The sequence below is a fragment of the Bufo gargarizans genome, chromosome 3 (genome assembly GCF_014858855.1).
Source record: "Bufo gargarizans isolate SCDJY-AF-19 chromosome 3, ASM1485885v1, whole genome shotgun sequence".
NCBI lineage: Eukaryota > Metazoa > Chordata > Amphibia > Anura > Bufonidae > Bufo > Bufo gargarizans.
Genome location: NC_058082.1, coordinates 608,182,094 through 608,254,182, shown reverse-complemented (window position 1 = coordinate 608,254,182; position 72,089 = coordinate 608,182,094).

Sequence of the window (72,089 nt, the reverse complement as noted above, 5' to 3'; positions counted from 1 at the left end):
GCTCAGCGTCGATGAAGAGGCTGAGAACATTCAAACTGCAATTCTTATTTTAGCCTTCAAATTTGGCCAACAGAGGAAATGAGCAATTCTCAGTAATAAGTCCAGTTTAAAAATACATGATTGTTCAAAATTCTAATTAAAAAAATTGATTTTGTAGGCTCAAATATGAGTTTTAAAATCATTGCGAAAAATTTAAATACAACGTAAAAAATATATTAAAAATAAAAAATAATAAGTTTTAATCACCTAAATAGCAAAAAAATATAAACATCATTGGTATCACCGCGACCGAAAATGACTGTACTATTAAAATATTTTTCCGATACAGCAAATACGCAACGGAAAAAAGGATCAAAATGGCCAATTTGCCATTTACTTATTGCTTCTCTTACCCCAATTTTTTTTATAAAATGTGATAAAAAAAATCACACCCACTTTAAAATGGTATCAATAAAAACTACAGATTGTCCTACAGAAAATGAGCCCCCACACAGCTCGGTAGATATAACTATAAAAAAGTTATGGGGGTCAGAATATGGTATGTAAAAAAATATTTTTTTAAACGTTTAACCACTTTACATCCACCCATAGGATATAAACATCCTATGGGTGGATGTTTATCTCTGAATGGACGTTCTGGAATGTCCATTCAGAGATGGCAGCTGCACGCTAAATGTGCAGCTGCCGAGCGGGGGGCCCGCTGTCTGTGACAGCAGGGAAACCCAAACAGAAGAGGCAGGGACAGTTCCCAGGTGTAACTGCCCTCTAGATCGCTGTATATGCGCTTCCTGTCCCGGCCAGGTGGTCATGTGACCCACAGGCCGGGAGAGTGCAGGAGCTGTCGGGTCTTCTACAGACCTCGATCAGCCCTGCACTGAGGCTGTGCAGCATTGTATTCTGCTGTACAGCCTCTCTCGGGGATGTAATTCCCCTGTAATTGGGGCTACTGTGTCAGCCCCAGTTACAGGAGAAATCAATGGTGAGGAAAAAAAAAGTGAGGGTAAGTGTCCCCCAGAGGTCTTGTAGGACTTTATGGGGGACGCAAAGTGTAAAATGGAAAAAAAAATAAAGTAATGTTTTTTATTTTTTTTTTAGGTTTCACATGTAGAATTTTTTTTTTACCAAATGATCAAAAAAGTATATGTCCCACAAAATTGTACCAATAAAACCATCGCCTCATCCCGAAAAAAATCAGCCCCTACATAAGAAAATCTCTCAAAAAATAAAAAAAATATAGCTCTCAAAACATGGAGACATTAAAACATCATTTTTTTGGTTTCAAAAATGCTATTATTATGTTAAAGTGAAATAAATAAAAAAAGTATACATATTAGGTATCACCGCGTCCGTAACAACAAGCTCTATAAAAATATCACATGACCTAAACCCTTAGATGAACACCGTAAAAAAAATAAAAACTGTGAAAAAAATATATTTTTTTGTCACCTTACATCACAAAAATTGCAGCACCAAGTGATAAAAAAGGCGCATGCCCCCCAAAATAGTACCAAAAAGTCACCTCAACCCGCAAAAAATAATACCCTACCTAAGACAATTGGTCCAAAAAATTTAAAAACTATAACTCTCAGACAATGGAGACACTAAAATATGTTTTTTTTCTTCCAAACTGCTATTTTTGTGATAAAGTGAAATACATAAAAAACCATTTTTTGTCACCTTACAAAATTGCAACACCAAGTGATAAAAAAGGCGCATGCCCCCCAAAATAGTACCAAACAGTCACCTCATCCCACAAAAATTGAGACCCTACCTAAGACAACCGGTCACAAAATAAAAAAAACTATGACTCTCAGACAATGGAGACACTAAAATATGTTTTTTTTCTTCAAAACTACTATTATTGTGTTAAAGTGAAATAAATAATTAGGTATAACTATATTAGGTATCGCCGCATTTGTAAAAACCAGCTCTATAAAAATATCACATGACCGAACCCCTCAGGTGAATAACATAAAAAAAATAAAAAATTGTCACCTAACATCACATAAAGTGCAACACCAAGCGATCTAAAAGGTGTATGCCTCCCAACATAGTAGCAATCAAACCGTCACCTCATCCTGCACAAAATGAGTACCTAACAAAGGCAATCGGTCAAAAATGTTATTATTGTGTAAAACTTAAATAAATAAGAAAAGTATACATATTAGGTATTGCCACGTCCTGCTCTATAAAAAAAGTCACATCACCTAACCCCTCAGGTGAATGCTGTAAAAATAAATAAAAACTGTGCTAAAACAACCAAAGTGAAATAATGAATGATCAAAAAAAAATAAAAAAATATGGCGTTCAGAAAATGGAGCCACAAAAACATAATCTTTTTTCCAAAAATGCTTTATTATGTAAAACTGATACAAACAAAGAAAGTAGACATATTTGATATCATTGCATCCGTAACTACTTGGTCTATAAAAATAGCACATGATCTACCCTGTCAGATGAATATTGTAAAAAAAAATTAACTGTGCCAAAAAAGCAATTTTTGGGTTACTTTGACTCACAAAAATTGTAATATAGAGCAATTAAAAATGATATGTACCCCATAATAGTACCAATAAAACTGGCACCTTATCCCCTAGTTTCTAAAATGGGGTCAAGTTTTGGGAGTTTCTACTGTAAGGGTGCATCAGGGGGGCTTAAAATAGGAAATGGCATCTAAAAACCAGTTTAGGTAAATCTGCCTCCCAAAAACCATACAGCGCTCCTTTTCTTCTGCACCCTGCCATGTGCCCTTACATCAGTTTCCGACTACATGTGGGGTTTTTCTGTAAACCGCAGAATCAGGGTAATAAATATTACGTTTTGTTTAGCTGTGAACCTTCGATGTGTTAAAGAGAAAAATTAATTAAAATGGAAAATCTGCCCAAAATTAGAAATTTGGAAATGTCATCTCCATTGTCCTTTAATTCTTGTGTTACACCTAAAGGGTTAACAAAGTTTGTAAAATCAGTTTTGAGTAACTTTAGGGGTGCAGTTTCTATTCTATTTATGGGGGGTTTCCACTATGTAAGCCCCACAAAGTGACTTCAGACCTGAACTGATCCTTAAAAATTGGGTTTTGGAAATTTTCTTAACAATTTTAAGAATTGCTTCTACAATTCTAAGCCTTCTAACGTCCTAAAAAAATGAAATGACATTTACAAAATTATACCAACATACAGTAGTATATGGAGAATGTTAAGTAATAAATATTTTATGAGGTATCACTTTCTGTTTTAAAAGCAGAGAAATAAAAATTTAGCAAATTGCTAAATGTTTTAAAAATTTTGGTAAATTTTAGAATATTTTATAAATTAAGGTGAAATATATCAACTCAAATTTACCAATGTCAAGAAGTACAATGTGTCACGAGAAAACAGTCTCAGAATGGCTTGGATAAGTAAAAGCGTTTCAAAGTTATTACCACATAACGTGACACATGTCAGATTTGCAAAATTAGGCTCTGTCAGGAAGGGGGAAATGGCCCGGATGTGAAGTGGTTACATTTATTTTTACACTATTTAGACATAAAATACCTATACACATGGAGTATCGTTGTAATCATACTGACCCAGAGAATGAAGGGCATGGGTCAGTTTTGCTACAAACAGAATGCTGTGTGAGCAAAGCCCGTAAAATGGTGGAGGAATTGCATTTTTTTCCCAATTCCAGCCCATTTGGATATTTTTTACCACTTCTCACTACATTGTATGCCATAATTAATGGTGGCCTTATAAATTTCAACTTGTCCCGCCAAAAATAAGCCCTCATACAGATATGTGAACGAAAAACAAAAAAAGTTATGGCTCAAGGAAGATAGGGAAGAAAAATGGAAACACAAAAACGAAAAGACCTTCGGTATCCTAAGTGTTAATGCTTGCAGACAAATTAAATCCTAAAGGTGAAACCTTACAAGACAAAAGCCTTTTTTAACGCATGCCTCAGTAACACCGACAACTTTATCCAAAACAAGCAAAGCAGGCTCCCAAACTCTAACCGTCACAATGGTTGGTTTTACCCACACCCTGGATGCCGACAACACATTAACTTGCTGAGTAAATTCAGAAACAAGAAAAAACAGACCAGAAACTAATTGCTGATTAGAAAAAAGGGTAGACATAGACTGAACATTGAGATTCCCACCACTAGGGGACACCTCCTGATTGCCATCAGAGGGATTCACAGCATCTTGATCCATCCTAGGACCCTGCTGTGCTTCCTCCACTGAAAGCTCCACTGCTGCTGGCTGACACCTGCTTCTTCTGTGGCTCCTCTCTTGAACTCTTTTCCGCTTCTTTCTGCAGGTTGCTGAAAATAAAATCCATAGGCAATGCAGATGGATGCTGCCAATTCTCCATGTCGGCAGCTGCACTTTCACCCGACGTCAGATGATGCCGCTTCCCATCACATGATGAAGAACTTTTCCTTGCCGCCGCTGCCCTCACTGCGCCTGCACCGCTCAGCCCTCCACCTGCCTCAGGAGCCGTAGTATAAGCGCACCTGGTCTTTCTACCTCTTTTGAAAGGCAGGTCTTCTAACTCCACCTCCAACAGCTGACCAGGCGATGGTGTTTTTTTCCCTGCCTGCTCTCTGGAGGAGACAACGTGGTAGCTGGCACTGGCCAACAGGCACTATCACCCAACATAATCCGACCTGCCCAAAGATGTAGAGATGTGAACAGGGACCACTTTCAGCATCTTTTGCTACTTGTGGGTAATTAAAAACAACACTCCACTTGTTTGTTCATCTTATCATAATATCACTGAAGGTGGTCTTTTTTTTCGTGGGCCACCCTGTAGTATTTGGTTCTGCAACAGAACCAAATACCACAATGCAGAACAAAATACTACCTGAGCAAAGCCAAACATCAGAGTGCAACAAGAAGTTCTGCTGGGGCATTATATTGTGTTGCACTATGATGTTTGGTTCTGCTTGGGCAGTATATTGTGTTTGATTATGGTATTTGGTTCTCCTGGGCCAGTATATTGTGCTGCAGCAAATACAACTAAATACCAAAGCGCAGCACAATATACTGGCCCTCTATGATATTGCTGGCCCCATCTACATATGTTAGCCTCACCTACTTGAGTTGAACCCACCCTGTCATGTTGGGCACTCCCCTCATCCTGATCCCTATAGGGAATATTCAGACTTGGCTCCTAGGGCAGCACTGGCTATAAATACGCCTGATCAGAGCTTGTATCTAAAGGCCCTGTTGGCAGTTCCTCCAGATTTGATGGGAAGAATAGCACAGCAAGCAATGGTTTTCTTCCTATCAAAATAAGAGATACCATGTTGGAACCAATCAACCCTATTATACTGTAAGTCAATGAGGTCCGTCAGCATATGAAATGGATCTGGCATCATGTTATGGCTTCTGTTTTAGAATAGAGGAATAAAAAGTGACATATGTGAAAATTCTTCTGTATAACTCATCCATGTATGTAGGACACTCCCCCAACACATACTTATCAATTTTTCTAAAAAGTCTGGGAGACTCCTGCTAATGGAACATCCTCCAAACTTCCAGAAGAGTTGGCAAATCTTTTGGGTTCTGCACAAAGGACTGCTCTATCCAGAAAGCAGCACCATGCACTTTAATATACACTGCCTGTCCCAAAAAAAAGTCGCCACCTGGATTTAACTAAGCAAATAGTTATGAGCCTCCTATTGGATAATTACTGCATGGGTGATTATCTTACAGCTGGCAACAAGTTATTTAACCCCAACTGGTGCAATGAGTTGCTTCTCATTTCTGAAACAACCATGTCGAAAAACACATCTCGTGGTTGTGGAAAAGACGTTAGTCTGTTTGAGAAGGGTCAAATCATTGGCATGCATCAAGCAGAGAAAAACATCTAAGGAGATTGCAGAAACAACTAAAATTGGGTTAAGAACTGTATTATTAAAAACTGGAAGGATAGTGGGGACCCATCGTATTCGAGGAAGGAATGTGGCGGGAAAAAAATCCTGAATGATCGTGATCGACGATCACTTAAAGTTAAACGTTTGGTGAAATAAAATCGAAGAAAAACAAAAGTAGAACTCAGGGCTATATTTAATAGTGAAAGTAAGAACGTTTCCACATGCACAACGCAAAGGGAACTCAAGGGATTGGGACTGAACAGCTGTGTAGCCGGAAGAAAACCACTAATCAGTGAGGCAAACCAGAAAAAAAGGCTTCAATTTGCTAGGGAGCATAAAGATTGGACTCTGGATCAATGGAAGAAGGTCATGTGGTCTGATGAGTCTAGATTTACCCTGTTCCAGAGTGATGGGCGCATCAGGGTAAGAAGAGAGGCAGATGAAGTGATGCACCTATCATGCCTAGTGCCTACTGTACAAGCTTGTGGGGGCAGTACTATGATCTGGGGTTGCTGCAGTTGGTCAGGTCTAGGTTCAGCAACAGTATGTGCTCCAAGAATGAGGTCAGCTGACTACCTGAACATACTGAATGACCAGGTTATTCCATCAATGGATTTTTTCTTTCCTGATGGCATGGACATATTCCAAGATGACAATGCCAGGATTCATCGGGCTCAAATTGTGAAAGAGTGGTTCAGGGAGCATGAGACATCATTTTCTCACATGGATCGGCCACCACAGAGTCTAGACCTTAACCCCATTGAAAATCTTTGGGATGTGCTGGAGAAGGCTTTGCACAGCAGTCAGACTCTACCATCATCCATGCAAGATCCATGCAAGTGTGTGACCTTTTTTTTTGGGTGGCAACTTTTTTTCTGGACAGGCAGTGTACATCTGTATGTATAGAATCAGATACAACACTGAGGACCATTAATCAGAAAACACTAAATTGCTCCTAACATTAATTTAATTCATATTGATAAAATAATAAAATAAAATAATTACCGGTATACTAAACATTAAATGAACTGAAATGGCAGCTCGCTCCAGCATTATATTTTAGGCCGTCAACCTTCTCCTAACTGTACATAGGGTATGATGCAGATGTTGATGGTGTTGATGTCGATGATGTTGGTGGTGTTGATGGTATTTGAAGCTGAGATAAAGCAGAAAATGAAAATCACATAAAGATAAACAACATTAATAGACATAAAATGACGCCTAAAGGGAATCTGTCACCAGCGACCCTCTTATCCGTTTGCACAGACACATAGCTGTGGTTCATCTGATTAAAATTTTCTTTTGTTGATCCAAGGCTCCATTTTCAAGTTATGATATTTTTTCTTAATATGCAAATTAAGCCTTTTAGTGCAATGAGGGTGTCACCATTGTTCTTTTTGCCCCCAAGCTCCACTCATTTCTATGTCCAGCCCCTCCCTGACTGCTTGTTGATCCCTTTTTACAAGTTTTGTTATGTATCACCCGCAGAATTGCAACAAAATCCTGAACTTTTAAAAATAAAACCCTGACTTGTACTTTTCTCTTCTTCCCTGCGCTCACTTTTACAGAGACCATTAGGGGACTAGGCAAAACAGTTAAGAAGTGCCAGGGCAGGTAAGTGTAGGGTTTGTTTGTTTTTAGCTTTGCTGATTTTTTTGCAGGGAAATCAGCTGCAATATTTGCATTAAAATTTGCACAATTTGCTGTGAATTTGCCAGTGTGGATTTCCCCGCGGATTCCTGCAGATTTGCTTCAGAAATTTACAGGAACAAAAACTAAGTAAATATTAGGACTGAAAGGCAGATGCTTTTCTCTCTGACCTGATGGTAGATCCTCCTTCTCAATCTGCCGCCATTTAGTCTTCATCTGGATGCAAAGTGAGCATGGAATTTGAAAGGTCAATTTCATCGGTCTCATAGGCCACAAAATAAAAAAGAAGAAGAACCTTACTCTGCTGCTTCTATTCTATACAGTGAAAAATCAGAAACCTGATACATCCTTTATAATTCTACATTACATGACTCGTTAGGTGAAGAAGTCTGCAGGTCCTTTAATCTTTTGTAGAAGTCTTTCTTCTTTCTAAAATAGAGAAGATTTTAAGTAATCCTGCATTGATAGATGTGTCATGTGTAACAATGCAGGGACTTACCTGTAATAAATGAATAAGCCGATGCCTGTGGCCGCTATAGCAGTCACTGCCACAGCCGCAATCGCAATATTAATCTCTATTCATTTCTACAATGCAAAGTGTCACAACAATACCAGGACCAGTGCTGGCAGACGCCTGTCATAGTCCTCATCATTATCATCCGGGATGATAGCGGTGCACATTCACACATAGAGATTCTCATTTACATACATAAAAAAGTCTACAGAACAGGAAATTACGTGGAAAATAATAAATCTTTAAACAATTAGTGTTGTATGCTCTATAGTAGTTTTACCTAATGTAAAAAATGGGCCCCCAGCAGGAAGTAGAAGCACATAGTATAAGTACAGAAAATAGTGAGTACATATATGAATATCAATGTTTTTATCACAAATTTACATTGTTTTAATGATATCAACATAATATTGTTGTTTAATTGTATCAACATTATGTTGCAAATAAACTTCATACAGTATATATAATAAGTAAAGTGCAACATGCACAACAAGTTATAACAGAAAGAAAACTGACATAAATTTCTCCTTTTATTAACTCTCATCTAACCAATTCTCGGTTGCCTAATCCTTGACATTTGTAATACATAGTCTACTGTTGAGGGAAATGTTTTAACCATACTTTCCAATTCAAAAGCATTTTGTCATTCGTGTTTGAGTACCCTGCGTACATTTTTTCATTAATGTAGTTTTTTTATACAATATTTATCATGTCTGTTATAGTCGGTATGACTTTGGCTTTCCAAAGCTTAGCCAATGTGATTCTATATGCAACAAAAGTATGAGTGATCGGAAATCGGGTCAGAGGATTCAATTCGTCCATTCCTATGAATTAATAGTGCTAACTCAGGAAGAGATCACTATTGATTTACCTGTCACCATACTAACTAGTGTGAACATATCTTCTTTTAGTTTTACCAGCTTATGACAGTTCCAAAAGATATGGATTAAAGTTCCTCTCTGACCACACTCTCTCCAGAACATGTCCGAACAATTTTCGCAAAAGCAATGTACAAACCGGATTCCAAAAAAGTTGGGACACTAAACAAATTGTGAATAAAAACTGAATGCAATGATGTGGAGATGGCAAATGTCAATATTTTATTTGTAATAGAACGTAGATGACAGATCAAACGTTTAATCCGAGTAAATGTATCATTTTAAAGGAAAAATACGTTGATTCAAATTTTCACGGTGTCAACAAATCTCAAAAAAGTTGGGACAAGTAGCAAAAGGGGCTGGGAAAAGTACATTTGAGCATAACGAAGAGCTGGAAGACCAATTAACACTAATTAGGTCAATTGGCAACATGATTGGGTATAAAAAGAGCTTCTCAGAGTGGCAGTGTCTCTCAGAAGCCAAGATGGGTAGAGGATCACCAATTCCCACAATGTTGCGCAGAAAGATAGTGGAGCAATATCAGAAAGGTGTTACCCAGCGAAAAATTGCAAAGACTTTGCATCTATCATCATCAACTGTGCATAACATCATCCGAAGATTCAGAGAATCTGGAACAATCTCTGTGCGTAAGGGTCAAGGCCGTAAAACCATACTGGATGCCTGTGATCTCCGGGCCCTTAAACGACACTGCACCACAAACAGGAATGCTACTGTAAAGGAAATCACAGAATGGGCTCAGGAATACTTCCAGAAACCATTGTCAGTGAACACAATCCACCGTGCCATCCGCCATTGCCAGCTGAAACTCTACAGTGCAAAGAAGAAGCCATTTCTAAGCAAGATCCTCAAGCTCAGGCGTTTTCACTGGGCCAGGGATCATTTAAAATGGAGTGTGGCAAAATGGAAGACTGTTCTGTGGTCAGACGAGTCACAATTCGAAGTTCTTTTTGGAAATCTGGGACGCCATGTCATCCGGACCAAAGAGGACAAGGACAACCCAAGTTGTTATCAACGCTCAGTTCAGAAGCCTGCATCTCTGATGGTATGGGGTTGCATGAGTGCGTGTGGCATGGGCAGCTTGCATGTCTGGAAAGGCACCATCAATGCAGAAAAATATATTAAGGTTCTAGAACAACATATGCTCCCATCCAGACATCATCTCTTTCAGGGAAGACCCTGCATTTTTCAACAAGATAATGCCAGACCACATTCTGCATCAATCACAACATCATGGCTGCGTAGGAGAAGGATCCGGGTACTGAAATGGCCAGTCTGCAGTCCAGATCTTTCACCTATAGAGAACATTTGGCGCATCATAAAGAGGAAGGTGCAACAAAGAAGGCCCAAGACGATTGAACAGTTAGAGGCCTGTATTAGACAAGAATGGGAGAGCATTCCTATTTTTAAACTTGAGAAACTGGTCTCCTCGGTCCCCAGACGTCTGTTGAGTGTTGTAAGAAGAAGGGGAGATGCCACACAGTGGTGAAAATGGCCTTGTCCCAACTTTTTGGGGATTTGTTGACACCATGAAATTCTGATTCAACATATTTTTCCCTTAAAATGGTACACTTTCTCAGTTTAAACTTTTGTTCCGTGATTTATGTTCTATTCTGAATAAAATATTAGAAGTTGGCACCTCCACATCATTGCATTCAGTATTTATTCACAATTTGTTTAGTGTCCCAACTTTTTTGGAATCCGGTTTGTAATTTTACAGGTGTAAGGTACCACCTTGTTGTCATATCATCATTCTAAGAGGTCATAACAACAAATGACACAAGGCTGGAACCCTTGAAGATTTAAAATTTACTAAATGTCTAGCATTTATCCTTAAATAGTTTTTGGTCCCAAAATTTGGGTTTTTAGACATTTTTATAGCAATCAGAGCTCTATTTTTTAATATTTTTTCTGATACAGAGCTCCAAATCCCTTGCATAAGAATGTATGTACAAAAATATAACACGCTGAGCATTTGCAGCCACCACTAGAGGGAGCTTACTGCATATTGTCTTATCATTAGCAATATTATTGTCTTATCATTATCAATATACTGCAGTAAGCTCCCTCTAGTGGTGTCTGTAGGCAACAAGTTATATTTCAAATCTTTTTTCTCTATAGATCATTATTTCAGATCTCTATCAGACTATTTGAAACTATTTGAATTAGATGTGAAAAACGAAAGATTACAGGTCCTTCTCAAAAAATTAGCATATTGTGATAAAGTTCATTATTTTCTGTAATGTACTGATAAACATTAGACTTTCATATATTTTAGATTCATTACACACCAACTGAAGTAGTTCAAGCCTTTTATTGTTTTAATATTGATGATTTTGGCATACAGCTCATGAAAACCCAAATTTCCTATCCAAAAAGATTAGCATATTTCATCCGACCAATAAAAGAAAAGTGTTTTTAATACAAAAAAAGTCAACCTTCAAATAATTATGTTCAGTTATGCACTAAATACTTGGTCGGGAATCCTTTTGCAGAAATGACTGTTTTAATGCGGCGTGGCATGGAGGCAATCAGCCTGTGGCACTGCTGAGGTGTTATGGAGGCCCAGGATGCTTCGATAGCGGCCTTAAGCTCATCCAGAGTGTTGGGTCTTGCGTCTCTCAACTTTCTCTTCCCAATATCCCACAGATTCTCTATGGGGTTCAGGTCAGGAGAGTTGGCAGGCCAATTGAGCACAGTAATACCATGGTCAGTAAACCATTTACCAGTGGTTTTGGCACTGTGAGCAGGTGCCAGGTTGTGCTGAAAAATGAAATCTTCATCTCCATCAAGCTTTTCAGCAGATGGAAGCATGAAGTGCTCCAAAATCTCCTGATAGCTAGCTGCATTGACCCTGCCCTTGATAAAACACAGTGGACCAACACCAGCAGCTGACATGGCACCCCAGACCATCACTGACTGTGGGTACTTGACACTGGACTTCAGGCATTTTGGCATTTCCCTCTCCCCAGTCTTCCTCCAGACTCTGGCACCTTGATTTCCGAATGACATGCAAAATTTGCTTTCATCTGAAAAAAGTACTTTGGACCACTGAGCAACAGTCCAGTGCTGCTTCTCTGTAGCCCAGGTCAGGCGCTTCTGCCGCTGTTTCTGGTTCAAAAGTGGCTTGACCTGGGGAATGCGGCACCTGTAGCCCATTTCCTGCACACGCCTGTACACGATGGCTCTGGATGTTTCTACTCCAGACTCAGTCCACTGCTTCCGCAGGTCCCCCAAGGTCTGGAATCGGTCCTTCTCCACAATCTTCCTCAGGGTCCGGTCACCTCTTCTCGTTGTGCAGCGTTTTCTGCCACACTTTTTCCTTCCCACAGACTTCCCACTGAGGTGCCTTGATACAGCACTCTGGGAACAGCCTATTCGTTCAGAAATTTCTTTCTGTGTCTTACCCTCTTGCTTGAAGGTGTCAATGATGGCCTTCTGGAGAGCAGTCAGGTCGGCAGTCTTACCCTTGATTGCGGTTTTGAGTAATGAACCAGGCTGGGAGTTTTTAAAAGCCTCAGGAATCTTTTGCAGGTGTTTAGAGTTAATTAGTTGATTCAGATGATTAGGTTAATAGCTCGTTTAGAGAACCTTTTCATGATATGCAAATTTTTTGAGATAGGAATTTGGGGTTTTCATGAGCTGTATGCCAAAATCATCAATATTAAAACAATAAAAGGCTTGAACTACTTCAGTTGTGTGTAATGAATCTAAAATATATGAAAGTCTAATGTTTATCAGTACATTACAGAAAATAATGAACTTTATCACAATATGCAAATTTTTTTTAGAAGGACCTGTATAATTAAGTGGTGACATTTCCTTATTACATTCTTAGTCCACATATCTTGTAAAACAGTGGAATATTGGAAGAAACTTCTGTGTTGCCCATAGCAGGATACAAAATAACAGAAGTGATCTGATTGCTTGCTATACACAATACTGGCTTTTTCTGAGAACAGGTCCGAAAATACACATTCAGTGCCTCATGTACAGAGTTTAAAACAAGACTGTTCTCACATTTACAGAAAATATATATAGAAAGCATAATGGATAGGAAATATTATGGTACAAACTTTTAAACCTCTCTTTAAAAATCCCATTGAGTTTTGGGAAAGCTTGGTGTTATCTCCCTAGAGCTGTCTCAGAAATAGATCTAAATAGGAAAGTGCTGATCTGTACCATGACTACAAAAAAATGTTTTTATAACACAAACACTATCATTGCTCTCAACGCATTTCGCGCACACTGCTTAGCTTAAAAATGTGTTTGACATTCTGGAATCTTTCTCATGTTAATCAATCTTAATTTCATATTCTTAACCTAGACAGAAGAAAAGAATGTTTCTTGTTTATTTCCTCGGTTTACAGCGATTCCGAGTAAGAGAAACATCTGCAGGAGATGGCGATAGTTTATTGTCTCAGTTTGGAAACTGTTAGATGGTTACATGTGGCCATCAACAATGTAATGCTTTCAAAATAAACAGTGATTTCTTTACCACTGGTAAAGATACACAGAGCCGGAAAATATTCATATTTCATCAATTTACGTCTTAGCCCGAAGCCCAGTCTTGCTAGAAATGTAACCAGCCAACTGGCTCCCATGATGTTCATGAAGCAGTACGGCATATTTTAGAAAGCACTATGTCCATTAATAAAAGAGGATAATAAAAGGCCTGACCGTTTAATAGACTTATACCGGTTCAAACAGCTGCATAATTACTCACAATTAATTTATGAATGTGTCAGGCCTTTGTTTTATTCTACAGGGAGGAACTGCAGGCTTCATAGGGGAAATGGTCATTCCCTACAAAAAGAAGAATTTATAGCCAAAAGCCTGCTTAATTGTAGTCCATAAATGAAGCATAGTCTATTTATGATTAAGGTTGCTGGCCCGCTAAACCTACAATGATATACAGTATGTATAACAAGAAACCTCTGCTTAGATGCAGGTGCAGGCATTTCAGAGATTCAGCCATACAAGAGTCCATAAACATTTTTAATGGAAGGTTAATTGCTTATGTGTTTTATTTTTTGTTACAATGCAACTCCCCCCCTTCCTTCATCTAATATAATGGGTCTGAGAAACCATGCTGATAGAGCAATAAATTGGTCTTTTGGTAGAACCCTTTCAATTTGTTCAGCTTTCTTGGGCCTTTGGGTTCTCTTTTATGAAAGTGTAAATGTTAGTTGGCGTCCAGTTATCCCGAGATCCAGGTTAAGGTATTCTTGAGTGTAGTATGTCTTTGTAAAATGCTGGATTAACTGAGATTTTTTTCTAAATGCATGTTGCTGGTTAGAACAGCTAGGATTATAATGATATACACTATTATGTTAACGAACCATGTATTATACAAACAGTTTGGAGCTCTTGGGCCTCAGTGCAAAATCTGAAACATTTCCCCCACATCCTAAAGATTGTGCTGCTTACACTAATGGTGTTATTGATGCTTATGAAGTATAACATTCAGTAGTTCACTATTTTTCAAGCATAAAATAATGTGAGCTATGGTGTGTGGGAATTCCTATAGCCTGGTAAAATCTGACCAAATTCAATATCTGTAAGCCAAACTCTTAGTTAAGCTGAGCGTGCATGTGTTTTCAATAGGGAAAGGGGAATAATGTGCTGTCAGAGAACCCTGTAGGGAAAATAATGTCAAATTCAACATGCCTGATTGCTTTTTTTTTTTCTCCTGGTTAAAAAAACATTGGCCAAACATTAAAAAGGGTTGTCCCTCTATAACACATGTCAAACTGAAGGCCTGTTGGCCAAATACGGCTCACCATTTCATTTTATAAGGCCCACATGAGGTCCGAACACCAAAGAAATCAGGACATGCTGTGGTCGCTACAAGATGCTTCCCTCACACTCCCTCACTAGATTCTATATTCTTTAGCACGTGAGGGAATTCTTCTTGGAGTGGCCATGTCACGAGAGTGAGCTTCAGGGAGGGATCATGACTAGGGATGAGCGAACTCGAACTGTATAGTTCGGGTTCGTACCGAATTTTGGGGTGTCCGTGACACGGACCCGAACCCGGACATTTTCGTAAAAGTCCGGGTTCGGGTTCGGTGTTCGTCGCTTTCTTCGCGCTTTTGTGACGCTTTCTTGGCGCTTTTTGAAAGGCTGCAAAGCAGCCAATCAACAAGCGTCATACTACTTGCCCCAAGAGGCCATCACAGCCATGCCTACTATTGGCATGGCTGTGATTGGCCAGAGCACCATGTGACCCAGCCTCTATTTAAGCTGGAGTCACATAGCGCCGCCCGTCACTCTGCTCTGATTAGCGTAGGGAGAGGTTGCGGCTGCGACAGTAGGGCGAGATTAGGCAGATTAACTCCTCCAAAGGACTTGATTAACTGATCGATCTGCAGCTGTGGATCATTGAGCTGCTGATCCTCAATTGCTCACTGTTTTTAGGCTGCCCAGACCGTTTGTCAGTCACATTTTTCTGGGGTGATCGGCGGCCATTTTGTGTCTTGTGGTGCGCCAGCACAAGCTGCGACCAAGTGCATTTAACCCTCAATGGTGTGGTTGTTTTTTGGCTAAAGCCTACATCAGGGTGAAGCTGTCACACCAAGTGCATTTAACCAGCAATAGTCTGTTCATTTTTTGGCCATATACAAAATCAGGGGCAAGCTGCGCCTGTCACCAAGTGCATTTAACCCTCAATGGTGTGGTTGTTTTTTGGCTAAAGCCTACATCAGGGTGAAGCTGTCACACCAAGTGCATTTAACCAGCAATAGTCTGTTCATTTTTTGGCCATATACTAAATCAGGGGCAAGCTGCGCCTGTCACCAAGTGCATTTAACCCTCAATGGTGTGGTTGTTTTTTGGCTAAAGCCTACATCAGGGTGAAGCTGTCACACCAAGTGCATTTAACCAGCAATAGTCTGTTTATTTTTTGGCCATATCCCAGTCTAATTCTGTCACTAAATCCATACCGGTCACCCAGCGCCTAAATACTAGGCCTCAAATTTATATCCCGCTAAATCTGTCCTTAGTGCTGTAGCTGGGCGAGTTATTTAGTGTCCGTTCAAGCACATTTCTTGTTCTGGGTTGAAATACAATTCCCAATTTAGCAATTTCATAATTTAGTGGTTTCTGCTATATCAGAGCTATTTGAAATCTATCCCTAAAAGGGTATATAATATTCAAGGTGCACATTGGGTCATTCAGAATAACTTCACACACACCCGCTACTGTGTATTTCCAAGTCTAATTCTGGCACTAAACCCATACCTGTCACCCAGCGCCTAAATACTAGGCCTCAAATTTATATCCAGCTAAATCTGTCCCTAGTGCTGTAGCTGGGCGAGTTATTTAGTGTCCGTTCAAGCACATTTCTTGTTCTGGGTTGAAATACAATTCCCAATTTAGCAATTTCATAATTTAGTGGTTTCTGCTATATCAGAGCTATTTGAAATCTATCCCTAAAAGTGTATATAATATTCAAGGTGCACATTGGGTCATTCAGAATAACTTCACACACACCCGCTACTGTGTATTTCCAAGTCTAATTCTGGCACTAAACCCATACCTGTCACCCAGCGCCTAAATACTAGGCCTCAAATTTATATCCCGCTAAATCTGTCCCTAGTGCTGTAGCTGGGCGAGTTATTTAGTGTCCGTTCAAGCACATTTCTTGTTCTGGGTTGAAATACAATTCCCAATTTAGCAATTTCATAATTTAGTGGTTTCTGCTATATCAGAGCTATTTGAAATCTATCCCTAAAAGGGTATATAATATTCAAGGTGCACATTGGGTCATTCAGAATAACTTCACACACACCCGCTACTGTGTATTTCCAAGTCTAATTCTGGCACTAAACCCATACCTGTCACCCAGCGCCTAAATACTAGGCCTCAAATTTATATCCAGCTAAATCTGTCCCTAGTGCTGTAGCTGGGCGAGTTATTTAGTGTCCGTTCAAGCACATTTCTTGTTCTGGGTTGAAATACAATTCCCAATTTAGCAATTTCATAATTTAGTGGTTTCTGCTATATCAGAGCTATTTGAAATCTATCCCTAAAAGGGTATATAATATTCAAGGTGCACATTGGGTCATTCAGAATAACTTCACACACACCCGCTACTGTGTATTTCCAAGTCTAATTCTGGCACTAAACCCATACCTGTCACCCAGCGCCTAAATACTAGGCCTCAAATTTATATCCCGCTAAATCTGTCCTTAGTGCTGTAGCTGGGCGAGTTATTTAGTGTCCGTTCAAGCACATTTCTTGTTCTGGGTTGAAATACAATTCCCAATTTAGCAATTTCATAATTTAGTGGTTTCTGCTATATCAGAGCTATTTGAAATCTATCCCTAAAAGGGTATATAATATTCAAGGTGCACATTGGGTCATTCAGAATAACTTCACACACACCCGCTACTGTGTATTTCCAAGTCTAATTCTGGCACTAAACCCATACCTGTCACCCAGCGCCTAAATACTAGGCCTCAAATTTATATCCCGCTAAATCTGTCCCTAGTGCTGTAGCTGGGCGAGTTATTTAGTGTCCGTTCAAGCACATTTCTTGTTCTGGGTTGAAATACAATTCCCAATTTAGCAATTTCATAATTTAGTGGTTTCTGCTATATCAGAGCTATTTGAAATCTATCCCTAAAAGGGTATATAATATTCAAGGTGCACATAGGGTCATTCAGAATAACTTCACACACCCGCTACTGTGCATTTCCAAATCTAATTCTGTCACTAAACCCATACCTGTCACCCAGCGCCTAAATACTAGGCCTCAAATTTATATCCCGCTGAATTTGAATACAATACATTGGGCCAAATAATATATTTGTTGTTGTGGTGAACCATAACAATGAGAAAAACATCTAGTAAGGGACGCGGACGTGGACATGGTCGTGGTGGTGTTAGTGGACCCTCTGGTGCTGGGAGAGGACGTGGCCGTTCTGCCACATCCACACGTCCTAGTGTACCAACTACCTCAGGTCCCAGTAGCCGCCAGAATTTACAGCGATATATGGTGGGGCCCAATGCCGTTCTAAGGATGGTAAGGCCTGAGCAGGTACAGGCATTAGTCAATTGGGTGGCCGACAGTGGATCCAGCACGTTCACATTATCTCCCACCCAGTCTTCTGCAGAAAGCGCACAGATGGCGCCTGAAAACCAACCCCATCAGTCTGTCACATCACCCCCATGCATACCAGGGAAACTGTCTCAGCCTCAAGTTATGCAGCAGTCTCTTATGCTGTTTGAAGACTCCGCTGGCAGGGTTTCCCAAGGGCATCCACCTAGCCCTTCCCCAGCGGTGAAAGACATAGAATGCACTGACGCACAACCACTTATGTTTCCTGATGATGAGGACATGGGAATACCACCTCAGCATGTCTCTGATGATGACGAAACACAGGTGCCAACTGCTGCGTCTTTCTGCAGTGTGCAGACTGAACAGGAGGTCAGGGATCAAGACTGGGTGGAAGACGATGCAGGGGACGATGAGGTCCTAGACCCCACATGGAATGAAGGTCGTGCCACTGACTTTCACAGTTCGGAGGAAGAGGCAGTGGTGAGACCGAGCCAACAGCGTAGCAAAAGAGGGAGCAGTGGGCAAAAGCAGAACACCCGCCGCCAAGAGACTCCGCCTGCTACTGACCGCCGCCATCTGGGACCGAGCACCCCAAAGGCAGCTTCAAGGAGTTCCCTGGCATGGCACTTCTTCAAACAATGTGCTGACGACAAGACCCGAGTGGTTTGCACGCTGTGCCATCAGAGCCTGAAGCGAGGCATTAACGTTCTGAACCTGAGCACAACCTGCATGACCAGGCACCTGCATGCAAAGCATGAACTGCAGTGGAGTAAACACCTTAAAACCAAGGAAGTCACTCAGGCTCCCCCTGCTACCTCTTCTGCTGCTGCCGCCTCGGCCTATTCTGCTGCTGCCGCCTCGGCCTCTTCCTCCGCCTCTGGAGGAACGTTGGCACCTGCCGCCCAGCAAACAGGGGATGTACCACCAACACCACCACCACCACCTCCGTCACCAAGCGTCTCAACCATGTCACACGCCAGCGTTCAGCTCTCCATCTCACAAACATTTGATAGAAAGCGTAAATTCCCACCTAGCCACCCTCGATCCCTGGCCCTGAATGCCAGCATTTCTAAACTACTGGCCTATGAAATGCTGTCATTTAGGCTGGTGGACACAGACAGCTTCAAACAGCTCATGTCGCTTGCTGTCCCACAGTATGTTGTTCCCAGCCGGCACTACTTCTCCAAGAGAGCCGTGCCTTCCCTGCACAACCAAGTATCCGATAAAATCAAGTGTGCACTGCGCAACGCCATCTGTGGCAAGGTCCACCTAACCACAGATACGTGGACCAGTAAGCACGGCCAGGGACGCTATATCTCCCTAACTGCACACTGGGTAAATGTAGTGGCAGCTGGGCCCCAGGCGGAGAGCTGTTTGGCGCACGTCCTTCCGCCGCCAAGGATCGCAGGGCAACATTCTTTGCCTCCTGTTGCCACCTCCTCCTTCTCGGCTTCCTCCTCCTCTTCTTCCACCTGCTCATCCAGTCAGCCACACACCTTCACCACCAACTTCAGCACAGCCCGGGGTAAACGTCAGCAGGCCATTCTGAAACTCATATGTTTGGGGGACAGGCCCCACACCGCACAGGAGTTGTGGCGGGGTATAGAACAACAGACCGACGAGTGGTTGCTGCCGGTGAGCCTCAAGCCCGGCCTGGTGGTGTGTGATAATGGGCGAAATCTCGTTGCAGCTCTGGGACTAGCCAATTTGACGCACATCCCTTGCTTGGCGCATGTGCTGAATTTGGTGGTGCAGAAGTTCATTCACAACTACCCCGACATGTCAGAGCTGCTGCATAAAGTGCGGGCCGTCTGTTCGCGCTTCCGGCGTTCACATCCTGCTGCTGCTCGCCTGTCTGCGCTACAGCGTAACTTCGGCCTTCCCGCTCACCGCCTCATATGCGACGTGCCCACCAGGTGGAACTCCACCTTGCACATGCTGGACAGACTGTGCGAGCAGCAGCAGGCCATAGTGGAGTTTCAGCTGCAGCACGCACGGGTCAGTCGCACTACAGAACAGCACCACTTCACCACCAATGACTGGGCCTCCATGCGAGACCTGTGTGCCCTGTTGCGCTGTTTCGAGTACTCCACCAACATGGCCAGTGGCGATGACACCGTTATCAGCGTTACAATACCACTTCTATGTCTCCTTGAGAAAACACTTAGGGCGATGATGGAAGAGGAGGTGGCCCAGGAGGAGGAGGAGGAGGAGGAGGAAGAGGGGTCATTTTTAGCACTTTCAGGCCAGTCTCTTCGAAGTGACTCAGAGGGAGGTTTTTGGCAACAGCAGAGGCCAGGTACAAATGTGGCCAGCCAGGGCCCACTACTGGAGGACGAGGAGGACGAGGATGAGGAGGAGGTGGAGGAGGATGAGGATGAAGCATGGTCACAGCGGGGTGGCACCCAACGCAGCTCGGGTCCATCACTGGTGCGTGGCTGGGGGGAAAGGCAGGACGATGACGATACGCCTCCCACAGAGGACAGCTTGTCCTTACCCCTGGGCAGCCTGGCACACATGAGCGACTACATGCTGCAGTGCCTGCGCAACGACAGCAGAGTTGCCCACATTTTAACCTGTGCGGACTACTGGGTTGCCACCCTGCTGGATCCACGCTACAAAGACAATGTGCCCACCTTACTTCCTGCACTGGAGCGTGATAGGAAGATGCGCGAGTACAAGCGCACGTTGGTAGACGCGCTACTGAGAGCATTCCCAAATGTCACAGGGGAACAAGTGGAAGCCCAAGGCCAAGGCAGAGGAGGAGCAAGAGGTCGCCAAGGCAGCTGTGTCACGGCCAGCTCCTCTGAGGGCAGGGTTAGCATGGCAGAGATGTGGAAAACTTTTGTCAACACGCCACAGCTAACTGCACCACCACCTGATACGCAACGTGTTAGCAGGAGGCAACATTTCACTAACATGGTGGAACAGTACGTGTGCACACCCCTCCACGTACTGACTGATGGTTCGGCCCCATTCAACTTCTGGGTCTCTAAATTGTCCACGTGGCCAGAGCTAGCCTTTTATGCCTTGGAGGTGCTGGCCTGCCCGGCAGCCAGCGTTTTGTCTGAACGTGTATTCAGCACGGCAGGGGGCGTCATTACAGACAAACGCAGCCGCCTGTCTACAGCCAATGTGGACAAGCTGACGTTCATAAAAATGAACCAGGCATGGATCCCACAGGACCTGTCCGTCCCTTGTCCAGATTAGACATTAACTACCTCCCCATAACCATATATTATTGGACTCCAGGGCACTTCCTCATTCAATCCTATTTTTATTTTCATTTTACCATTATATTGCGAGGCTACCCAAAGTTGAATGAACCTCTCCTCTGCCTGTGTGCTAGGCCTAAATATATGCCAATGGACTGTTGCAGTGGTGGCTGACGTGAAGCCTCATTCTCTGCTATGACATGCAGACTGATTCTCTGCTGACATGAAGACAGATTCTCTGTTACGGGACCTCCCTCCTCTGCCTGGGTGCTGGGCCTAAATATATGCCAATGGACTGTTGCAGTGGTGGCTGACATGAAGCCTGATTCTCTGCTATGACATGCAGACTAATTCTCTGCTGACATGAAGCCAGATTGTCTGTTACGGGACCTCTCTCCTCTGCCTGGGTGCTGGGCCTAAATTTATGACAATGGACTGTTGCAGTGGTGGCTGACGTGAAGCCTGATTCTCTGCTATGACATGCAGACTGATTCTCTGCTGACATGAAGCCAGATTGTCTGTTACGGGACCTCTCTGCTCTGCCTGTGTGCTAGGCCTAAATATATGCCAATGGACTGTTGCAGTGGTGGCTGACGTGAAGCCTCATTCTCTGCTATGACATGCAGACTGATTCTCTGCTGACATGAAGCCAGATTGTCTGTTACGGGACCTCTCTGCTCTGCCTGTGTGCTAGGCCTAAATATATGCCAATGGACTGTTGCAGTGGTGGCTGACGTGAAGCCTGATTCTCTGCTATGACATGCAGACTGATTCTCTGCTGACATGAAGCCAGATTGTCTGTTACGGGACCTCTCTGCTCTGCCTGTGTGCTAGGCCTAAATATATGCCAATGGACTGTTGCAGTGGTGGGTGACGTGAAGCCTCATTCTCTGCTATGACATGCAGACTGATTCTCTGCTGACATGAAGACAGATTCTCTGTTACGGGACCTCCCTCCTCTGCCTGGGTGCTGGGCCTAAATATATGCCAATGGACTGTTGCAGTGGTGGCTGACATGAAGCCTGATTCTCTGCTATGACATGCAGACTAATTCTCTGCTGACATGAAGCCAGATTGTCTGTTACGGGACCTCTCTCCTCTGCCTGGGTGCTGGGCCTAAATTTATGACAATGGACTGTTGCAGTGGTGGCTGACGTGAAGCCTGATTCTCTGCTATGACATGCAGACTGATTCTCTGCTGACATGAAGCCAGATTGTCTGTTACGGGACCTCTCTGCTCTGCCTGTGTGCTAGGCCTAAATATATGCCAATGGACTGTTGCAGTGGTGGCTGACGTGAAGCCTCATTCTCTGCTATGACATGCAGACTGATTCTCTGCTGACATGAAGCCAGATTGTCTGTTACGGGACCTCTCTGCTCTTCCTGTGTGCTAGGCCTAAATATATGCCAATGGACTGTTGCAGTGGTGGGTGACGTGAAGCCTCATTCTCTGCTATGACATGCAGACTGATTCTCTGCTGACATGAAGCCAGATTCTCTGTTACGGGACCTCTCTGCTCTGCCTGTGTGCTAGGCCTAAATATATGCCAATGGACTGTTGCAGTGGTGGCTGACGTGAAGCCTCATTCTCTGCTATGACATGCAGACTAATTCTCTGCTGACATGAAGACAGATTCTCTGTTACGGGACCTCTCTCCTCTGCCTGGGTGCCGGGGCCTAAATATCTGAGAATGGACTGTTCCAGTGGTGGGTGACGGGAAGCCAGATTCTCTGCTATGGAACCTCTCTCCAATTGATTTTGGTTAATTTTTATTTATTTAATTTTTATTTAATTCATTTCCCTATCCACATTTGTTTGCAGGGGATTTACCTACATGTTGCTGCCTTTTGCAGCCCTCTAGCTCTTTCCTGGGCTGTTTTACAGCCTTTTTAGTGCCGAAAAGTTCGGGTCCCCATTGACTTCAATGGGGTTCGGGACGAAGTTCGGATCGGGTTCGGATCCCTAACCCGAACATTTCCGGGATGTTCGGCCGAACTTCTCGAACCCGAACATCCAGGTGTTCGCTGAACTCTAATCATGACTAAACAAGTATAAAAATTGAGCAAACAGTTTAAGGCCTCTGGGAGGCTGTAGAGCAGATTTTGGCAGTAAAGTTTACTGAGTAAACTGAAAGGTAGACAGTGCTTAACAGAGGGTGCAGTGGCAGCACAGAAAGCGGGCACCATGTTGCCTTATGAGCTCCAACACTAAACTGCCCTCTGAAGGCAACCATAATTCTGATGTGCCTCTTGGTGAAAATGAGTTTGACACTCCTTCTCTATAACAACTCATCACCTAAGCAAAAGATAGCTGTTAAGTATCTGATCAGTTAGGATTAGTTGGGGTCTGACCACTAGGACTGTCAATGATCATGAGAACTGGAAACCCTAAATTCCCCTAATTAATGGAGTGACAGTGATGCATGTGCACTGTAGCTCTACTGTCTATACAACTGATAGAGATAGACGAGTACACCACTTGGCTACCTCCGGTGGTCCTACAGAGATAAATGGAGCAGCTTCGAGCTTGTATGACCACCGTTCCATTCAGTTGGGGGACTCAGGAGCCCTATTCTCTCTCAGCAATCAGACTCCCGCCAATTAGATAAATATCATCTATAGATAGGTTATAAATTGCTATGGAGCAACAACCTGTTTAAATACACATTAGTTAGCCCATCCTGATGAAATTGTCAGGTCTGGCCAACATTAGACTAGCACCTGAAAAGCCATAGATACGCTCAAACTTTGTAATGTGTATTAAAACTGTTATATTAAAATGAGCTCCCGAGCATTGATATTTAGAATTGCCGTTTCCACAAGTTGTTCTTGATAAATCTTTGCTTGTACACAATTTTGCATATTAATTATTGCATATTGGCCGGACCTGTAAAGGCGAAGATTACTTACCTGCTTCCCGGTGCTGGCTCCCCGCTCCTTCTTCTCCTGGCCTTCGATGCTTAAGATCTAGCTAAAGAGAAATAAATTAAATATAGATTTTGCAAAGTTATGTAATGTTAATGACAATATGATTACACACTTTTTGTAGTGGAGTTACCTTCTGCATGGTAAAAATCACTGGTAACGTTGCCTAATAAATTTTTCAATCTGCAATATTTAAATTGATTTTGCATTCAATAATATAAATTAATACATTCATATTAGATGTATAAAATGACACCCAATGTATAAACATTAAATAAAATATGTACATGACATATAGGATGGAAGAAGTGGCTAAACTTTCCAGCCTATATTCATTGCTCCAGTGTCCTTCATTTGCAATGTTTTACTTTTGGCTCAGACAATAAAAATGTACGACAACAGCTTATGATGAATTCCTGTGGATCCTGGAGACCGGAAAGTCCTTGGATCTCTCCCCAAAGTGTGTCCTCTACAGCCAACTGTACTATATGTCATCACTTGTCATTTTCCAATTTACTCCAGCACTGAGGGCAGATGCACAATGTGGATGGATCAACCTTGAAAGCTGCCTTGAAGATTACATGAAGGTTTTGGTGAGACAAATAATTGAAAGTTATACATTGCTTCCACATTCTAACCACAGTGCAAGGACACAAAGCAGAGCTACGAAGGTTAATAGATATAATATACTACCTTTATATTGGTCAATCATGTGGCCTCCTAATGAGGTAAGTCAATAAATAAAGTCTACATAGAATCTATGAAAATCTTTCTAATCCTTTGGGGAAAAAAAAGACCAGATATGTTTTTATGAAGGCCATTAGACAATAAGCAGATCACATCAAGGCTACCATAAAGTTCAAAAGGAATGAAGTATCTCTGAAAACAGTTTAGAATGTTAGAGAATAATGAAAGAAAGAAGCCATACTGTCCTTACTGATCCCAGTCCCCCATCAGTCTCTGTACTTCTGCAGCGACCCCCTGAGGAGCCAGTGTAGAGGATGTAAGTGGTGGTGGCCTTGATGAAGTGTTTTGTCATGGTGTACTCCCTCCAGGTAGTACCCTCAGTCTGTTGCTCTCTCGGGATCGGTGCACTGGAATTATAGAACTGAAGAAGGAGGTCAAAGTTAAACGAGACAAAGTCTTTTTTTACTAAGTGCAACATAGAACTTCAAAAACATTTACTAGCAAAAATGTCCAAGTGAAATTCTCTTTGGCACCAGCAAGGAATCTGGAGGCAGGTTGGATGGCTGCAGTTAAGGACTGAGGTTGTACTGGTCTAGTTAATAGGTGTTGTGGCGAAAACCAACCTCGCCACTGGGTGGTGGAGAAGCCTGGTTGCCAGCCTCTTGCCCCAGGATTTTGGGCCCTCTCATCAGCCCATGCTAAACTTAAACCCCATGGCAATTTGACTGTGTTTGTGGCATCTGAGCGCTGTTTGGATATATTGAGTGCTCAGACCCAAGCCATCTGGGGATATGTTAAATGTCTATGTTTACTGTAATGGTTGGGACATTGTATATTTGAGTAGTGATGTCTGTCCTATTGTCTCCACGTGTGTATTGGCGATTTCCCTTTGTCCTGAGAGATAATTGACTTACGCCTCGGTTGTCTCCAGGACAGAAGACATTGTGTATTCTCCTGCCTGTGATAATTACATCAACCCATTGTGTAAGGTAATTGTATCACAGGCAGAGGGGAAGATTTTGTGTAGGAGTGTTTTACTGTATTGTACATGTTTATTGGTTGTTTTTACAAAAACCCTGTGGGTGGTACTAGTGTTATATAAGAACAATAAACACACAGCTCTGGCTGTCCACTGCTTGACCCTCAACACGGAGCCTCGTCTCGTTCTTGGGGGGATTCACTGTATGCTGTTAGAGACTGATTGCTAGGAGTGTAAGCCGCTTGGGTGCGTTTTCCTATTCGTCTGCTAGCAGCTATTCGTGAGGTTCCGTTCGAAGTTTGGAGCATTTTCCTTGTATGCCGTAACAGGTGTCTTAGCTGTAATCCCTCACCTTACAGAAGTGTCTGTAGATGCTAGTTATATCTGTTCACTCTGTTGTCAAGCTTCTCAAGACTTCACTTGAGGCTGATGAATACATGGTCACTAAGGAAGATCTGTAGCAGGAGCAGAAGCTTTACAGGTTGATTCCTCTCCCCTCTTTTTCTAGATATGAACTCCTACCAAGAGGGGGGGAACAGGTTGGTTAGCCCTGTACCTTGCAAACCTTTGCCATCAATTCCCTGCTGGTAGCTACGGCCAGAAGTAACACAATAAAATATACAATGCACAACAATATACAATTTGTAGTATCCCCCAGGTCCGGGGCGAAATATTTCCCGCTGTAGTAATGTTCAGCCATGGCCAGATGACCACTGCAGGCAATCACTGGTCATAGTGGTGACCCGTCAACACTACTGAGGTCACTTGTGTGGGCAGTGATTGGCTGCTACAGTTGCATATCCGTTTTCGGATGCCATTACTAGAGACTTCCAGGGCACTGCTGGACACTTGGAAGTTGTGGCAGTAAGGTGAGTATTACTTTATTTTATTACTTTATAACATTCTAACAAATATTCCACTCTGCTAATACCAGATGTTTCAGTCCTTCTGAACCTTTATGATTGGTGGCTGGAAAAAAAAATTAAATCAAAAGGGTAAGCTCCACACGAGTGAAATGCACCATACAGTGGTGGCAAAGACAAAGGCTTGTGTGTGTTCCGGCCTCTGACATGATGATGCAACCATGTATTGTATAAGAACTGTTTTATGTATTGAAAAGGATTTTGGCTTGCTTTAGGGTAAGATATACACTCACCTAAAGAATTATTAGGAACACCATACTAATACGGTGTTGGACCCCCTTTTGCCTTCAGAACTGCCTTAATTCTACGTGGCATTGATTCAACAAGGTGCTGATAGCATTCTTTAGAAATGTTGGCCCATATTGATAGGATAGCATCTTGCAGTTGATGGAGATTTGAGGGATGCACATCCAGGGCACGAAGCTCCCGTTCCACCACATCCCAAAGATGCTCTATTGGGTTGAGATCTGGTGACTGTGGGGGCCATTTTAGTACAGCGAACTCATTGTCATGTTCAAGAAACCAATTTGAAATGATTCGAGCTTTGTGACATGGTGCATTATCCTGCTGGAAGTAGCCATCAGAGGATGGGTACACGGTGGGCATGAAGGGATGGACATGGTCAGAAACAATGCTCAGGTAGCCCGTGGCATTTAAACGATGGCCAATTGGCACTAAGGGGCCTAAAGTGTGCCCAGAAAACATCCCCCACACCATTACACCACCTCCACCAGCCTGCACAGTGGTAACAAGGCATGATGGATACATGTCCTCATTCTGTTTACGCCAAATTCGGACTCTACCATTTGAATGTCTCAACAGAAATCGAGACTCATCAGCCCAGGCAACATTTTTCCAGTCTTCAACAGTCCAATTTTGGTGAGCTTGTGCAAATTGTAGCCTCTTTTTCCTATTTGTAGTGGAGATGAGTGGTACCCGGTGGGGTCTTCTGCTGTTGTAGACCACCCTTCTTTCCTATTCTGACATTCAGTTTGGAGTTCAGGAGATTGACTTGACCAGGACCACAACCCTACATGCATTGAAGCAACTGCCATGTGATTGGTTGACTAGATAATCGCATTAATGAGAAATAGAACAGGTGTTCCTAATAATTCTTTAGGTGAGTGTTTATATATATATATATACACACACTGTATGTATGTATATATATATATATATATATATATTATACAGTAAGTGAAAAGTATCTTGATTTTTTAGTATATAAGAAAATAGGATATGGTATTGGGCGGGTTTAGAGTTAAATACTGCCCAATTTTAATTGAATTTGTGTTTCTGCCCCTGACGATTTGGAGCGAAACCCGGGTCAGGCCATTTATGAGTGAAGTTTTATATGGTACTGTGAAAGCTGCTACCACACTGCTGTAAAGTGAAGTTTTATATGTGATTTGAAAGCCACTATCCTGTAAGTAAATAAATGTCTATTTGGCACAATTTTGTATTAGGACAATGACACGGAGGATCAGCATTTCCGGTGGCTTGTTGTTCCAGAGAGGAAAGTGATGGATGGTGTGAACAAAGGCGCTAATTTTATCTAAGGCGAGAAACAGGATTGAGAATACTTACCTCATATTAGATACTTTGGCTGTTACAGAGACCTAGTGTGGATCCGGATTATCACTATTAGTGGGGCAGGTGTATTTATATAAAGGTTTATTTTGCAGTAGAATACTGTGTGTGCACTATATTTACTTTCTGCCAGATTTATGATTTGGATTGTTAGATGTGACTTATAGCTGCTTCAGTAATTGGTTAAAGGAAGATGTGACACAATAGGGCTTTACCTCATCAGAATGTTACACCACTCTATAGACCACCTTGGAGATGGTATAGCTTTTGTCCAAAGAATGTGCCAAAAACTGTCCAAGACTACTGTACACCAAAAACAAGGGGCAAAATAGGTCTAGATCTAGACAAAAAGTTGATGCAAAAGTTAAAATGTGTGTAGCATGTCATAAATTAAAAAAAATGGTGTTTCATTCACTTCATATATTTGGTGCGGCAAACATGCACCACAAATTATGGTGTAAATAAAGACACTTTCCAGGTGCAGTGACATTGATATATCTGCCCCAGTGTTTCATGGTATGTTTTTTGAAGTGGTTGTCTGAGTGTTTAATACTGATGACCTATCCTCAGGATGGGTCATCAGTATCAGATCGGTGGGGGTCAGACTCCCTGCATCCCTACCGTTCTGCTGTTTGAGCACCACAGCCTTTTGCTAGGTCAGTGTTGTCACTTTCATCGGTCACATGGACAAGGCGCAGCTCAGTACAATTCAAATGAATAGGACTGATCTGCAATACCAAGCACAACCACTATACAATGGATGGCACTATGCTTGGTAACCTGTGAGGAAACTGCAGTGCTAGGTGGAGTGCCACAGCCTCTTCAAGCAGCTGATTGTTGGGAATGTCGGACGTCAAGACACAGCCAATCTCAAATTGATGACCTATCCTAGGTCATCAGTATTAGACACTCGGACAACCCCTTTAACCAGTGTATGGCACTACATCACATGGGAGGAGGGGGCACCAATTGAAGGTACTGCACAGGTAACCATGCTAGGAGGGAAGGAATGTAAATGTGTAGGAAGAAAAGGTCATAAGGTGTATAGAACTAGAAATTTTGCTAGACTGGTAAAGGGGAGTTTTTGTAGTCGAATTACACTTTACAACTCACAGATTACCACCCTATTTAAAACGTAACCTTTAATAGGTATACCATTAAAAGTAACCCACAATATTGAAAAAAGAAAAATAAATGACTCCACAATGGTAGATAGAGCAATTTTGTAGGAACAGCCGTTCGTTAATAGGTGGGAACTTTCCCTAATTCTGATCTGATACTATCGACCCTGCCTACAAAATGCCCGATAGGGGCAATCCCATATTCAGGAACCTCTTATATGCCCTCAGATGGCCCTAGAGGGGAGCAAATGGCCCACTATTGTAAGGTGGCCTGAAACAGGTCCTATCAGTGACCTATCATAAATGCCAAAAATAATAAATAATATATAAGGAAATATTAATCTATCAGATCTTATCGAAGTATACTGTACAAAATACACTTAATCACCACTTTGTCACACAGTCATTAAATAAAATGTCCCAACTCCAACGCGTTTTCGCCCAATGCAGTCTAGGGGCTCTTCAGGGGACAAAACTTCACTATACATAGTGCTGCCATTCGGCATTACTGGTACACATTTGATAGTTCACAAGAGTAATCCGACAAGATGCTACTGTCAGAACAGTTAACGCTGGTTAGATATAAAAATTAGTGATTGCTGTGGCCGATAGATCAATGGGCCACCTGACCCCCTCACATAAGATGTAAACACTATAAGTTGTGCTGCAGTAAGGACACCCAATAATACTTGCGTATCCCGTGTGAAGATAAAAGGTACGATGGACGCTGAGGCCCGAAGGATGTCAGTCGGACTGGATGCCGTGTGGCGTCTGCAGCAGCATGGCGTGTGTGATGGAGTGACAGGAAGGTAACCGATGTGCAGATTTAAATAAGCCGCCGGAAGGAAGAGGGCGTTGCATATAGCAGACGTCACTTACATCTATCTTCTGTGCCACAGTGACATAATCCGGACCGCGCCTCCTATATTCACATGGCGTTCAGATCATTTGATCATCCAAAATATCACATGATCGGCGCTGCAGGAATCCAAGTGCGCCCTGATAGATAGTCACGTGAGCAGACCAGTCAAGGGATTACAGGGGAATCAGATATACGGCAGCACAGTCGTAAAAACCAATTTAAATGCTCCAAGAAAAGAGGGAGGGGGAAATAACATAGATAAACAAGGTGAGACCCTCATTAAAACCCGAAGTATAGCCAAGGGGTTACTTTATCAAAACAAGAGGGGCAAAAATACTCAGTACCTGGGAGAAGGCTACAAACTCCCGTATATAGATTATTATTGACTGAGACTAGCACAGTTCAGACGATATTTGCCCGTTTATGTGTGTGATACTTGGTTGGAATCAGGATACCTCCACTGTTTAAAACGGTGGAATAGATGTGAAGCTTCCCTGGTAAAATCCCTATGGTCAGAACTGTTTCTACGAACCCTAGGAAACTGCCCTTTTTGTATACCTTTTCTGAATGATCTAGGATGGAAGCTATCCCACCTTAGCAAGCTGGTTTGCAAACTGTAATACTGTGGGGGTTGTGTATCTGGCCCAATGTGACTGCGGATGTAAATATGTGGGTAAGACCTGCAGAATGTTCAAGAATAGAATGATCTTCGTAATAAATGTGACTAACCACTCTCAAGACATGTTTTGCTCTATCATGGAGGTAATGTAAGAACACTACGGTTCTCCATGATTGAGACAATCAAACAATCCATTAGGGGTGAAGATTTTTTGATAGACTCTTAAGACAAATAAAATCTAAATGTATTTAGTGTCACGACCCTTGGTCATGGTCGTGACTCCTTGGGAGCCGCATGCAGTTACCCGCGGTTTGGTGTTGTGTCAACCGCAGCTGGGGGCACTTTGTGGTTTGCCTCAGGTGCGGTTGCCGCGGACAACAGGCATGCGAGCGGTTGCCTTTGGCAACGTGTTTTATGTGCACTCCCTTTGTCGTTTTGTGGTGCACGAGGTTATGTGTTGTATGCACGTAGACACCTTCCTTCACCTGCGGTTGTCCGCGGCAACGTCTGTTGTTGTATGCATGTGGTGGCAGGGTCTCGGCCTGCTGGCTGTTCCCCAGAACATGGTTGCCACGCATGCCGTTGCTGGCGGTAACAGGTGAGTGTGTTGGTGTGTTTTATGGATTGTGTGTACTTCCCCTTTTAGTTGGTGTTTTCCCTTTCCTGTGGTGCTGGAAGGGTTAATTCTCTTCCCAGTGTGTGTGATGTCACTGGGTGTGTTCTGACCGGTGGGTGTGGCCACCTAGGCCTATATAGCCTCGTTCTCTGGCTTGGCTCAGTAGGTTGCTTTCAGCCAGGCATAGCTGGAGCAACCTCCTGTACATTACCATCTACCAGTGGGGGCCTCCCTTCTGGTCATAAAACTATGTTTCCTGTGTGATGTCTGGTGAGTGCTGTGTCCGTTGGTGTTCAGAACTGCAGCACCTGCACATGGGTTCCAGGGTTTGTTGTCTGTGGCAGGTGAGTGATGTGTTGGTTCCATTTGCCTGTCACTGCCATAAGGTGTTTTCTGTTTCCCCTTGTTGCTTGGCCATTGAGACTCCTGCTCCTCCGTGCCAAGGAGGAGTAGGTCGTCTCACCCAGCTCCTAGGTCAGGGATCTGCGAAGGGTCAGCAGGGATCCGAGGTTCCTGAGTATGGGCCCTCCTACCATCAAGGTCGGCCCATGCAGGTAGGAGACAGGGTCAGAGTTAGGGACGCAACAGGAGGTGACCTGCTCCCTAATTCTGTGTTGTTTGGCCAAGTGGTAACCCTACCATCTCCTGGCACCGCACGGCTGGGGGTTTCCCCCACCTCCACCCGTGACATTTAGGCTTTGAACACCGTTATACCTTCTGGTCTTAATGAAAGTATTAATTACACATGTTTTTTATAAATGGCCAACCAAATATCACACACATAAATGGGCAATTATCGTCTGAATTGTGCTAGTCAATAATAATTATCTATATACGGGAGTTTTTAGCCTTCTCCCAGGTACTGTAAATTTTTGCCCCTCTTGTTTTGATAAAGTAACCCCTTGGCTATGTGTGTGTCAGTGCGGTCCGAGGAAACACAAATCACGCGCTAAACGGCTGTCACGGCCGATTCACACTGAAGGGCCATCCCGCTCCCCAGCATGCAAACTTACTGCATGAAATAAAGCATTGAAGTTCTTCCAAGACAGTGGTGAGTGCCGCAAATTCTTTCATCTACTTCCATGTTATACCAAGTATCTACTTGAACCAATCTCGCTGAGCACCACGCTAATCTTTTTATATCTGCTGAGCCGTTGGTCGCAACATTCTGTAATACGGGGGGGGGGGGGCGAAAGCAGCAGTGCCGCTGATTCCCTATCCTTTCACCTTGTATAATACACATCAACAACATGTCTACAACAGCTGAGCACGCGTGTGCTGAATCACCACCCCCGCCAGTTAATGCAACCGAGGAAGCGGCTTTCAGTTTACATAAAGGCAGAGAGGGAGCGGGTGTGTAATGAAAAGGACTATGTGTATTCAATGAGCACCAAGTCTTTGGAGGCAAAAATCTTCCAATTAGCAGACAGGGAAGTACGCCTATTTTGGACTATAAAATCTTTGACCTCATACAGGGAATGCAATCGCGTACCGCGGGGATTGAGAGTCTATAAAGAAATGCACCAATATGAGGAGGATGACAACTTTGTAGAAACCTGGAAAAGTATGCAAGTACTGAACCTGAATTGTAGGTTATAGTGGCTCACTCCGCCTATCACCGTGGTGATGGTGCCCTGCTGCAAGTGATTCACCTAATCTCTTAATTGAAATAAATATCAAATAATCAGCAGGCACTCACCATCTGGATTTCACATATATAACACATTTAAAAATAAAATAAATAAAATAGATAAATGTTATGAATAAAAATGGATGTTAATACAATATATATTAATTTTACACACAGTATACGAAAAGAGTTAATAACCATATAACAATAGATGATGAATAAATGTGGTAGAGTCATATATAAAAATCGGATAAAAATCGAATAATTACTCAAATAAAAAATCAAATGAATTTGATTTCCTTTAGGAACCAAACTACAGACCAAATCATCCTGCAGGATTAAGTAATAAAGATTCGAAAAAGCAAGAACTATACAAGATCACTAATCACCTTGTCTTTTTCATCTAACACCATGTGAGACGCCGACAGCTGAGCGCCATTACCACATCATACAAATAGAAAACACAAGCGCTCTGGGTCTGGGTGAGTAGCCTAACTGTGAGAGGGACGCCTCTACAGCAAGCGCAATCAAATTTTATAAGAATTGTATAAGAGACTATTTATATTGAACTATTAATTCGACAGTCACCCATCGATAAGCTGCATAGCCTTAGTGTCCTATTGAGAATACCAGACACTTCAGGGCATAAATCCAGCATATTTGCGAAGAATTACCAATCAAAATTTGGGCTACCATACACCATAATACGCATATTCTGCAACAAACTCAGTATTGGATTGTATTGGACTACCCGTAAGGATAAATAGACAAGTACACCTAGTGAATTTTCAAAATTATATTCGAATATTATCCGAAAATTATATACAACAAATTCGAAGTGATACTTTTCCGACTTTCAAATTCATTCGATTTTTTATTCGATTAATTATTCGATTTTGTATCCGATTTTTATAATTGACTCTACCACATTTAATCATCATCTATTGTTATATGGTTATTAACTCTTTTCGTATACTGTGTGTAAAATTAAGATATATTGTATTAACATCCATTTTTATTCATAACATTTATCTATTTTATTTATTATTTATTTTATTATTAAATGTGTTATATATGTGAAATCCAGATGGTGAGTGCCTGCTGATTTTTTTATATTTATTTTTATAAGTACTGAACCTGGTCCTATCACGGGACGAAAAAGAATATACTGTGGTTGAACGGGACTTAGAAAAAGCGCATGCTGAACTCAAGATGAGGTTAACTGAGATACAATATACCAACTTCGAAAAAAGATTGAGCAAAAAACTCACCGTAACTCAAATGGAAATAAAGGAACGAAAAAGAGAAAAATTCTTGAGAGATAAAAATGACTCCGAAAATCACAGGATCTTTGACTGGAACAAAAAGAGAGGCCGCTCCAGGCGCAATTCACGCTGAACCCGGAGTGATTTCTGGACAACGGATTCAGATTCAAGCCAGTCAGAAAGCGGAGCGAATGTTCGGGCCAATAGTGGCCCCCCTTTAGTAAAAGAACCCGAAAAGGGATGAGGGAATCGCAAAAGAAAGAAGCAACCAGACCCGCAAGTCCATGAGAAGGAGGAGACAGGTCTCATGGAAACAGTAGAGACCTCTCATCCAGATTTTTCCCTACAGGACTCTTTTAAATTTCACCCCATATGAATTTCCCCCGAGCTGTCTCTCACTCCTCCAACGAGGGCTGGGATACAGCTTAGTGGAACAATTCAATTTGGTGGACTTTGAAATAGATTTGTACAGAGCTGTACAGAAACTATTTCTCAAAAAAATGTTTTTCGAGAGTAGTTCAATACGTCCCCTACCCCTCTTTGGTGAGGTCCCTGCACCTATGACATATGCTGATTTTCACTTACAACAACGCTTTAGTCATGAGGAGATCGAGTGTGTAAAACTCCTTGCTGATATTGAGAACAAAAACGATACTGTACCTGAGCACCATGTAGGGTTTCTGGGCGGCATCAGGTCCACTTTCTTCCCTCTTATGCCGCCAGGCTCTGCCATTGACCTCTTTTATAAAAGAGTACTTAGGGATGTACGTGCACTGATTTATCCAGTGGCACCTCCTAATATTACTCGCGAGGAATGGCTGGCTTTAAAGTGGTTTGATGATTTAGATGATGTTGTCATCAGGCCTGCCGATAAGGGGAGAAATGTGGTCCTGATGACCAAGGTTTATTATCTGGAGGAAGCAGCTAGGCAGCTCGATGACAAGTGAGTGAAAATCCAGTCCCCTCTATACTTGTCAAATGTCGCTCCTTGACAAATATGTAGATATACAGTTTTTGGCCAAAAATATCTTGGAAAAATTGAGCCCGAAGTTTCTAAAGAATCACGCTTGGTATTTTGTTCCAAAAATACATAAGTCACAGTCCCGACCCCCTGGGCGACCTATCGTCGCCGGGATAGGGTCAGCGACCGAACCCATCTCAAGGTACATTGATTGGTTGCTGAGGCCCTTGCTCAGGGGCACTCTCACATACCTTAAGGACACCGGGGACTTCCTCCGCGCCCTCGATAACTTCGAGTGGCAGGAGGAATTCTGCCTTGTGTCCTTGGATGGGGAGAGTCTGTATGCAAGAATCCCCCATGATCTGGGACTGAAAGCCATTGGTATGGTTTTGAGTCGCTCCGACAAGGGTCCCGTGTTCTCTAGATTCACACAGGAATCTTTGGATCTGATACTTACTAACAATGTGTTCCTATAATTTTTTATTTTTTGTCACAAGTTAGTGGAATATGAGACTTTGTAAGAAAAAAAAATTAAGAAAAGAATCATCATTTTCCGCTAACTTGTGACAGAAAATAAAAAATTCTAGGAACTAGCCATGCCCCTCACGGAATACCTTGGGGTGTCTTCTTTCCAAAATGGGGTCACTTGTGGGGTAGTTATACTGCCCTGGCATTCTAGGGGCCCTAATGTGTGGTAAGTAGTTTGAAATCAAAATCTGTAAAAAATGACCTGTGAAATCCTAAAGGTGCTCTTTGGAATGTGTGCCCCTTTGCCCACCTAGGCGGCAAAAAAGTGTCACACATCTGGTATCGCCGTACTCAGGAGAAGTTGGGGAATGTGTTTTGGGGTGTCATTTTACATATACCCATGCTGGGTGAGAGAAATATCTTGGCAAAAGACAACTTTTCCCATTTTTTTTATGCAAAGTTGGCATTTGACCAAGATATTTATCTCACCCAGCATGGGTATATGTAATATGTAAAATTTTTTGTATTTTCTCACAAAGTCTCTCTTTCCGCTAACTTGGGACAAAAATTTCAATCTTTCATGGACTCAATATGCCCCTCACGGAATACCTTGGGGTGTCTTCTTTCCGAAATGGGGTCACATGTGGGGTATTTGTACTGCCCTGGCATTTTAGGGGCCCTAAAGCGTCAGAAGAAGTCTGGAATATAAATGTCTAAAAAATTTTACGCATTTGGATTCCGTGAGGGGTATGGTGAGTTCATGTGAGATTTTTTTTTTGACACAAGTTAGTGGAATATGAGACTTAGTAAGAAAAAACAAAAACAAAAAAAAAACAATTTCCGCTAACTTGGGCCAAAAACAATGTCTGAATGGAGCCTTACAGGGGGTGATCAATGACAGGGGGGTGATCAGGGAGTCTATATGGGGTGATCACCCCCCTGTCACTGATCACCCCTCTGTCATTGATCACCCCTCTGAAAGGCTCCATTCAGACGTCCGTATGATTTTTACGGATCCACGGATACATGGATCGGATCCGCAAAACGCATACGGACGTCTGAATGGAGCCTTACAGGGGGGTGATCAATGACAGGGGGGTGATCAATGACAGGGGGTGATCAGGGAGTGTATATGAGGTGATAACCCCCCTGTCATTGATCACCCCACCCTGTAAGGCTCCATTCAGACGTCTGTATGATTTTTACGGATCCACGGATACATGGATCGGATCCGCAAAACGCATACGGACGTCTGAATGGAGCCTAACAGGGGGTGATCAATGACAGGGGGTGATCAGGGAATCTATATGGGTGATCACCAGCCTGTCATTGATCACCCCCCTGTAAGGCTCCATTCAAACGTCCGTATGTGTTTTGCGGATCCGATCCATGTATCCGTGGATCCGTAAAAATCATACGGACTTCTGAACGGAGCCTGACAGGGGGGTGATTAATGACAGGGGGGTGATCAGGGAGTCTATATGGGGTGATCAGGGGTTCATAAGGGGTTAATAAGTGACAGAGGGGGGGGTGTAGTGTAGTGTTTTGTGGTACTTTACACAGCTACCTGTGTCCTCTGGTGGTCGATCCAAACAAAAGGGACCACCAGAGGACCAGGTAGCAGGTATATTAGACGCTGTTATCAAAACAGCGTCTAATATACCTGTTAGGGGTTAAAAAAAATCACATCTCCAGCCTGCCAGCGAGCGATCGCCGCTGGCAGGCTGGAGATCCACTTGCTTACCTTCCGTTCCTGTGAGCGCGCGCGCCTGTGTGCGCGCGTTCACAGGAAATCACGGCTCTCGCGAGATGACGCATATATGCGTGACTCTGCGCAGAGCTGCCGCCTCCGGACCGCAGATCTGCGTTAGGCGGTCCGGAGGCGGTTAAACAGTACTAACCACATGAATATGAGATTCACTCTCAATTTCGGTGGTGATTCCTTGGATTTTTTAGATGTAAGGGTCACCACAGAAAATGGTACCCTCCATACCAAAGGCTTCCGTAAGCCTACCGCAACAAACTCGCTGCTCCACTAGACCAGCTTTCATCCATCTGCGGTGAAGGATGCGGTCCCGTTTGGGAAATTCATCCGTCTCCGCAGAATTAATAGCACGGATCAGGGCTATTTCAGTCAGGCCCACCAGCTTAAGGAGAGGCTCTTGGAGAGGGGTTATCCCCGGAGAGACGTTGTTGAAGCCTTACATCGTGCTAGTCACTATGCACGTCAGAATCTCCTCAGTGACAGGATTAAACAATGTGATAATGATAGATTTGCATTCGTCTTTAAATTTAGTCCGGCAGCAGGTATAGTGAGACAGGCCATGTTGAATAATTGGGACCTACTGACGGGTGAGTCCGTTCTAGGGGACCTGGTTTCTAGAAAACCCCTAATCACGTTTAGAAAATGTCACACTTTGAGAGACAAATTGGTCCATAGTGTGGTGAGACAGTCTAAGCAAAGTAATTGGCTACAAAGCAGGAAACCGCAGGGATATTATAAGTGTGGAACGTGTTCGTTTTGCCCCCATAACTCACAGAGAAAAATGTTAAGTATGGGGGGGTCACCCATAAAGTCAAAGACTTCATCACCTTTCGTACATCCTACGTAGTCTATGTCATAATGTGTACCTGCCAGAGGTTTTACATTGGCAAGACCATCAGACCCCTTTTCGAAAGAGTACAGGAGCATTTGAGTTCCATTAGAACGGGACGGGGCTCTCCCCGCTTGATTGATCATGTCCGTGCAGTCCATGGCGGTGATCCATTGAGCCTCTCTTTTGCTAGCATTGAGGCTGTGGGACCCATCCCGAGGGATGGTGATCGCCACCGCCTCTTGCTACAACGGGAGGCCCGATGGATCATCAGAACCAGCGCCATGAGTCTGCACGGTCTTAATGATAAAAACGATATGGCAGTATTTCTATGAATATTCCTCTGTCCTCATGTGTCCCTATATTGGCCTATGTTCCATTCATAAAATGTAACCTTTTGCCGTGATATGGCATTGTGTTGCCCATATACCCTGTAGCGCTTTGTGTATGCGCACAGGCTGTCCTTTTTGTTGTTTGATTTTAATCACACAGTTGCGCACCTGTTGGAGCATCTCCTGGTTACCTTGGTGATGATCGGGTGTCCGTCCATATATAGCACGGCCGATTCACACTGAAGGGCCATCCCGCTCCCCAGCCTGCGAACTTACTGCCTGAAATAAAGCATTGAAGTTCTTCCAAGACAGTGGTGAGTGCTGCAAATTCTTTCATCTACTTCCATGTTAACCCCTTGGCTATACTTAGGGTTTTAATGAGGGTCTCACCTTGTTTATCTATGTTATTTCCCCCTCCCTCTTTTCTTGGAGCATTTAAATTGGTTATATGACTGTGCTGCCGTATATCTGATTCCCCTGTAATGCTTTGACTGGTCTGCTCACGTGACTATCTATCAGGGCGCACTTGGATTCTTGCAGCGCCGATCATGTGATGTTTTGGATGATCACATGGTCTGAACGCCATGTGAACATAGGAGGCGTGGTCCGGATTATGTCACTGTGGCACAGAAGATAGATGTAAGTGACGTCTGCTATATGCAATGCCCTCTTCCTTCCAGCGGCTTATTTGCATCTGCACGCCGATTCCTTCCTGTGAGGTGGCCCATTGATCCATCGGCCACAGCAATCGCAAATTTTTATATCTAAATAGCATTGACTGTTCTGACAGTAGCATCTTGTCGGATTACTCTTGTGAACTATCAAATGTGTACCAGTAATGCCGAATGGCAGCACTATGTATAGTGAAGTTTTGTCCCCTGAAGAGCCCCTAGACTGCATTGGGCGAAACGCGTTGGAGTTGGGATATTTTATTTAATGAATGTGTGACAAAGTGGTGATTAAGTGTATTTTGTACAGTATACTTCGATAAGATCCGATAGATTAATATTTCCTTAAACATTATTTATTATTTTTGGCATTTATGATAGGTCACTGATAGGTCCTGTTTCAGGCCACTTTATAATAGTGGGCCATTTGCTCCCCTCTAGGGCCATCTGAGGGCATATAGGAGGTTCCTGAATACGGGATCGCCTCTATCGGGGTGGCATTTCCATTTTGTAGGCAGGGTCGATAGCATTGGATCAGAATTAGGGAAAGTTCCCACCTATTAACGAACGGCTGTTCCTACAAAATTGCTCTATCTACCATTGTGGAGTCATTTATTTTTATTTTTTCAATATTGTGGGTTACTTTTAATGGTATACCTATTAAAGGTTACATTTTAAATAGGGTGGTAATCTGTGAGTTGTTTATTTGATGTATACTACCTTCAGTAACTCTACCCTCTGACAGGTTAGTGACACCGAATTAAACTTTAGAAATATTTTATTAGCTGACTTTTGTGTATTACTTAAAGTGGCTCCAAATGTGAAAAATGAAAATTAACTTACTAAATATTTAAATTCTGATGAATGGTATAAATTATACACACAAACTTGTATGAATATAAAACTTATTTTTGTATTCATGTACCCCCCGGAGCCGATAACATTCTGTTTAATGAGTGAAACAAGCATTATTCATTTTCCATAATTAATTGACTGTAAAGGAACTTACAGAGTTGCACACCTTACACAATTTCCTATGGATTCATATTAACTCCCTCCTGTGAATAAAGTAGTACGGAGCCAACGCAAGAATAAACCGATAGAAACTACATGTAGAGATGTAAATTAACATGCATGAATGACAAAGTGCTCGACGGCCTCAGGGGGTGCATTAATGTTATTGTAAACTTATTGGCTTCATGAGTAGTAGATTTTACACAGCATAAAATGGGAATTATAAATTAAAGCTAAAAGCTGGCACAAGAGCCACAGTCGTAATTACTGTTCAATTTTACTGTTTCATCTAATTGCTGATTTATTTTTATTTTTTGTTTTTTACTCCATTTCCTCCTAATGTACATATACGATCCTGAATTGACTTCTAAGATCTCTCATGCTTTGCTGTACAACAAGACTGATTTGCGATTCAGGAGTCTGAAAAAGCAGAATAAAAATCCATGAGAAACCACGTCGGTCATCACACATTTTCCAGAAACAATGAAGAGGCTGCCGATATTTTATAATAATTTGAAACAAGAGGCAGAAGAGGATTGTAGGATTTATATGTAATGATACTGGTTCTTTTTTCATCTGTTTTTGTCTTCTTGATGTATTTATTTGGTGGGACTACAGAGTGGGGGGTATTTATCATTAAGGTAATATTTGAAGTCCGTTTTGACGTATCTTTAAACCTAACAATTTTCCAGGTCATGCCAGCCCCCTAATTAGAGTGAGGTTTCAACTTTATTGTGACTTCTTAAATAGTCTCAGTGATAAATCTGGAGTGAAACTCATTAAGATAGCTATCCACTGTTCAAAACTAGTGTCATCCACTTTTCAAAACTAGAGTTAATGGTGTAAACGTGTAGAAAGTCACAAACATTGCATAGTGTATTGATGAAGGTGCAAATTTTGATCCCAGAATACATACTACACCATAATAACATACAGTGATGGAACTACAGATCCCAGAATACAGTTAAAAGTACAATATATTTGTAAGGGAAGGCACGTAGCAAATGCTATACCCGAAAAACGAAATGGAGTAAAGCCTGGATTTACAGAGGTTAAGCAATCAGCAACTCCACCCTAATCAATAAGGCAAAGCTAGGCAATAACCAAGCCCATGTTTAGATGCAAGGTCCTAGGAATAACACGCACATTAAATAGACATTAACTAAAAGTTTATAGAAGTGAAAGTATTTAACAATCAGAATAAAAAGGTAGCAGGCACACTCATAAATGGGATAAATATAATGGTCTTTATTTAGTTAAAATACTAAAATTTGGTAAACGTGTTAGAAAAGAGAGCTGAGTGTGGTGGTCTGGACACTTGGTACGGGTGCCAGATGGGGGGTGGCTGATATTAGGTGATCCTGGGGTAAATCCGTGGGGAACAAGAGGTAGAGCCTTTTGTGGCTGGCTCAAATAAGTGGGATAACTTTCCCAGTAGTTGTGAAAAATATAGTGGTGCGAGATAAAAGAATAACAAATAAAATAAAAATGAAAAAATGGGATAAAATGGAAAAATGTGTAGTCTTATATGGTGTAGTTCGTCATCAGGTGGTCCCAAGGTAGCGCTAAAGATAAAAATTTAAAATGGTGGAAAGGTACTATACATTAGGTATGTATCATATTGTCCCATAAGTAGCGCTTAAAACAAAATTGCAATAGATATAATGTGGGGTCTTGTACTCCTGGAAAAATATATGGTTCCTGTGGGGGAATTGGTGCTCTGGACCTCGGTGCGGCGTCCCGCACTGTCTTGGGTACAGAGATCACTTACCCGCCACGTGGAGATGTCTTCCTTCAGTGCTCCGGCCAGTTGTTGCTTGCAGTTGGCTTCCTCGGCTGTCGGCGTCCCTCGTGGTCTCTAGGCGCGCGCGCGCTTGTAGTTAGGTATGTGGTGTCAGCGTGACCTGGTGTTGGTCACGTGATCGGGATCTGCCGGGCCGGTTTAGAAAATAGTAAGCGCAGCAAGGGGAGCGCTTTTGTTGGTGTCTGTTATCACAGCTCCGTTGGCAAAAATCCTCCGTGCTCCTTAAACGCGTTTCGGGACTATACTTGGTCCCTTCATCAGTAAGTGGAGGACTTGCGGCATCTGACTAGAATTTATTGGCTGGCCCGTTTTGAGTTAATTAATTGATTTAGGGTGCAGCCCATCATTTAGGGTTAATTGGAAAGTGGATTGTTCTTTACTTGATTGAAATGATTATTTCATTCTAGAACATCAAGTTTTGGTCATGTAGGACCAGGAATATGGTCAAATAGGAGATATTGAAGTTGATAATCAGGGTAAAAATTGATCTTAGTGATTGAATAGAGGATTAGGATGGGATATAAGATTGGGATAGGATATGTATTTTTTGGAATGGGATGAAAGTGCTTGGGATAAGGTGTTTGGTTTAGCGGAAATTGGTTGCAAGGCGCTGGTAACCTTGGGGTACAATTGTATCCAGTGTGTATGTTGTATGTGGTATCCTGGTGGGGATGAGACTAGTGTACGTATTTATGAGTTTAGTATGGGTATATGTGTGTGTCTGTATTTCTGTGTGTGTATATGTAGTGGATAATGTGGTTGATATTTTTGGGGTATAGATGTGTCTAGTGTGTGTGTTGTATTTAGTGTGGGTATGTGTGTGTATTGGTGTGTCTGTGTGTACGTATAGGTAACGGATATTGTGGCACATGGTGGTGTATCCGAATTGATATGTTGATCTCAACTTTCATTTGTACATTTTGTGGGTGATGGGTACATGTTGTTAATTTGTCCCATGTGTATTGAGATGGGGCATGAGCTTGCTAGTTGCTCCACGTCTGGGTGGCATGCATGAACCGTACAACACTGGTCCGTAGTAATAGACCCAGCGTTGACTGGACAGGTGCCCCCAGACTGTGGGACAAGGCGTACCGCCAACATTCAATCCACCCATTGGGATATTTATAGTGGTGTTGTATTGGGCTTCTATTAGTGTTGGTCTAGGCGGTCTGCAGTTTGGTATACAGGTCTGGGGTATAAGGGACTGTCATATGTTGAGATGGGACAGAGACTCGCTGGTTGCTCCACATTTGAGTGGCAGGTAGGAGCAGTAGAATACTGATGGCAACGCTACATAGACGACGTCCTGTTTGTGTGGCGAAATAGTAAGGAACACCTACACTCCTTCTTGAAACAGATAAACTCAAATGAATATAACTTAAAATTCACCCCCATTATCAGCACATCAAAAATTGAATTTTTAGACCTGCAAATAACCACAGACAAAGATAAACTCATTTGCACAACATTTCAAAAACCAACCAGTAAGAACAGCTTCATACAATTCGATAGCTGCCACCTACCATCCTGGCTAACAAATATACCACAGGGACAGTTCCGAAGAGTTAAAAGAAACTACACTGGACACTCAATTCGAAGAAGAAGCACAAAAAATGAGAAAACAATTCCTAGATAAAAATTACCCAACGGCACTCATCGACTCATCATTAAACCAAGTACGGCATATGAACAGACAAGATTTCTTCATACAAAACAATGAAAAAACTCCACAGAAAGACACCTCCTTTAGAATCATTCTCCCATACAACTCACAATACAAGAAGATAAAACAAATCATCAATAACCACTGGCACCACATTAAACAAGATAAAATTATAGGATCCACCATCCCAACTACCCCACAAATCACATTCACAAAGGCCCCAAATTTAGGCCTAAAAGTAGCCCCTTCCATCAAACAGACTGTGAAAAAAGACCCATCTATCCAAAAATGGATGGACATTACAGGCTTCTATAGGTGTGGAAAATGCAACAATTGTCGGGTAACATCATTCCCCAAAAAAACCACACATGTCACATCCAAGAAAAACTCACACAAGCAGGAGATCAAGGAATTCTTAACATGCAGTTCAACCGACGTTATATACGCATTAGAATGCCCATGTCAAAAAATTTATATAGGCCGCACAAAAAGAACTCTAAAAAAAAAGAATATCTGAACACATTTCAAACATAAAAAAGGGACTTGAAACACACACACTATCAAACCACTTCAAATCAGTAAACAATAAGGACCCCACAGGACTAATATTTACAGCATTGGAAAAAGTAACAAAGGATTGGAGGGGCGGAAATCACATCCACAAAATGTCCAGACTAGAATCCAGAAGAATCTTTGAATTCGACTCAATTACACCCAACGGATTAAACGCTGAAATGGAAATCTTCGGCTTCCTCTGAAACACTATACCCAATCTGTAGACATAATCATATCACCCAACAATACATCCCTTACATAAAAATCACCAAACACCCCCCCATCCCAATAGGTGGATTCATGCGACATCACGCCCCGCCCCACGGTCCGGGGGCCCCCGTCCAATCAACGCTGGGCCTATTGTCCTACGAATCAGTATTCTACTGCTCCTACCTGCCACTCAAATGTGGAGCAACCAGCGAGTCTCTGTCCCATCTCAACATATGACAGTCCCTTATACCCCAGACCTGTATACCAAACTGCAGACCGCCTAGGACCAACACTAATAGAAGCCCAATACAACACCACTATAAATATCCCAATGGGTGGATTGAATGTTGGCGGTACGCCTTGTCCCACAGTCTGGGGGCACCTGTCCAGTCAACGCTGGGTCTATTACTACGGACCAGTGTTGTACGGTTCATGCATGCCACCCAGACGTGGAGCAACTAGCAAGCTCATGCCCCATCTCAATACACATGGGACAAATTAACAACATGTACCCATCACCCACAAAATGTACAAATGAAAGTTGAGATCAACATATCAATTCGGATACACCACCATGTGCCACAATATCCGTTACCTATACGTACACACAGACACACCAATACACACACATACCCACACTAAATACAACACACACACTAGACACATCTATACCCCAAAAATATCAACCACATTATCCACTACATATACACACACAGAAATACAGACACACACATATACCCATACTAAACTCATAAATACGTACACTAGTCTCATCCCCACCAGGATACCACATACAACATACACACTGGATACAATTGTACCCCAAGGTTACCAGCGCCTTGCAACCAATTTCCGCTAAACCAAACACCTTATCCCAAGCACTTTCATCCCATTCCAAAAATACATATCCTATCCCAATCTTACATCCCATCCTAATCCTCTATTCAATCACTAAGATCAATTTTTACCCTGATTATCAACTTCAATATCTCCTATTTGACCATATTCCTGGTCCTACATGACCAAAACTTGATGTTCTAGAATGAAATAATCATTTCAATCAAGTAAAGAACAATCCACTTTCCAATTAACCCTAAATGATGGGCTGCACCCTAAATCAATTAATTAACTCAAAACGGGCCAGCCAATAAATTCTAGTCAGATGCCGCAAGTCCTCCACTTACTGATGAAGGGACCAAGTATAGTCCCGAAACGCGTTTAAGGAGCACGGAGGATTTTTGCCAACGGAGCTGTGATAACAGACACCAACAAAAGCGCTCCCCTTGCTGCGCTTACTATTTTCTAAACTGGCCCGGCAGATCCCGATCACGTGACCAACACCAGGTCACGCTGACACCACATACCTAACTACAAGCGCGCGCGCGCCTAGAGACCACGAGGGACGCCGACAGCCGAGGAAGCCAACTGCAAGCAACAACTGGCCGGAGCACTGAAGGAAGACATCTCCACGTGGCGGGTAAGTGATCTCTGTACCCAAGACAGTGCGGGACGCCGCACCGAGGTCCAGAGCACCAATTCCCCCACAGGAACCATATATTTTTCCAGGAGTACAAGACCCCACATTATATCTATTGCAATTTTGTTTTAAGCGCTACTTATGGGACAATATGATACATACCTAATGTATAGTACCTTTCCACCATTTTAAATTTTTATCTTTAGCGCTACCTTGGGACCACCTGATGACGAACTACACCATATAAGACTACACATTTTTCCATTTTATCCCATTTTTTCATTTTTATTTTATTTGTTATTCTTTTATCTCACACCACTATATTTTTCACAACTACTGGGAAAGTTATCCCACTTATTTGAGCCAGCCACAAAAGGCTCTACCTCTTGTTCCCCACGGATTTACCCCAGGATCACCTAATATCAGCCACCCCCCATCTGGCACCCGTACCAAGTGTCCAGACCACCACACCCACCTCTCTTTTCTAACACGTTTACCCAATTTTAGTATTTTAACTAAATAAAGACCATTATATTTATCCCATTTATGAGTGTGCCTGCTACCTTTTTATTCTAAATCTTCTCTTTTTGACTGGGTGAGTCAAAACCAGCAGTTCAGCACCTCAGCCATTCTACTGAACAGTCGAGCCGCCTTAATCCCACCTATCACATTATTTAACAATCAGTTTCTGTTTATTCATATATTTCTAGGAAAAATAACAGAGGAACCTCACAGAGCAGGCTTCTAAGAAATAAAGCTTCAGAATCGTTACTTTATAGGGAATACTAGTATTTACTAAACAGACATGTAAAGGGAGCGCACAGGTCATATTTAACCCCTTCCTGACCACCCTTTCACATGTACAGTGAAGCCAGGTCTTGGTAAAGATGGCACCCGCTTGCGAGCACAGCAGGCACCATAGTCACCAGGTTTCTACTGTTTTAAACAGCAGACTCCTGTGGCTAATGTCTTCAATTGGTGATAATGGCAATTGCAGGCATTTAACCTCTCAGATGCTGTGATCAATTGTGACCAGGGCATCTAAGGCAGCTTTCTCCAGGAGCGCTGAGCTCCCAGGTCCTGAACAGCTATGACGGATCTCTATAGCGGAATGGGATAGAGCAAATGTGAGAGTAGCCTTAGAGAGAAGCAATCAATTGCTCGTTAGTTTTGAAAAATAAAAAACATAAAAATGTAATTCATAATTAAAATTTAAATAAACATCATAGGCATTGCCTCGTCCTAAAATGCCTGAACTATCAATCTATTAAAATACAAATGTATTTATTTCTTACAGTAAATGCCTTAATGGAAAAAAAATATATCAAAATGGCAGATTCCCCATCTATTTAATTCCAAAATGGAATCAGTAAAAAACACAAATCGCCCAGCAAGAAATGAGCCCTCAAACAACTCTATAGACTTAACTATAAAAAATATAATGAAGAAAAAACATATTTTTTTCCAAAGTTTTAATTTTTTTCAGTATTAAAACACAGGAAAAACTATATAAATGTGGTATCATTGTAATTGTTAGGCTGGGTTCACATGGGCGAGATTTCCGCGCAGGTGCAATGCGTGAGGTGAACGCATTGCACCCGCACTGAATCCGGACCCATTCATTTCTATGGGGCTGTGCACATGAGCAGTGATTTTCACACCTCACTTGTGCGTTGCGTGAAAATCGCAGCATGCTCTATATTGTGCGTTTTTTACGCAACGCAGACCCCATAGGAGTGAATGGGGCTGCGTGAAAATCGCAAGCATCCGCAAGCAAGTGCGGATGCGGTGAGATTTTCACGCATGGTTGCAAAGATGAAAGTCTATTCAACTGTATTATTTCCCCTTATAACCATGGTGATGTATCATGTGATGAGCACAGTGACGTCACCACAGGTCCTTTGACAGGTCCTGAAGAAAGAACAGAAGTCCGGCAGCTACGGGATCAATTGGAGGAGGTGAGTTCATTTATTTTTTAACCCTAAATTGACCTTGTACTAAGCATTCTGTATTAAAGAATGCTATTATTTTCCCTTATAACCATGTTATAAGGGAAAATAATTACATCTACGCAACCTTGAACCCAAACCTAAACTTCAGTGAAGAAGTTCAGGTCTGGGTACCACATTCAGTTTTTTATCACGCGCATTTGACCCGCGCGATAAAAACTGAATAACGGAACGCAATCGCAGTCAAAACTGACTGCAATTACGTACCTACTCGCGTGGGTTTTCCGCAATGCACCCGGGACGCATCCTAAGCGCAAACGTTACGCCTGTGTGAACCCAGCTTTAGTGTTGAGCGAAGCATCTGAAGTGAAATTCAGTCTGAATTTTAGGCAAAATTTCATTATGAATTAAGCTGAATTTCCTTTTGCTTAGTGGTAACAAATCATTTCCTAAAATGGCGGCTGGAGTTGTCTTAGAAAGAACATAAAAAAATACTCACCTCATCCACTTGCTCGCACAGAGACAGTCCGCTCCTCTCTTGATTGAAAAAGACCTGCCAAAGGGCCTGCACTGAGCGTGATGATGTCACTGCACGCTCCCAGCGTGATCACGTGGTGATGTCATCAGTGATTACCATTTATTATTACCGTCTTTAACGGCTGTTAGATGGGAGCACTTCTGTTTAAGCAGCTGATAGGCTGAATGGAGTTTCAACATGGCGATTCGTAACTAATTTAATTTCTGTCAAACTTCAGCGAAGCTGCCGAATAGAATTTTTAAAAGCTTTGCTCATCTCTAGTAATCGTACTGACCAGTAGAATGAAGTGAACAAGTCAGTTTTGCTGCACAGGGAACGAACCTATAAAACTGTGGGGGAATTAAAAAATTTTCCACCTCATTTGCTTTTTTTTTCTAGCTTCCCACTACATTGTATGCCATATTAAATGGTGCCATTAGAAAGTACAATGTGTCCCTCAAAAAAACAAGTCCTCATACAGCTATGTGAACGGAAAACTAAAAAAAAGTTATGGATTCAGTAAGGCAGGGAGTAAAAAACAGAAAAAACAAAAATGGAAAAAAAATTTGGGCTGAAGAGCTTAAACTACAGACACATTGGGGCAGAGAGGGTGAACAGTAGTAAACCACGTTTTATCCTATTTTTTAATGCCATATTATTTGGATATTAGAAGAAATACTGTACAGTATGTATTGTTAGCAGTAATCTACAGGAATATGGCCCAGGCCTATAGTCTTCTAGGTCCCTGTTGTCTCCTTGTTTATAATTGTTATGAGATCTACAGCTTCATGACATCTTATGCATAATGACATATCATGTGACCTGCGACCTGCTGCCACCTGATGCAGTGGTGTCATCCATCATGATGTCATTTTTCACCACAGTGACTGGCCACCACTGTCACTATTAAAAAACATGCCATAAAGATGGATTGAAGAAGGACTGAAGTGACCAGCGGTGGGGGAATGGGCGAGAATGGGTTAAGGTAACTCTATAAAAAGGTCTTTTTTTTTTTTTTTACTTTTAGACTATTGGATTATTGAAATTCCCAGAAAACCCTTTGAAGCGAATCAGTCACCAGGAAATTTACTAGTGTGAGGTTGTCCAAGTTAAATAAAAACTCAGGCAAACCCCTGGAAATGTGCTAAAAAAATAAATAAAAAAAAAGAGAGACTTAGACCTTTTCTCCTCTGCTTCTTCCAGCGCTGTGCTCTGGTCCTCCCTGCCACTGACACCATCTTCCAGGCTACATCAGTGACGTTCCATGCACACGTCACTGTGCAGCCAATCACTGGCCTCAGCAGTAATGTGCAGTAGACTGCTGAGGCCAGTGATTGGTTGCAGTGGTGACATTTACAGGGGCTGCCCAAGTTTTTATCAAATTCAGACAACACACCTTTACCCCAGGGCCTTATAGGGCTAGCTTTTCTGAATGTAACGTTCTTTCACCTAGTGATCCGTTGCTTCATTCTGGAGCAAAAGTAAGTTTAAAAAGGGTTGTTCGGGCTTTTTCTATTAATGAATTATTCTCAGGATAGGTCATCAATATCAGATCGGCAGGTGTTCGACACCCAGCATACCAGCCAATCAGCCGTTTGAGGAGATGGCGCAAGCAGTACGCACGTGCCGTCTCCCTTCTCTCTTTCTGCTCTCCGCTGTATGTCTATGACAAAGGAAGAGAGAAGGGAGACAGCACGTGTGCTCTGCGCGCCGTCTCCTCAAACAGCTGGGGTGCCGGGTGTCAGACCCCACCGATCTGATATTGATGACCTATCCTGAGGATAGGTCATCAATATTAAAATCCTGGACAACGCCTTTAATCCACATGTATATGAGAGGTTAAACTCTGTGCATTTTTGCTCCTCTTCCTTCCTCTCCCAGCCTCTCCCTCTCCTTGATTGACAGGGCTAGGTTCCTGCACAGTCATCTTGCCTGGCCCTGATAAGTAGAGGGAGGCGCTGTCAGAAGAAGCAGGAGGAGCAAGGGTGCACACAGTGACTTATGTCCGCCCTAGGTGCACTTCACTGCTCACCAAGTGAGAGCAGAGCTAGCCCTATAAGGCATTGTGTGAACTTTCTGGTGACAGATTCCCTTTAAGCCACATATATGTCTGTTCAGAAATGTATTCTGCTTAGCAAGAAAAGCTTGAAGCCACAATCCTCTGAAGTACATTGTGATTTCCTTCATTAGATCAACACTGATTGCAATTTACAGAAACACTCTGATTTCTAACTAGTCTTAAGGATTCGTAAATGATCCTTACATTACCTTTACTGTGAAAGTTTCTGCCCATAACTTCTTAATTGCTGCGCTGCCAAATTTCCTGAAAACTCCATTTTTAGCTTATGCAAATTCGAAGGTGCGCTAATGATCCAAGTAATTGAGGCATGCACGCTAAATGAGTTTGGCCTAATTCTATCTGTATCTATATTGCCGTTCCCGTAAAGACACCATTTTACCCTTTAACTACCAGACATGGTTCTTTTCTGTTTTTCTGCCATTGCGCTTCCATAAATTACTTTCAAACTGTTCTTTTGTTCTGTGTCAAAAAAATTTTTTTTATGTCCAGATAAAAATCAGTGCAGTTTCTGTAGTCACGGTCCCCGGGACCAACTCTTGTACAATTACTGTAGAACATATATTGTGAGCTTTGAATACCTCCTACAGGCATTTCCAGTTACAGTAGTTGTTTCAAAGAAGCCCTTTACCATTTTTAGGGTGGATTTCCACTAATGTTTTTGCTGTTTTCTGCAGTTTTTGAAATTTTTTGCCAGTGTATTTTTTTTTTGCAGGGTTTTGAATAAATAAAAAAAAAATCACTTCTGTCTTTTTTACTGTAAGTCTATAGAAATTTATGAAACTCAGTCAGTACAAACAACCATTTTTTTTAGTGCCCAGCATTTTTTAGATTATTTTCTCGCTTTTTTTTATGCCCTAGACATCCATTAGTATTTTGCTTGAAAAAGCACATAGAGTTTTATTTATCATTTAAAGGGAACGTGTCACCATGAGAATGTAAAATTATCTGCAGGCAGCATGTTATAGAGCAGGAGGAGCTGAGCAGATTGATTATATAGTTTTCTGGGAAAAGATTCAGTAAAACTTGTATTTTATTCATTTAAATTCTTGATCATTCTGAGCTTTGAAGTCCAGGAGATGGTTCTATCAATGATTGACAGTCATGGAGAGAAGTCAATCTACTCAGCTCCTCCTGCTCTATTACAAGCTGCCCGCAGCTCAGACACCATGTTCCACATGACAGGTCGCGCGACACATAGGGCACAACTACACTGCAACATGTGTCGAGCAACATTAATGTCCCAGTCATGTCACAGTCGCAGCATGTCACATGTCACAGTGCGACACCATAGACTATCATTAGAAAAATTGTCGCGCAACATTGGTGCGACAAAATTTTGCGCGACACATGTCGTCGTGTAGCCCTGTTTTGCTACTTTTTGCAGCCAGATGTCTGGCACGCTATTTGCTAAAAGAAGTTACAAAAATGTCTAAAATAATGCTAAAAAAAACATTAAAAGAAATGGCATTTTTCAAGCATTTTTGGACTAAAAAGAAAAATGCCTAGAAGTGGTGTGTAAAGAAGGCCTTAGGCAAATTATTAATAGATATGGACGAGAAGAAGGAATAAAGAAAAATCAACCAGCAAGCCACAACTGTGGAAAATGAAACATCTGTCTGATGCTTGGAGGAGGTCCCTGTGGTGGGTAGTGACGTATGGTGTGTCAGTCCCTGCCGGTGTCAGCAGCCACCACTGTATACTGTACAGTAGTAATGTAGCAAGCTCCTCCGCTCCCCCACACAGCCCCATCCACTTCTGTAGTTACCGGAGCACTGCCCCCATTCACTTCAATGTGATAAGCTCTACAGTAACCAGCTTCGCCCACTGCACAACTGAACTGATGGGCGAGGGTACGGGGTGTCAGATCCCCCTTGATCACCAACCACATCATTGTCATTATCACTTTTTGTAATAATAACCCTATTTGTGTAAAGTTGTTCTTGGAAGAGGCAGCTGAGAATAGATAGCATTTGCCTCCCGCATCAGTGCTCACGGACGTGGTGCTGGTTTATCTTGCCCCTCTTGTATATTTTATTTTACTCACTTATATAGTTCTGGCATATTCCACAGCGCTGTACAGACATTATCATCACTTGCTGTCCCCAGTGGAGCTCATATGATAAGTTCCCTATCAGTATGTCTTTTCTGGAGTGTTGGAGGAAACCATACAAACACATGGAGAACATACAAACTCCATGCAGACGTTGTCCTTGGTAGGATGCGAACCTAGGACCCCAGCTCTGCAAGGCATCAGTGCTAACCACTGAGCAACCGTGATGCCTGGACTCATTCAAGTATGAGTAAACCTCAGTATGCCATACCCAGCATTAGGCCTCCTGCACACGAACGCGTGCGCCCCATGGTCGTGCTGCGGCCTGCAAAAATGCAGGCCGCAATGCACGAACACCGACCATGGGGCAGCTGCAGTGGATCGCGGACCCATTTACTTTAAAGAGTCCGCGATCCGGCCATTCCACTAAAAAATAGGACATGTTCTATATTTTTGTGGAACGGAAGTACGGGACGAAACCCCATGGAAGAACTCCGTAGTGCTTCCCTAGGGTTCCGTTCCATGCTTCCATTCCGCATCTCCGGATTTGCAGACCCATTGAAGTGAATTTCTCTACTTCTATAATACATAAATAGTTATTACTTTACATTCCCCATATGTCTACTTCATGTTTGGATCATTTTGGGAATGACATTTTATTTTTGGGGGACGTTACAAGGCTTAGAAGTTTAGAAGTAAATCTTGAAATTTCTCAGAAATTTTCAAAAAACAACTTTTTAAGGACCAGTTCAGGTCTGAAGTCACTTTGTGAGGCTTACATAATAGAAATCACCCAGAAATTACCCCATTCTAGAAACTACACCACGTAAGGTATTCAAAACTGATTTTAAAAACGTTGTTAACCCTTTAGGTGTTCCACAAGAATTAATGGAAAATAGAGACAATACAATTTCAAAATTTCTGATTTTTCCATTTTAATATTTTTTTTCCAGTTACAAAGCAAGGGTTAACAGCCCAAAAAACCTTAATATTTAAGGCCCTGTTTCTGTAGTTTACAGAAACACCCCATATGTGGTCGTAAACTGCTGTACGGGCACACAGCAGGGCGCAGAAGGAAAGGAATGCCATATGGTTTTTGGAAGGCAGATTTTGCTGGTCTGTTTTTCTGACACCATGTCTCATTTGAAGCCCCCCTGATGCACCCCTAGAGTAGAAACTCCAAAAAAGAAACGGGATAGGGTGGAGGTTTTGGTGGTACTATTTTATAGTACATATGATTTTTGTTTGCTCTATATTACACTTTTTGTGAGGCAAGGTAACAAGAAATAGCAGTTTTTTAGTTTTTGTTATTTACAACATTCATCTGACAGGTTAGATCATGTGGTATTTTTATAGAGCAGGTTGTCACGGATGCGGTGATACCTAATATGTATACAATTTTTTTATTTATCTAAGTTTTACACAATGATTTCATTTTTGAAACAAAAAAAATCATGTTTTAGTGTTTCCATAGTCTGAGAGCCATAGTTTTTTCAGTTTTTAGGTGATTATCTTGGGTAGGGTATGATTTTTGCGGGATGAGCTGACGGTTTGATTGGCACTATTTTGGGGTGCATATGACTTTTTGATCGCTTGCTATTACACTTTTTGTGATGTTAGGTGACAAAAAATAGCTTTTTTTACACCGTGTTTTTTTTTTACGGTGTTTATCTGAGGGATTAGGTCATGTGATATTTTTATAGAGCAGGTTATTACGGACGCGCCAATACCTAATATGTATACTTTTTTATTTATGTAAGTTTTACACAATAATATCATTTTTTTTAAAACAAAAAAAATCATGTTTTAGTGTCTTCATAGTCTGAGAGCCATAGTTTTTTCAGTTTTTGGGCGATTATCTTAGGTAGGGTCTCATCTTTTGCGGGATGAGATTACGGTTTTATTGGCACTATTTTAGGGTGCATATGACTTTTTGATCGCTTGCTATTACACTTTTTGTGATGTTAGGTGACAAAAAATAGCTTTTTTTACACCGTGTTTTTTTTTTTACGGTGTTTATCTGAGGGATTAGGTCATGTGATATTTTTATAGAGCAGGTTATTACGGACGCGCCAATACCTAATATGTATACTTTTTTATTTATGTAAGTTTTACACAATAATATCATTTTTTTTAAAACAAAAAAAAATCATGTTTTAGTGTCTTCATAGTCTGAGAGCCATAGTTTTTTCAGTTTTTGGGCGATTATCTTAGGTAGGGTCTCATCTTTTGCGGGATGAGATTACGGTTTTATTGGCACTATTTTAGGGTGCATATGACTTTTTGATCGCTTGCCATTACACTTTTTGTGATGTAAGATGACAAAAAATGGCTTTTTTTACACGTTTTATTTGATAAATTTTTTTACAGTGTTCATCTGAGGGGTTAGGTCATGTGATATTTTTAAAGAGCCAGTCAATACGGACGCGGTGATACCTAATGTGTATACTTTTTTTTTAATTTACTTAAGTATTACACCATAACAGCTTTTAAAAAAAATATGATGTTTTAGTGTCTCCATATTCTGAGCCCAAGTTTTTTTATTTTTTGGGCAATTGTCTTAGGTAGGGTCTCATTATTTGCGGGATGAGGTGACGGTTATATTGGTTCTATTTCGGTGGGCATACGCCTTTTTAATCGCTTACTGTTGTACTTTCTGTGAGGTAAGGTGACAAAAAAATGGTTTATTTAGCACAGTTTTTTTTTTTTTTTACGGTGTTCATCTGAGGGGTTAGGTCATGTGATATTTTTATAGAGCTGGTCGATACGGACGCGGCGATACCTAATATGTATTAAAAAAATTCCTATTTTTTACAATATTTTTATTTTTATTTGGGGAAAATTACGTTTTTGTTTATTTTTGCCTGAAACTTCTTTTTTGGGGAAAACTTTATTTTTTAAACTTTTTTTCTACTTTATTTTTTGTCCCACTTTGGGACTTTAACTTTTGGGGGTATTATCCCTTTTACAATGCATTCCAATACTTCTGTATTGGAATGCATTGGCTGTATGAGTTAGGCCTCATGCACACGACAGTATTTTTTTGCGGCCCGCAAAAAGGGGTTCCGTTGTTCCGTGATCCGTGTCCGTTTTTGTTTCCATGTGTCTTCCTTTATTTTTGGAGGATCTCCAAACATGAAGGAAAGTAAAAAAAATCTAAGTTTAGTTTGGCATGCAAATGATAGGAAAAAAACGGACGCGGACGCGGATGACAATCTTGTGTCCATCCGTGTTTTTTCACAGAGCCATTGACTTGAATAGGTCCGCGAACCGTTGTCCGTGAAAAAAATAGGACAGGTCCTATTTTTTTTCACGGACTGGAAACACGGATCACAGACGCGGATGACAAACGGTGCATTATCCGAGTTTTCCACGGACCCATTAAAAGTCAATGGGTCTGCAGAAAATCACAGAAAATGGAACAACGGACACGGGACACAACAACGGTCGTGTGCATGAGGCCTAATGCTGTGTGTATTACTCATACAGCTTCCGGCCTGTGAGATCCAGGGGGCTGGACTCACAGGCTTGTCACAGGAAGGCAGCGCAATGCCTAACGAAGGCATCGCGCTGCCTTCCATGCCATCGGGTCCCCCCTACAGCCCCACGGGGACCCGATGGCCCAGCTGCCCGCCACCGCCCGCAAAATGAAAGCCGCAAACCACAGGTCTGAATTGCGGTGATCACCGACACATTGAGCAGGCACCTTGTTCCGATTACCGTCCGCCGTACGCCCTGTGTCCGTAACAGGTTAAAGGGCATCTGTCAGCAGATTTGTACCTATGACACTGGCTGACCTGTTACATGTGCTCTTGGCAGCTGAAGACATCTGTATTGGTCCCGTGTTCATACGTGCCCGCATTGCTGAGAAAAATGAAGTTTTAATATATGCAAATGAGCCTCTAGGAGCAACGGGGGCGGTACCATTACACCTAGAGGCTCAGCTCTCTCTGCAACTGCTGCACCCTCTGCACTTTGATTGACAGGACCAAGCATTGTAAACATCATCCTGCCTGGACCTGACCTCTCCTAAAGTGCAGAGAGTGCGGCAGTTGCAGAGAGAGCAGAGCCTGTAGGAGTAATGGAAAAGCCCTCATTGCTCCTAGAGGCTCATTTACATATATTAAAACTTCATTTTTCTCAGCAATGCAGGCACATATGAACATGGGACCAACACAGATGTCTTCAGCTGCCAAGCGCACATGTAACAGGTCAGCTAGTTTCATAGGTACAAATCTGATGATAGATGCCCTTTACAACAAAAAGGGGTGCGCTCACCAAGGTTGGTTCCCCTTCACTTGTTTTTATATGTGTTTTCCATGCTGGTTGTGTAGTGTTATATGTTGGATGCATTTGCATGCTATGGTGCTGCTGTTGGGGTGGATGTTCCACACACTGCATCCATTATATATTTCCATTACAGCATGGTAACAACTGTATTGTTATTCAAAGCCCACGTTTCCATCTGGCCTGTGTATGAGAACGTTGTTCTCGCTTTAACCATGCGGCTTGCTCAGGCTAGTAGGTGACGTGCACTTGGGGGATAGATCAATATTGTAACCTTGGTGGGGCGCAGACTTGTAGTGCCGCCACATTACTGCTGCTATTTATTTATTCATGTCTACGGTTTTTGTCTTTTATGTGATGAATTAATAAAATATCTTGTGATTTACGTATATGTGTGTTGTTGTTTACCGGATCTACTACTATAATAATGTAAACACGTAGTTCATATAAATCATATAAAATTATGCATAAGGCCTCATGCACACGACCGTTCCGTGTTTTGTGGTCCGCAATCCGCGGATCCGCAAAAAACGAAAGCGGCTGTCAATATAAACGCCTATTCTTGTCCGCAAAGCGCGGACAAGAATAGGACATGTTTTATATTTTTAGCGGGGCCGCGGAACGGAGCAACGGATGCCGGCAGCACACGGAGTGCTGTCCGCATCTTATGCAGCCCCATTGAAGTGAATGGGTCTGCATCGGCTCGGATGCGGACCCAAACAACGGCCGTATGCATGAGGCCTAATACACAAATAGTATAGTTCTAGTGGAACGTCCAGCCGTCAGGTAATCCTTAATTACAATTTACCAATTTTAGATTTAATAACACACGTACCCAAAAATGTATGTTTAATCTGAAAGAGAACAGGCGTGCGCCATCCTAAAGGGCAACACAGGTAGTGGATAACTCAAGGGCCCGGCCCCATGCATTCATGACTTGTTCATTTATTCACATATTCTTTCTCTCATGCATTTTTATTTCCTAATTATTCATTTTCTGTTTCTGGACAAGTAACATTCATACATTTTTCAGGTGTGTTGTATTATAATTTATGTTTAAGAGCATTTCAAGTCCCATAAATAAAGTATGAATTCACCAGGTTAGAAACCATACTACTGTGCATTACCTGACGTTATAACAGACCTTGGCAGAGCAGGCTGTACAGGGCCACAGGTAGAAGGGGTGCATACTATGAAATGTGGGTCTGTCTGCGCCCCCTGCAGGTCAAAGATGACAGTGCTTGGGCAGTCACACGGGTCACTCAGAACTTTAGTCTGCCCTGGTTGTAAAGTTATGTCCAACTCCAAGTAAGGGCACTTTTACACTAGCGTTTTTCTTTTCCAGTATTGAGTTCCGTCCTAGGGGCTTAATACCGGAAAAAAATTATCAGCTTTATCCTAATGTATTCTGAATGGAAAGCAATCCGTTCAGTATGCATCAGGATGTGTCAGTTCAGTCCCTCTTACGTTTTTTGGCCGGAGAAAATACCGCAGCATGCTGTATTTTTCTCTTCGGCCAAAAATCCTGAGCACTTGCCAGAATGCCGGATCCGGAATAAATTTCTATTGAAATGTATTAGTGCATTAAAATTGGCGCATTGACGGATCCGTTCTTCCGGTCTGCGCATGCGCAGACCTTTAAAAATGTGAAATTAATAAATAAATACCGGATCCGTTTTTCCGGATGACACAGGAGAAACGGATCCGGTATTTTAATGCATTTGTCAGACGGATCCGCATCTCTGGATCCCTCTGACAAATGCCATCTGTTTGCGTCCGGATTGCCGGATCCGTCAGGCAATTCCGGCGACAGAACCGCCTGCTGGAATTCTCTGCCGCAAGTGTGAAAGTACCCTAAGGCCTCTTTCACACGGGCGTCATGTTTTTTGCCCGGATAAGAGGCGGGTGCGTTGCGGGAAAATGCGCGATTTTTCCGCGCGAGTGCAAAACATTGTCATGCGTTTTGCACTCGCGTGAGAAAAATCACGCATGTTTGGTACCCAGACCCGAACTTCTTCACAGAAGTTCGGGCTTGGGATTGATGTTCTGAAGATTGTATTATTTTCCCTTATAACATGGTTATAAGGGAAAATAATAGCATTCTGAATACAGAATGCTTAGTATAATAGTGCTGGAAGGGTTAAAAATAATAAAAAAGTTAACTCACCTTCTCCTCTTGTTAGCGTAGATCCCGGTCTGTTCTTTAGCTGTGGACTGAATGACCTGAGGTGATGTCAGATCACATGCTCCAATCACATGGTCCATCACCATGGTGATGGAGCATGTGATCTGACGTCATCAAAGGTCCTTCAGCCACAGCTAAAGAACAGACCGGCCTCTACGCGAACAGGAGGAGAAGGTGAGTTAACTTTTTTATTATTTTTAACCCTTCCAGCACTATTATACTAAGCATTCTGTATTCAGAATGCTATTATTTTCCCTTATAACCATGTTATAAGGGAAAATAATACAGTGAATAGACTGTCACCTAGAACCCATGCGTGAAAATCGCACCGCATCCGCACTTGCTTGCGGATGCATGCGATTTTCACGCAACCCCATTCATTTCTATAGGGCCTGCATTACGTGAAAAACGCACAAAGAGGAGCATGCTGCGATTTTCACGCAACGCATAAGTGATGCGTGAAAATCACCGCTCGTGTGCACAGCCCCATAGAAATGAATGGGTCAGGATTCAGTGCGGGTGCAATGCGTTCACCGCACGCATCGCACCCGCACGGAAAACTCGCCCGTGTGAAAGGGGCCTAAGGCTACATGCACATGAACGTTGTTTGTTTCTGTGTCTGTTCCTGTTTTTTTGTGGATAGGATGCGGACCCATCAATTTCAATGGGTCCACAAAAAATGCGGACAGCACACCGTGTGCTCTCCGCATCGGTATGTCCATTCCGTAGCCCCTCAAAAAAAAAAAAAGAACATGTCCTATTCTTGTCCGTTTTAGGCATTTTTACAATGGATCCGCAAAAAAAAAAAAAAAAGATAGCATACAGACCGCAAAACACATACGGTTGTGTGCATGTAGCCTAAGGCTGGGTTCACACGGGCGTGTCCGGATTAGGTCCGGATGCGTCCCGGTGTATTGCGGCAAACCCGCGCGATTGGGTACGCAATTGCAGTCAGTTTTGACTGCGATTGCGTTCCGATGTTCAGTGTTTATCACGCGGGTGCAATGTGTTTTGCACTCGCGTGATCGTGATAAAAAACCGACTGTGGTACCCAGACCCGAACTTCTTCACAGAAGTTCAGGTTTGGGTTAGTTGTAGTGTAGATTGTATTATTTTCCCTTATAACATGGTTATAAGGGAAAATAATAGCATTCTGAATACAGAATGCTTAGTACAAGGGCAATTGAGGGTTAAAAAAATAAAAAATAAATTAACTCACCTTGTCCTCTTCATCGCGCAGTTCCCGGTCTCTTCTGATGAGCTGTCGGCTAAAGGACCTTTGGTGACGTCAGATCACATGCTCCAATCACATGGTACATCACCGTGGTGATGTACCATGTGATTGGAGCATGTGATCTGACGTCACCAAAGGTCCTTTAGCCGACAGCTCATCAGAAGAGACCGGGAACTGCGCGATGAAGAGGACAAGGTGAGTTAATTTATTTTTTATTTTTTTAACCCTCAATTGCCCTTGTACTAAGCATTCTGTATTCAGAATGCTATTATTTTCCCTTATAACCATGTTATAAGAGAAAATAATACAGTGAATAGACTGTCACCTAGCAACCATGAGTGAAAATCGCACCGCATCCGCACTTGCTTGCGGATGCTTGCGATTTTCACTCAGCCCCATTCATTTCTATGGGGCCTGTCCTGCGTTACAAACGCAGAATATAGAGCATGCTGCGATTTTAAAGCATTGCAGAAGTGATGCGTGAAAAAAATCGCTCATGTGCACAGCCCCATAGAAATGAATGGTGCCGGATTCAGTGCGGGTGCAATACGTTCACCTACCGCATTGCACCCGCGCGGAAATCTCGCCCGTGTGAACTCAGCCTAAGGCCTCTTTCACACAACCGTATGGCTTTTTCAGTGTTTTGCGGGCCGTTTTTTCCAGATCCATTGTTCTGTTTTTTGTTTCCGTTGTGTTTCCTTTTCGGTTCCGTTTTTCCGTTCCGTTTTTCAGTATGGCATATATAGAAAAAAATGGGCTGGGCATAACCTTTTTCAATAGATGGTTCCGCAAAAAACGGAACGGATACAGAAGACATACGGATGCATTTCCGTATGTGTTCCATTTTTTTGCTGACCCATTGACTTGAATGGAGCCACGGAACGTGATTTGCGGGCAATAATAGGATATGTTCTATCTTTCAACGGAACGGAAAAACGGAAATATGGAAACGGAATGCATACGGAGTACATTCAGTTTTTTTTTTTTGCAGAACCATTGAAATAAATGCTTCCGTATACGGAACACAAAAAAGGTCCCGCAAACGGTAAGAAAAAAAACGGTCGTGTGAAAGAGGCCTAAAGATGGTATTTTAACCCGACTGTATTGAACTCTTGCTTTTTATTCACAAGCTGATTGCTCCACATATCATATCTGCAATAATGTTCACCTGTGTGGAAATTTTTATTCAAATATTGTAAGTCGATAATTTACTATACAATTTAAAATGCAATCAAGAAAGAAAGAAGCAGCAAAAAAAACAATAAACATCACACACTTTGCACATTTCAGCATATTAAGAGGGTTTCCTGGTACGTAGATATTAGTGGCTATCCTCCTGAGGGGTCATTAATATCAGATTGATGTGGCTCCTACACCTTGCACCCTTATTAATCAGCTGTTTGGGGCAGCCACTGGTGCCAAAAACCATACAGTGAACAAAACCAGGTAGCACGCGGTTCTGTCCGCCGTGCAATGACCGTGCCGGGGTCCTGCAGCTCCGCTTCCATTCTAGTGAATATATAGTAAGTACACTGTCACCAGAAACAACACAGAATAAGAAGTATTCAGTTTACCGTATATTATCTGGCGCCCATGGCGCCCGATACAGCTTATTGGTGGGATCATCAAGTGTTGGACCCCCACCAACCTAATATTGTTGATCTTTCTTTAGAAAAGGTCACTAGCAAGTACCAGAAAACCCTATCCTCAGAATAGATCGGTCACTAATGAATATATATATTCTAATATGCAATCTAAGAAAAATAGGGGCACATCAAAAAATCAAGGAAAAGAGTGCCGGCCCTCGGTATATAAAGCACAATGTAGCAAAAGAGAGGAAAGAATACCGAAACAGGAGCCGCACATCTACAAAATGTACAAGTTTATTTAGGAAACAGACACAGCATAAAAAAAGTTTAAAATCGTTGTATACAACAAATCCGGGCCATGTAAGCCGTGTATCGGCGCATGCCCATCCGAATCACCACAATTTCATGTATGAACCCCCACATCCATCAACATATCAAAATATAAAGTGCATGAGATCCATCAACAATGAATAAGAGTTAATAAATACTTATCATGGTATTGGCATGATGGGGGGTGTCTGTGGCGATCAGAAAGAAAGCCCCACGCGTATCGCCAGGCTTGCTGGCTTCCTCAGGAGTGCCTCTTTTTTTTTTTTTGGCTTCCTCAGGAGTGCCTGGTTCCCAATGACAATCATCAGATATATATATGTATCAGATAATCAAGTGATAACCTATACCTGTGCAGGGATATCAGATGTAACAAAGGGGCGGTAACTACCTTATTGACGTGGAGCGACATAGAGGCAGATGGGGGAAGTCTCCCATGATGCAGGTATGGACATGCTGTGGGAAGCGAACGGCGTCCGGATGTGCCGTTCGCGCATGCGCCCATCCAGACCGGCCCGCGCTGCGTTCCAAAGACCGGAAGTAGCAGCACGCGCCGGCCCGCATGGTTCCCACTGCGTGTCAATGGTCGGAAGTGACATAGATCCCGGCATGTGGCGGCGACGAGGGGAACTGCAGATACAAACGGAGAGAGAAAGAAAACAAAGGCAGGACTTTTGCACCAGACTTGGCACATAATTTATACAAAGCAATGAATCAGAATCAAAAAAAAAAAAACCAGAATTGAAATAAAGAATGAAAGACAAGTATTGCTCTGAAAATAAAGAGCATAAGAAAATATCAGGAAAAGAATGAATTAATCGCAAAAACTCACCAAAAGAAGTGTCAAAATAGTGATAATTGATGTGCTAAAAATCCCAAATATATATATATATATTTCTGAAACGATTTTTCTTACATTATTATTTAAAATTATTACACTTATTTATTACTTATTTTAGATCTATTTATTATTTATTATTTTTTATATTTTATTATTTTCACCTATTTTTTATTTATTTTTTTTTTTTTTTTTTTTTTTTTTTTCTCCTCTTTTCCTTCCTTTTTTTTTTTTATTTATTTTTTATATTTTTTGTTTTTTATTTTATATTTTATTTACATATTTTAGAATATGATTTTTTGATCTTTTTTATTATTTATATTTTATAAAAAATTCAATTAATTGGTGCACTTAATTCAAACACATAGTGTCACACCCAATGGTGTCTAAATAGCCATTTTTGATTTTGATTACTAGTTATGAATTTAAGGAAAAAAAAAAAAAAAAAAAAAAAAAAAAAGAGGGAAGGGAAACAGAAAGAGACAGAGATATAGGGCTCCATGCCAAAATCTGCAGCACCCCGCATCGAGGCCACAGGATCAAAGAGGTCACTCTCAGGGGTAATAACCATACCCGGGGTTGCGGCGTCCAAGGGTTATCCAGTTCAAATAATGTAAAAACACACATGAATTGCAGCAAACTAGTCATCACAGGTCCAGACAAATGAGAAGGTCCTTAAGAGAAAAGACGTAATAGTCCAGTAGAATTTAGTGTCGTGGATGATGATCAAAAGATTCCCCAACCGAAGAACCAAGGTGCAGAAGGAAGATAATCCAGTCCCGAGGTAGAGGACCACGTAATCGCATGTAGTGTGAACAGCATATATATCTAGAATAACAGAAAAAAGAGTGAGAAAAAAAACACACAATAAATCATCTACCATAAAAACCTGTGAACAAAAGCTCCTCATTAAGACCCTGTGGGGATAAACAGTCAAGATTGTAAATCCATCGGGATTCGGCCCTCAACAAACATTGTGCCATATGTGTCCCCCTAATATTGGAGAAAATTTTTTCTAAGCCTACAACCTGTAGGTCATTATACTTACCCCCATGGTGATCCAAAAAATGTGAAGCCACAGAAGTAAGAGTCTTCTCCTCATCAGCCCGATCCCGGGCGGCCAGATTGATGTTAGACATGTGCTGCTGGATTCGTTTTCGCAATTCCTGTGAGGTCTGTCCGACATATATTCGCCTACATGGACAAATAATCCCATATACCACGTTTCTTGTACGACAGTTGATATAATGCTTTAGACGTATGTTGGCCTCACCATTTATGAAATTATCCTTTCCCAGCATGTACGGACAAACATTACATTGGCCACAGGGATGTGTGCCTTTGAGTTTGATGCCTCTATTCAGTCCCCGTGTGGGACGCTGGAAATGACTGCAGACAAGCTTGTCCTTGAGTGAGGGTGCTTTACGGGCAATGATTCTCGGTTTTTCATCCATGTGTGGTGTCAATCTACGATCAGAGGTGAGCAGAAACCAATGGTTCTCCAAAATTTTATACAATGCTGGCCATTGATTATTGTAGCGTGTGATCAAATGCACCCTGCCATCCCTGTTTTTTGGTTTTGGGGTGAATAATTGCATCCGGTCAGCGTTTTTGGCTTCTTCATATGATCGTGTGATGAGTTTCCTAGGGTACCCCCTTTTTCGAAACCGTGTTGTCAAATCTGCTGATGCTGTCCTGAAGTCCGTTATGTTGGTACAATTACGCCGCAGCCTGAGAAACTGCCCTTTTGGAATCCCTTTCTTCATATGGGCCGGATGGAAACTTTGATAATGTAGTAAATTATTGGTAGCCGTACTTTTTCGGAAAAGAGATGTAGTAATCCGCTCATGCTCTTTACGAAGCTTCAAATCCAGAAAATCCACCGTATCGTCCGATATAGTGTACGTCAAGTGTATATTCAAGTCATTGATATTCAATGTATCTATGAACTGAATGCAGGTCTCCCTGGAACCCTGCCAGAGAAACAGGATATCATCAATATAACGGAACCAACCCACCACGCCCTCACTGAAGGACGGCGACGGGTACACGCAGGTTTCCTCCCACCAGCCTAAAAATAGGTTTGCGTAGGAGGGCGCACAGCGTGCACCCATCGCGGTCCCAGACTCCTGCCTATAAAAAATCCGATCAAAAACAAAATAATTATGATGTAACACAAAATGCAGGAGACTCACCAGGAAGGCGCGATGGGCCGGCTCCTCCGAGATTGATTGTTCCAAAAAATGGGTTGTAGCCCTGATGCCGTCCTTGTGTGCAATATTCGTGTAAAGAGACTCGACGTCACAGGTTACCAAAAATGTATCGGAAGTGATTGATAAATGTTCCAATATTTCTATCAAATGGAGGGAATCCCGTACATAGGAGGCACTCCTGAGGAAGCCAGCAAGCCTGGCGATACGCGTGGGGCTTTCTTTCTGATCGCCACAGACACCCCCCATCATGCCAATACCATGATAAGTATTTATTAACTCTTATTCATTGTTGATGGATCTCATGCACTTTATATTTTGATATGTTGATGGATGTGGGGGTTCATACATGAAATTGTGGTGATTCGGATGGGCATGCGCCGATACACGGCTTACATGGCCCGGATTTGTTGTATACAACGATTTTAAACTTTTTTTATGCTGTGTCTGTTTCCTAAATAAACTTGTACATTTTGTAGATGTGCGGCTCCTGTTTCGGTATTCTTTCCTCTCTTTTGCTATATATATTCTAATATATATATAGATACAATACAATAAAATCTGAACTATTTTTATGAGTCACAAATTACTCCAAAAAGAGGAGTAAATTAAAACAGGATATGGCTTTTTTACCTTATAAAAAAATTAATAATTTGATTTCCTGCTGCTGTCTTGAAAAGCTGTCTCTGAACTCTCCCACAAATATCAGATTTCTTCCCTTATTAAATTCATACACAACTTAGGTAGGCTGGATATGCACCTGCATGATGCTCTTCCATCCACTGCTGGAGAATGTGCCAAATATCTGCTTCCCTCTACGGCCGTTCCATGAAAATGAGCTAAGCTCTCGCTCTTTTTTTTGCCTAGGAAACATCTGCTTTTAGTGATAGCAGCTGTGACAGCCTAACAGTCAACTAAGCTCTTCACAATGCTCTTGTACAAAGGAGCTTTTGACGAGGATGATAAATGACCAGAATTACACCACGGCTTTTAAGTACCTAATTCGAACCTAACGGGTAATGAGCGCCATACTTTTGCACCTGTCACATTCAGAACGTTGCAATTATTTTTTTTTTTTTCCTTTTTTTTTTCAAGTAGTCTTTTTGATTTCATTTTGTGTCATTAGGTCTCGTAGAGAAGAGTGCAATAATGTTCTAATTGGCTGTCAAGAGAACATTATATGCAAACTTGATATTACATTGATCTCAGTCTATGCGGCCTGACACGTTCCATTCAGAGTGGACTACCGTTATTACTTAGCCTTTGTTTTTCTCATTTCGACCGGGAGATGTTCAGCCAGCCACTATATGGCAAAGCACTCCACAAAACTTGCCAGCAATTTAGGTTCCTCCATTTATATTTAAATGTGGAGGTGGCAGAGAATAGATGGGTTATTTAGGTTACTTGTCACCAAATGAATATTTGAATGAATTAAACATGAAGTGTAAAAGGACAATGAGTTGTAAATTGCAAAGATCAGTTCCTGAATTTGAGGTTTAACCTATGACCCTTGTAATTTCCTATTATTTTATTCCCTTTTTCTGTGCCACTTTTAGTCCAAATGGGTCCTTAGGAGGAAACTGTTGCTGATGTAATGTGAGTTGGGTACAGAAAAAAAAAAAAATCTGAAATGGCCTGACTCTCAAGATGCTTGGAGTTTTCCTCACCTTATTTTCATTTTCTGGAAGTCACTGTGTAGAAGACTTTTCATGGACGGTACTTCACATGCAGCAGACACTGAGGAGGTAAAGATCATATAGAAAAATGGAAAATAACCCAAGCGCTCCAAGATCTCATGCAAAATAGAGAAATTATACACACAGCCACTAACTTTAGGGCAAATTTGGAAACCACTTACCCCTTCCTGGTTAGCCGGTAGTCAAGTGGTGCAGTATGTATGGTCTTCAGAAATTTCGCAAGCCACCGTCAGGACATAGGTAACATCTTTATTTGTGTCCAAGCAATGTTTTTTTTTTTTGGTAGTTTAGACCTTTCTTCTTTTTAAAGCTTCCCAGAATCAACATGGTGGCTATAAAGTGGTGATTGTAGGGAAGATGTTATTATTATTATTTACTATTAAAACACCATTTATTCCATGGCGCTGTACATATGAAAAGGTGTACATATAGTGTCAGACTGCGGTTCCTTGGGCCCAACCCCAGCATCATCAATAAAGTTTAATTAGGTTTTGATTTAAAAAGAAATAGACCCTAGTTGTCACAATTTATTGTCTCCAAAAGGCAACTCCAAATGTTTTTTTTTCTCTGGACCTTTGGGGCCCACCATGGTATCAGGGCCTTGGCCCACCGAAGGATCCTTTGGTACTTTGTTGGGCCCATCCGAAGCTTTATATTATTACAGTACATACGTACATAATATATAACAATTGCGATAAGCATGAATAAGACGAGTAACAAACTGGAGGAAGGACTTTGTCTGCGAAGGCTTACAATATACAAGGAATGGAGGAAGCATATAGTCGATGAGTGTAAAGCTGGTCATATTGCGGTATAGCTGCAGCAGGGTTAATGTCGGTTCTATGCTTTTTAGGTATCTTCTGAAAGTTTCCACACTATTTCGGTGTCTGTTATGTTGGGGTAGAGAGTTCCAGAGTATGGGGGGTGCACGGGAAACATCTTGAAGGCGAATGTGGAGGAGCACTTTAGAGAGGAGGAGATATTTTCCTGTGCACATCAAAGAGATTTTTCAACCAGAGAAATGTATACTGTATCTATAGCATAAGGGGCATGACCTCAGCACCTGATAGCACACTGGTGCCAAAAAGAACCCAAAGACTCCCTCTATCAAATTGAAGAACAAAAGTTTTATAAATGGAACATGGTGGTTGGAGGACACCGATAAAGATTTTTCACTTGGACCAAGAAAGTTAAAATTTCATCTCTGGTTTTCTTACAGTTGCAAGAAGAAGTATGTGAATCCTTTGGAATGATATGGATTTCTGCACAAATTGGTCATAAAATGTGATCTGATCTTCATCTAAGTCACAACAATAGACAATCACAGTCTGCTTAAACTAATAACACACAAAGAATTCAATGTTACCATGTTTTTATTGAACACACCATGTAAACATTCACAGTGCAGGTGGAAAAAGTATGTGAACCCTTGCATTTAATAACTGGTTGAACCACCTTTGGCAGCAATAACTTCAACCAAATGTTTCCTGTAGTTGCAGATCAGACGTGCACAACGGTCAGGAGTAATTCTTGACCATTCCTCTTTACAGAACTGTTTCAGTTCAGCAATATTCTTGGGATGTCTGGTGTGAATTGCTTTCTTGAGGTCATGCCACAGCATCTCAATCGGGTTGAGGTCAGGACTCTGACTGTGCCACTCCAGAAGGTGTATTTTCTTCTGTTTAAGCCATTCTGTTGATTTACTTCTATGCTTTGGGTCGTTGTCCTGTTGCAACACCCATCTTCTGTTGAGCTTCAGCTGGTGGACAGATGGCCTTAAGTTCTCCTGCAAATTGTCTTGATAAACTTGGGAATACATTTTTCCTTCGATGATAGCAATCCGTCCAGGCCCTGACGCAGTAAAGCAGCCCCAAACCATGATGCCTTCACCACCATACTTCACAGTTGGGATGAGGTTTTGATGTTGGTGTGCTGTGCCTCTTTTTCTCCACACATAGTGTTATGTGTTTCTTCCAAACAACTCAACTTTAGTTTCATCTGTCCACAGAATATTTTGCCAGTACTGCTATGGAACATCCAGGTGCTCTTGTGCAAACTGTAAACGTGCAGCAATGTTTTTTTTGGCACCAGTGGCTTCCTCTGTGGTATCCTCCCATGAAATCCATTCTTGTTTAGTGTTTTACATATCTAGATTCGCTAACAGGGATGTTAGCATATGCCAGAGACTTTTGTATGTCTTTAGCTGACACTCTAGGATTCTTCTTCACCTCATTGAGCAGTCTGCGCTGTGCTCTTGCAGTCATCTTTATAGGATGGCCACTCCTAGGGAGAGTAGCAGCAGTGCTGAACTTTCTCCATTTATAGACAATTTGTCTTACCATGGACTGATGAACAGCAAGGCTTTTGGAGATACTTTTATAACCCTTTCCAGCTTTATGCAAGTCAACAATTCTTAATCATAGGTCTTCTGAGAGCTCTTTTGTGCGAGGCATCATTCACATCAGGCAATGCTTCTTGTGAAAAGCAAACCCAGAACTGGTGTGTGTTTTTTATAGGGCAGCTGTAACCACCTCCAATCTCATCTCATTGATTGGACTCCAGTTGGCTGACACCTCACTCCAATTAGCTCTTGGAGATGTCATTAGTCTAGGGGGTTCACATACTTTTTCCACCTGCACTGTGATTGTTTACATGGTTTGTTCAATAAAAACATGGTAACATTTAATTCTTTGTGTGTTATTAGTTTAAGCAGACTGTGATTGTCTATTGTTGTGACTTAGATGAAGATCAGATCACATTTTATGACCAATTTGTGCAGAATCATCCATATCCATATCATTCCAAAGGGTTCACATACTTTTTCTTGCAACTGTATAGTTACTTTGATGATAATGAGGGGAATGAAGAACAAAATCAGATCAAAGATGTAACTTATGCCCCAATGCAGAATCGGTAACAGGGCCCCTATGTACCAGGTGCAATTTATAATTCTGCCATTATAGCGTTCCGTCCTCCTCTGGGACGAGGGTATGAGTGTGACTGTTACATCTGCACCCCCTGTAGCTATGTCCCTCAAGATGGTGATTTCATTCACTTGACTCCCTGTAGCTTAATTTTGTCTAGAAAAACTTTCCATTATTCTAACATTTTTAGAATGTAAACCTTACCATTAACCATAATAAAGCTGTATGAATAACTATATTAATCGGACACCCTGACATAATTCCATTTATGACACAATCCGTGCTGCACCCATCCTAACATCTCAATTAATAACAAATCCCACATGTGCACATCTGGCAGAAAAAGTCATAAGAAACCAGAATATGATCCACAAGAAGAATCGGATTATTAATAGGGACCATCTCTAGTTAACAGTAGAATAAATTATCTAAAGATAATAGAACTAATGAGTGATATTGTAATATAGAAGTAAAAAAAAACTACAAAGATTGAAGGATTCTTGGTCATCACTTCTGACAAATGTGCACATGTAACATTTAAAATTCCCCCTGCAATTCTACAACATTAAAATGTCCAACTAGTAGAAAATAAATGTGTTTCACCTTGTGAACCCATCCGTGTACACATTTGTTTCGTGATAGATGGTAAAGGAACATTTTAATTTCCTTTTACATTTAAAAATGTTGTAAATTTTCTTCTTGTTAATTTGTCTGCATTATTTTCTAATAGCAGTTTCCAGCATCAGGTAATGAGAATACACTTGTTTTAGACTTTAATATATTTAATTGCCTGTATATTATAGACCAGGGATATTCACAACTCTCCTGAAATAGTTGTGATTGTGAGCGCATGTTACTAAGGACTAAATAAATGAAAGAAACAACACTGTTCACCCAGAATCTGAAAAATTCTTACATATAGTTAGAGGCAGCACAGACCATCCCTTGGATTCCAGGTATAGAAGACAGCTCCTGAAAAATAGTAAATAGATCAAAGTACTTAAAGGGGTTTTCCCACAATTAATGTAAATAAAATTAACATCAGACATCATATAGTACAGGACAATCTCTTTCTAATAAAGCAAGAACCAGCCCTGTACCTCACATGGATTCAGAGAGCTCATCATTCATTGCTCTGCAAGATTGAAAACTCAAGGGGGTTTCTTTTCTGCTGCAGATAAGGGGGCGTGTCTCAGCTCACCCTATCACAGCTCAGAGGCGTGTCTCAGCTCCCCCTATCACAGCTCAGGGGCGTGTCTCAGCTCACCCTATCACAGCCTAGAAGGCAGTTGAAGGATGAAACTGAGCACGTGCGACCTTCTCAGTCAACAGGTCAAAGAAATAGGAAATAAAACAGCACGTGGCGCTATGCAGGTACATTTTATTGATTAACTCAGCGGCTATGCAAAATTTTTAATTACATGCAATGCAATTACAAAATAATTCAGATCCAGGTGCTGGTTTGAAAACTATAGAATATTTTTCATGGGATATACCCTTTAAAGGCGGTTTCCAGGATTTACATATTGATGGCCTATCCTCATGATAGGTCATTAATGAGATCGGCGGGGATCCGACTCCCGGGACCCTTGCCATTAAGCTGTATGAAGAGGCCGTGGCGCTCCATCAGTACGTAGGTCACATGGTCTATGAATGGGGCTGAGCCACAACACCAAACGCAACAGCTAACCTATGTACAATGTGCTGTGCATGGTAAGCTGCAAGGAGGCAGTGGTGCCCACTGGAGCATTGCGGCATCCTCAAACAGCTAAGGACCACTGCCAATCTCATATTGATGACCATATCTACAGGAGATGAAACCTTGAAAGATGGAGGGAAAATGGGTGGAGAGTTGACTCCTGGGCAGACACATGGAGTATGATGCACAGGACACCATCTAACCTAAGGCCAAGACTAGCCCCAGCAATTACCCAAGGATATTCTCATGCTGTAATAAGATGAGAAATTACGATAGGTGATCACAGAAACTATAAGGCTGTGTTCACACCACCAATGGAGCGTTCTGTCAGATTTGCCT